Source organism: Xenopus tropicalis, chromosome 8 (assembly GCF_000004195.4).
Source record: "Xenopus tropicalis strain Nigerian chromosome 8, UCB_Xtro_10.0, whole genome shotgun sequence".
Lineage (NCBI taxonomy): Eukaryota > Metazoa > Chordata > Amphibia > Anura > Pipidae > Xenopus > Xenopus tropicalis.
In genome coordinates, this window is record NC_030684.2 from 82,593,418 (window position 1) to 82,657,390 (window position 63,973).

The window sequence follows — 63,973 nt, forward strand, 5'->3', positions numbered from 1 at the left end:
CAAAAGGTGCTTCAACAAAGTATTAGTTTGTGTGTGCACACTTATGCAACCACATTATTTTATTTGTTTTGGTTTTTTTCCCTCCACCATTTTTGTACAGCACAGGAACCTGGCATTTTACCAGGGGGGTGTGTAGACTTTTTATATCCACTGTATGTGTGTGTGTATATATATAGGAAAGGTAAAAACTAAGTAAGCTTTATCAGAAATCTATATGTAAATACAGCCATAAACACAGAACTGCTGCTCAGTGTCTTCAGTGAAATGAAACACCACATTCCTTTACTTTTATTCTGTTTATGATCTTCTGTATCAGACCACCTGCCCTCAGAAAAATCCTTCAGGGCACAGCACAAGTTCACTCCTCACTCCCTCTCCCTTCTGCTCCCTCCTCCCATGCCTGCTATCTCTCCCTTCCCTTTCTGCTGTAATCTGAGCTACCAGCAGCCAGAGCTGCAGCAAGAAAGTTACTAAGACCAAGCTGAAATGACAGCTGCTATATTAAACAAACAAAGGGAGCTTCAACGGGTCATTATGGTAAAGCATTTTGCAGAATAAATATAGTGTTCTAGTTGGCATTATTGTGACTAATCTGTTGGCAATAAAATGCCAAAATGTCTATCATTCTCCTTTAAATATAAATTTGTATTTTAAAAAAAAATTGTCATATCTTTTTATTTTCTATATCTACTTATTTGTGCAGCTCTGTACTGCAGAATAATAAATGACTACTAAATATTTTCTTATACCAATGTTATTTTCATGTTAGGACACTGGCACATGCCTGTGCACCAGCGACTGCAAATGGCATTTAAATTAGGGATGCATCAAATCCAGGATTCAACCAAGATTCGTCTTTTTTCAGCAGGATTTGGATTAGGACAAATCCATGCCTCTGTCTGGACTGAATCCGAATCCATAAACTCACGTGACTTTTTGTCACATAAATACTGCTCAAAATTACATGGTTGTCTTTACCCCTTTCTTATCCTAATTTGCATATGCAAATTAATATTTGGTTCAGTATTCACCCGTATCTTTTACAAAGGATTCAGGGTTTGGCCAGATCGTAAAATAGTGGATTCGGTTAATCCCTAATTTTAAATAAATGGGGGGGCAAATTTGAGCATTTTGTCACCCACATACAGAGCTATTAAACACTGGGCTGACAAAACGCCCAGAAACAATACATGTTCCAGTGCCCCTAGGCTGAGACAGAAACACTACTACAGAAACTACTTGTACACTAACTAAAGGCTGCTAGCTCATAAAAACATGGTTATGACACACCTATGCTGGAACAAAGGAGGTGTGAAATGAAGATTTGTGAGACACTGTCTGGAAACAATAACTAACAAGAAACCAAATATTTACATTAATATCACAGTTTAACTAGAATATGCAATGTTAACACTTCCCTGCCAATGATGTAGCTGCTACATTGTTGGCAAAGAAAGTGACAGCTTGCCAACAATGTAGCACCTATGTTACTAAGTGCAAGGTTACGGGAAATCACCTTGCCTAGCAACACATTTTTTTCCTGCAAAACTGGCAAGAAAAGGCTTAATCAATCACAGTTTATCATTGTTATTTGAGAGGCAAAAAAGATTAATGAATTAAGCGATACCTAAGAAAAATAATGAAAGCACATTCTTTTATTTATCTCAAACTTTACACATAATTGTTAAAACATATTCAGGTGTTATAAGTGTTAGCTGTGGCCTAGAGACTGACCAGCCTTTGCATCCAATCAATAAAAGCATTGCGATTATTTTTCAGATTTTACATTGCCTGATAAAGGAGTCTAGCATTATGCAGCAGCCTTAAAAGGAAGTTGTATTTTACAAGGCAGCATGACTGTTCTCTGATCTCATACCATATTTCAATAACCACAAGTATCTATACTGTGAGACGAGTTCCCTAAAGGTGGCCATACACAGGCCGATTCTAGCTGCCGATATTGGTCCCTTAGACTGATTTGGCAGCAGGTGACCCATGTATGGGCACTTACAAAGGGCCTGCCCAAAACAAGTTGTTGATCAGACAGGTTTGATTTTTCATCGAATCTGTGCTGAATGTTCCTTAAATTACCGTATTGTGACTATCACAATAAAATTGCACCTTGGTTGTTGCCATAACTACAACAATATAGCATTTCATTATTATTTATCCATATATTTATATGGAGCTCACATGTTAAGCAAATAGAATAATCAGTGTATGCTTTAGGAATACATTGACCACACTTGTCTGATAATGTGGCACAAAATTGTATGAATTGCTCAAATACTGGGCAGGAAGGGGCTTAAACCCAAAATATATTAAACAACCTCTACCCTAACTTAATAGTGATATAAGCAACTTTGATGGCCGTTTTGAGCACCAATCAATTTGCACAAGGGTTGGGACTGTGGGTTTATATGTTCACTCTGTTGATTATTCACACTTGAGAAAGGGCACTAAGCAGCCCAAAACGTGTGCAGTGGTCTGAAATAAAAGTATTTTTTAAAGCAGTGAATCTGCATTAAGATGCTCTCCTAATGCCTCATTTGCCCCCACAGATGCACGCTCACTGGGCAGATGGAGACTGCTTGCATTACCATACTGCAGAATCCCCAGAATATGAAAATGCTGAATTCTTTGTGTCTGTGTCTGTACACCACAGTGTTTGCCGAAGGTAGGTAATTTTAACCATGAAATAACTGGAAATTCACAAAACTTGTGTTTACAGTGGAACAGTAACTTACATAGTTACGTAGTTACATAAGTAAGTTGGGTTGAAAAAAGACCAAAGTCCATCACGTTCAACCCTTTTAAGTGATCCCCAGCGCACACACAGACCCATACCGACATATCTATACACTCGCATACATAAATTATAGATACCAACGTCAATACTAGTATTTTCGTATCACAACAGCCTTGGATATTATGCTTGTTCATGATAATCAATCAGTTAACTCTAATAAAGCAATGGTCTGACTGCTATTGTTTACCACACTGGGATAAAATTTACAGCTCTTTTGCCTGTTCTACTAAAGCTGGCTATACACACACTGATAAAATAGTTTTGTCCGATTTTGGGACCGTGTGTGGAATTATCATCCCTATCATTTTCGTACCATGGCGATCGGACAGGTTCAAAAATTTTGGTCAGATAATGATAAAATCTGCACATGTATTGTTTAACTGAAAATTTCCTTGGGGGACCTAGAATGGAAGTCACTTTTGTACGATTTTTGACTTCATGTTCAGAATATCCTCCGATTTATCCTACAATTTCATTATGAATGTTAGTTTTAGATCATTGCATTTAAATGTATGATCGATTTTCGAACATTCATCAGAAGGCTAAAATCTGAACGTGTATGGCCAGCTTTAGGATTGGAACATTGGTACAGCAGGTTTCTAGATTGATACTGTGTTTTTATACTGTTGCTAATTCCCTTATTTCTTGTCCAACAAAATGTTTACTACCAATATTTAGTCTCTCTGCACCACAGCTTTCTAACAGGATGCAGTGTTATAGACTGCTCTCAAGATTTAGTGTGTTGCACAGTTTTTGATTTTGCTCAAAGTCACTGAGAGCAGAGTAGTGTTTTCCGAATGGTAGAGAGCTGCTGGCTGCACAGAGCTGGGGGTGTAGCTTGGGCTCTCCTGATTCATGCCAGTGACATAAATAAACATTTCCTTTCTGAGACTGTGCGAGATAAACAGAGGGAATGGGGGAGGGGGGTGGAATGTTATGTGTTTAAGGAGGGAAGGTGGCGTTAAATATTTCCTAGCAGTTAACTCTTAAAGCAAAAATGTACCCTGTAACATAAACCCTATACTATACTAGGACAAGCTTCGACAGAGCTGAGTCTTGTTGATTATTGGGGGATAATAATATGGTATCTCCTGATACTATATTAACAAGCTCAGGCAGTTCTGTCTTTTGTGTATGTAAATCCTTATATATATATATCAGTGTACATTTTTGTAATACAGAGAAAAACTTAAATAGTAAAACATGTTAAGAGACACAAGTAAGGAGGTTCCTGCCCCTTAGGTCTTACAATAAACATTAGTATGAATATTGTTATTTATTTTGTGCTACTTACATATAGCAGTACTGTATACTTTTACTATAGTTCAGACAGGAAACTGACAGTGCCATAAATATTTATACAGTTACTAAGATTAATTGAGATATGTTTATAGAGATTGGATGAAGGACCTTCTGCCCTGTACAGTTTACAGCCTAAGTGGGTGGGTAACTTACAGGCACAAATAGGAGGGTAATAAGCGATGCCATCCAAAATGGTTGGGGCATTGGCCTTTAAAGGAGAAGGATAGGCTAAGTCACTTGGGGGTGCCAAAATTTTAGGCACCCCCAAGTGTCTTGAATCGTTTACCTTCTACCCCGGGCTGGTGCCCCTGTATGGAGAGAACAGCACCAGCCTGGGGTAGCAGCGATCGCTTCCTCCTTCCTCTCTCGCTGCGCGCGCATGCGCAGTAGAGTGAAAAGACGAACTTTAACAGAGAAGTCTGCTTTTTCACTCTACTGCACATGCGCCGGACTCGGAGTAGCAGCGAAACGAAGGAGGAAGCGCATCGCCCCAGGTGCCCCTGGCTGGTGCGGTTTTCTCCTAATAGGGGCACCAGCCCGGGGTACAAGGTAAGTGATTCAAGTCATTTGGGGGTGCTTAACATTTTAGCACCCCCAAGTGACTTAGCCTCTCCTTCCCCTTTAAGTAGCAAGCATATACTTTACTAGCACTCCAAAAGTCTTTAACTTTGTTCAAGAGAGACTGAGGGGCGGTTCCTTAAGAAGGAAATAAGGGATGGAATTCCAGTTAGGAACAGCAAGAGAGAAAGCTTTAAGGTGTATTAGGGTGCAGACAGATGAAGGACTTTAGTAAGGCTCCTGCTTAAGCAAAGGATAACTCACAAAATCCTTCTTGTATGCTAATGTTACACCTGGTGATTCCTCTAACAGACTGTGCTACATTCAGAGGGGGCATTAGATGCCCTGTATGAACTACATTTCTAAGTACAGAACTCCCATGTGGCTGGCAGTACTGCATATTGAAGTTTATAATTTTAAAGGAACAGTAACACCAAAAAATGAAGGAGCTTTAAAGTAATAAAAATATAATGCACTGTTGCCCTGCACTGGTAAAACTGGTGTGTTTGCTACAGTAACACTACTATAATTTATATAATAAGCTGCTGTGTAGCCACGGGGGCAGCCATTCAAGCTGGAAAAAAGGAGAAAAGGCACAGGTTACATAGCAGATAACAGATAAGTTCTGTAGAATACAATAGTGTTTTATCTGTTATCTGCTATGTGTCTGTGCCTTTTCTCCTTTGAATGGCTGCATCCATGGCTACATAGCAGCTTATTTATATAAATTATAGTAGACTTTCTGAAGTAAACACACAACTTTTACCAGTGCAGGGCAGCAGCACATTATATTTTAGTTACTTTTATACACTTTCATTTTTTGGTGTTACTGTTCCTTTAAGGTGCAAATTCCCAGCAATAAAATGTCTCTGCAAATTATTTTCAGACATTGTCAGCTACACCAAATCTGGTTCAAAGTGGTCTTTTGGATGACATTAAAAGAAAACCATTCCCTCAGAATGAATACTTACGCAACACATAGTTTATAACAAGCTCAGTGACCTATTAAAGAATTTCACCAGACCAAATATATACCAGTAAACATTGTCCTTTTACATCTTTTACCTTGAGCCACCATTTAGTGATGGTCTGTGTGCTTCATCAAAGATCACATGACCAAAAATAATGCAGCTCTAACTGTAACAGGAAGGATTGTAAGAGTAAAAGACAGAACAGCCATTAATCGATCATATGATCCCAGGGGGCGGCCCTTAATTCTTAAAATGGCAATTTAGGATTACCCAATGGCACATACTACTGTTTTTTTTTTATCAAAATAGTTTATTAAGATGAAGCACAGTTTTACATATAAGCTGTTTTATGCCATATATTTTTATAGAGACCTACATTGTTCGGGGGTATAGTTTTTCTTTAAGGCAAGCCTACTCCACATCTTGAGACCTATGGAATGGGATTTTAAGTGTGCAGCAAGAGCTCTTCTCAGTACAGGATTGTGTGTGTGCAGAAAGAAAACTAAAGCTGGCCATACACGCACTGATAATATCGTACGAAACCTCATTTTGTACAATATTCGGTGCGTGTATGGCGAGGCGACCGATATAGCAAGAGGCTGCTGATATCGGTCGATCGGGCGGGTTAAAAGATTTTGATGGGGCGCCATAGAAGGCACCTGAGCAAAATCTGCCTTCAGGGCTGAATCGCCAGAAGGAGGTTGAAATCCTATTGTTTCTACCTTTAGGGGTATATTCATCATGCTGTGTAAAAAGTGGAGTAAAGCATTACTGGTGATGTTGCCCAGGGCAACCAATCAGCAATTAAATTTCAACAGTTAGAAAACCAAATCAAAGCATCTGACAGTAATGCTTCACTCCACTTTTTACACAGCATGATAAATATACCCCTTAATGTGGCCATACACATTAAGATCCGCTTGTTTGGCGAGGTTGCCAAAGAAGCGGAGCTTCTCCCTGCATGCCCACCTAAGGTGGGTTAATTTGATAGTTTGATAGCCAGCACAAAACAGCATGCACTCGTCGGACTCCAGGACAGCAGATAAAAATTCAAAAAAAGCTTTATTAAGGATAAAAACCTAACATCTTTTGTGTGACTGCACACGTATTCATAGGTACATCATTACATCATTCATAGGTACATAATTTGATAGTTTGGTCATAGGGCCAAATGATCGAATTACAATGACGTGCATAGGAGCCATTGGACCAAGGACTGTATCAATGAGCCGTTGCAGTCCCTGATCCAACGGGAAAGTCAAACCTGCCCAGTTGACACCTGGGTGAATTTCGGCCAGATATCGATCAGGGAGGCCCATTGGGGGTCCCCTTACACTGACAGATAAGCTGCCAAATCGGTCTAAAGGACTTGAATGAGCAGCTTAAATCTCCCCTTATGTGGCCGCCTTAAGATGGGTGCAGGAGGACATATTTCTTGTAGATTGTAAGCTCTTTTGGGCAGGGCCCTCTTCACCTCTTGTATCGGTTATTGATTGCTTTATATGTTACTCTGTATGTCCAATGTATGTAACCCACTTATTGTACAGCGCTGCGGAATATGTTGGCGCTTTATAAATAAATGTTAATGTAATGTAATATGACCTGGGAATTATGTGTCAACAGACAAAGCTTGAATATTCAGAAATGTGTACAGAATGGAGTGCTTGGATATTGTGGGATACAGTGTACAAAAAGACAAAAAGAGTGGTGTAAATATAGATTGCTTTTTTTTTTTTTTTTTTACAAATTAAAATAGGGCGTTGAATGTGCAGAGAAAACATATTTACCATGTGCAATGAGAAAGCTGGGATTAGGACACAGTCCTGTGTGTGTTCCAAGAGGATTGCTACAGATTTGTATGCATTCAGTGACAGAGCTGGGATGTAGTCTATGTAAAGCATGCTTGTTGAATGTAATGGAAATATATGAAGTAGTGCTGTTGATATAAGGGATTTTCTTTCATTTTTGTCATTATTCAGCAAACGTCTCACCTTAAGATAAAGCAGTCCTACCCCCCTTCACTTTTCATGCAGCATCGAGTGATGGAAACTGGCCTGGCTCTGTTACCAAGGAAACCGCACAGGAGACTGGCTGTTGCCGTGGAAACCAGGAAAGAGCTGATATCCATGACCCAAAATAAGACAAGAGAAAAACTGCAGAAAATGAAGGGACTTGAGTACTGATTCTACTTCTAGGTCAGGGCTATCCAACTGGAGGCCTGTGGCTGGATGCGGCCCTCCAAAGATATTTATGGCCCCCAAGTCTGCTTTAAGGCTCCATAGACTTCACTGTATGACATTGTCATTTTAATGTAATCCAGCCCTCTAACATGTTCTATGAAAATTATCGGCCCACTACTTGTGATAAATTATTGTTAGTATAGCACTGGTCACCAATGATATAACATCTAAAAGTAACTTGGGTAGCACACTGTCTTCTTTAGCTTAGTCACCAACTATAGGTCTTGCTAGTTTTATCTTGCAAAATAACATCATTATTGGGTACTGGGCACCATCAAATACATGAAGGTTTTAACATGATATTGTAACCATATACCCTTTGTTACAATCCTGTAATGGCCCTGAATACTGCAATTATTATGTATTAGCAATAGCTCTATACCACTGCAATCAGTGTTTGTTTTTTTCATCATCAAAAGATCCCAGCAGACTGCTAATTTTACTCTCTTACCTCCTACCATGAATATGACAGACCTTATAGCCTTACCCAGAATGCATCTATCTTACAGAATGTTATAGTAGAGCCATGGTGTTTTTACTATGGGTACTAATATCCTTATTTACTTTACTTACTCTCCCTCCCTCTCTGTGCCTTTCACACTCACCTTATTCACCCTCCCTCCCTTGGCGAGGGAAAGGATTTTCTCTCTCCTTCCTGTCTAGTCGCTTACTGCTGGCTGAATTCCTGAAGGAGAGGTGGAGCAGATAAACAAGGCAAAAGCAGAGAGAAGCAAAGAAGGCAGACTAAGTAAATGACTTTCAGTTTTCATAGAGAGTTATAGAGGCAATGATGCTAATTTCACCTTGCTCAAGGCTTGCACACTATCCCTTTAAAGCCAAACACATCCATAAACTATGCTTGAGGGTTGCAGAGTGAAGTTGTGTTTATGCAGCATGAATCTGAACTGATTACTAATCAGCTGTATGGCATGTCAAATGATTTCTAATCAGCCTTGCAGCATGGTGTTTGAGAGAACCAAAAGTGCTTGCTTGCCTGGCTCAGATCTCTTGTGTATACACTATAGCATAACTAAACCCTTTTCTAGGTTACTGTGTATTAGCTAACTTTAGACTGTCGCCCAAAGTACATTGCCCAAGTAAGGTTTTATCTGCCAAATGTAAAATGACTGCGGGATCATCCCCTTTCTGCAGCACATCAATTTAAAAGCAAACTCCATGCTGTGGGCTAAAGGTTCCGCAACTTATCTGCCTGTGTATATGTACCTCCCACAGGCCTACCCAACAGATATCTGGCTCGAAATTGTCCAGATCTCAGTTGGGCAGGTTTGATTTTCCTGCCGGATCAGGGGCCGCATCAGCTCATTGATGTGGTCCTTGGTCCGATAGACCATATACTCACCATTTTAATTGTACCATTTGGCCCAACTTAGTCTCTGAGTCTTTTTCAGCGATTTTGGGAAATCCCGCCGCCGCGTGTGCCATCCCGCCGGCGACTTACATGTTCGCCGGTGGGATGGCGGGTCATGGCAACTCGGGGAGATTAGTCGCCCGTGACAAGGGAGATTTGTCACGGGCGACTAATCTCCCCGTGTGCCAGAGCCCTTAGGGTGCACTTAATGTGTTCTGCACACACTACACACGCTTTCACCTTTTTCTAGAGATTTGTTCCTTTGCTAAGAAGTAAAGAGGAGCTTCTGTCATTTGGGATACCTGTATGGACCATTTACAACTACCTTGGTTTAGAACTGTGGTACTTACACAACTTGTTGATTTGTCTTCCTTATGTTTACGTATGTGTGTTTGTGTTTAGGGATATGAATGCTTTGCCTTGTATCAAGGTATTTTATATTATTGTGCTGTGTGAGTGAGTATATGTGTATAATATATATTTATAATAGGTATGCGTGGGGTAGGTTATGTTATGTATGTATATGTAATATATAATTTTCCAACACACCAAATATTGCCTTCTGCAAAGATAGTATATCCTGTCTTATACAATTCAGTATGCTGGGAAAAAAAAAGTTCTGGGAAAACACACATGCAGCTACCATTAAGCAAGTGCCATATTGCTTCCATTCCTACCCACATATGTACTTTGTGCACTGCTTTTACAAGCACACTGCATTTCTCCACAGGGGCCTTTGCAGGGGAATATATGTTGGCTTTTGAGGAGGCCCTTCTCGGCAAAAGATTGAATATTTTTGGGCAATGTTTTGCTTGTGTGCCCCCTCTCTCATGTTTTCCAGACTTTGGCCTGGCACGGTGCCTAGTGTTCCTGGCCCGTGGTTGGCGTAGGCATGCCAGGAATACAAGGGAGGATTATCTGGGGACAGAACAGATCTCCGGCTGCAGAAGCCAACATTTAACTTTTTAGTTGCCAGGACAGAGATATAACAGTGTTTGTCTTTGACATCTTATAACTAGGAAAATCCCTCACTGTATTTATCTTTTTCTCTTCTCTGCTAGCAGGGTTTTTTTCTCAGTCTCTCTTTTTTCATTGCCACCTTACACTGTCTCCACTTTTTTCTTTTTTTTTTTATTTGCTTCCTCACTTTGCTTTTAAATCACTCACAAAGCTCTATATTTGTCTCTACCTTTCACTTTCCTAATCTTTGTCTTCATTTGTGTCCTTATTTGTGTCCTCTTCTCCCGTATCTTTACCTGCACCTTTGTTGATCCCTTTTTTCCTGTCACTTTCCTTATCTCAGTTTCTAATCTTCTTTTTTTTCATTTCTTTTTTGCTACTTGTCTAAATGTCACTCTCCCCTTCTCCCTCACTTGATCACTTCTGGTTCTTGCTCCTATTCTCTGTTGCTTACTTCATCTCTGTAATTGCTTTAGTCCACTTTCCATTAATTATCACTCTTTCAACACCTTTACCTCTACCTGTCTGCCACACATATATAGGTTTGTTAACTATAAAATCATAGAAACAACACAGTATAAACACCATTTGTATATAGTTCTTGTGGTGCAAGTGGGGGCACCCCAAAAAAATACTCTGAAAGTACTGCCTACTCAAGGTAGTGACCATGGTTGCAACCTTCAATGATAGTCGAAGAAAAGGGGGTATAAACAGGAGTAGGAGGGGATAGTAGGGAGATTTGTATTAATCCAAATATAGTAATGTGTGAGTGTGTGTATTTTAGCAGACAACATACCACAGGTTAGTATTTATAAGGATATTAAAAGTCACTTAAATGTTTGTGCTCTGTATAAAAGCCTCACCTTGCTGCCTCATGCTCTTTGGCAGCATCAGACGGGGGTGTCCGAGGCCCACCAGAGCTGCTACCATGGTGCCCCCACATAGGGGTCCTGCTGGCCGCTCACCCACCACCAGCCCCTTCCCCCCATATGTGCACCTTATGCTTATTTTGGGTCTGAGTTAGTGGGGCCCACTGGGTGTTTTCCCTGTGTGCCCCAACTCCTGCTCTTTGAAGAACTCCTTGGTCACCTTTAATGTTGTTATCCTTTATTTTGCAGAGATTATACACCATTCTCATCTGTCAATGTCTCACTGCAGCTTAAAATCTTAGATCTCTTTCAAATTCACACATACTATGGTCTGTTTTATCACCCTGCCTGTATGTTTGTAGATTATGTTGGTGGCCATACTGGGGCAGATTTTAGCTGCCCTTTCGGCTCCTTTAGTCTGAGTTGGCAGCTTATCTGCTTGTGTATGGGGCACTTTGACGGGCCTACCCAACTTATATCTGGCAAAAAACAGGGCATATATCAATCAGACAAGTTTAAATTTTGTCAGAGCAATAACCGCATTGGGTAGTTGATGCAGTCCTTGCTTCAACATCTCGTATCTCCATTATGATCCAATACTGCCCATTTTGACAAATGAGTGGATCTTTTACTATTATTGGCACAATTTGTGACAGGAGCTGGTTCCTTTCTGGCTTACAAAGGTGGCTAACAAGAATTCCAATTTGTTAGTCTTTTTATACACATGGAAGAGGCACAGAGATTGCCCAGCTGTAAGCCATCACAGCTGTACCCACATGTTCCAGCGACCAGCAGCACCAGTGCCCAACCCTGGCACCCTCTGCAGGCAGAACCAATAGCTGCAGGCTGGCTACCATTGGAACTCTGAGAAAAATGGTAGAGTTGAAGCTAGAATAAAGAGCCTTATTACCTAAAGAGTTATATGTGTGAGTCCTTCCCTATGTCCATGTCCTCGGATGTTGTCGCTGTGACACATATAATTCTGCGTTGTCCAATTTTATGCTTATTGAAAACAAATTAGTCTTTGTTTTTATATTATATTTGAATTATTGGGCATCTTCTACATTTAACCTCAAACTTAGGCTTCAGTTTAATTGTTCTTATTATTTACTGCTTGTATTTCAACTAGGGTCATGTACTAGTCATTTTCAATTCAGACTTCCAAACTGCTGCTTTGTTGCTATGTGTAATTAAGCCCTAGTACCTAGATAGAAGTTAACATTTTAAGCTAGAAAGCTGCACCTTGGCATTTAAAATAATAATTTGAAATTAATAATAATTTATATTAAATAGTTTTAAGAAACACAACAAATAAAACATGTAGACTTAGTGCAGAATGTCTTACCACTGCCTACATAATTTTAAGGTAAACTTACCTATTTTTTACATTTTGCAATATTCTGTAAGGACAGGGCACATGGGGCATTTTGACCTCGTGTTTTAAAAATGCAGCCAGTGGTATAAATACCACATAGAACCTCGGTGCTGTTCATGTCAGATTTCAGCCAGGTGTATTCTTGATAGAATTCTTACGAGAGTTTTGCCACCATCTTGTAAATTTGCAGGCTTGTGTATCCTCCTACCTTGTAGGTTCTATATTATTCTAGGGCTGAAATTTTTCATAGCGCATTCACTCTTTAGCTAAACAGGATAGGGGAAGAGAGAGGTTCATGTTAAAGTTATGTTAAAACAATTTCAATTTCTTTGTAAATAAAAAACACCAGTGGGGTTATTGTTGACACACAATCCTCTAGAGCTAGAAATCTCCCAGTAATAATTTTTAAAATAAGGATTGTAAATTGTTTTGTTTATAGTGGGCAATATGCTAATATCTATGTTGGCAGAGAGGTAGCATAACATAGCTCTAGGTCCGTCAAGCAGGACTGCAAAAGGAGGCACAAAACAACATATAATCAACATCTTAAAATAAAATGCTTCTTCTTTAAAAAATACCTCAGTATTACTAAAAAAGCAATTGGTAAAAACAAAATGTTATTTAAACTTGAACCAAACTCTTCTAAGATAATGATTTCTAAACTTTTACAATTAATGACAATGTCATTAGCATTCAAATGTGCCACTAATTTTTGACTGAAGACTGTATTATATATTGCATATAAAGATATGGTATCTGTCATCTGGAAATTTTTTTACCATAATAATAAGAGTACCTTGTGGCTGACTGTAACTAAGTTGCAGGAATTCATTTTTTAGTAGCCTTACTAAAGCCTTAGTACCAAACCCCTAATTTGAAAACCCAATAGATAGATGTGTTAAAGAAAGCCATACTTTCATACATATAAATAATAAGAGACTATAGAATTTATTCTAAATGAATGCTAAATAATTGGGTGCCAAAGCTCCTTTATCTAGTTTCAGGTGTTTTAGCTCTGCTGCCATCTCTGGGTTAGACTTTGTTATATTTACCCCATGCCAGTGTAGCTTTTGGAAATATGTTGCTAAATTCAGATATAGAAGTTGGGGTTCAAGGAATACTTAGCAAGGGGAGAGAGCATATTAATACATTTTGTTGTGTTTTAAAAAAAAAAAAAAAAAAAAAGCCTATGGGTAGGGATCCTTCCTCTAACTTGATAAAAAACACTAGATAACTGAGGGAGAACCTGAACCGTGAACAATGAACATCTCACATTAACATTGAAACCTAGAGCGCAAAAAGTTATACTGGTTCCTTTTTTCTTACCCCCTTACCGCCCCCTCCCCTTCCCCTTTTCTTTTTACTTTTTCCCCCTCTCCCTTTTCCCCTTCCTTTTTCACTTTGCATGTAATATGTAACAGACTGAATGTAAATGATTATCCAAGCTCGATAACGTGTCTAATAAATAATATGCTATGTTTATAAAATATGTCAAAAATCAATAAAAATAAAAGTATATAAAAAAAAAAAGCCCTAATGTTTTCAGCAGTGAATTTTGTGCACCCCAACTCTTTCTGTGCAGCTGCTGAGCTTTTAATATTTGCCTGTTAAAACTAACAGAGCTGTGCTGGGAGGAGGTTAGGTGAAGTGTGATAAGGGAGATAAGAAGGAACATTGTGCAAGGAGACTGGGTAGGAAGGGCTGCAAAGAGAGTAAAGGAAAAGTTGAAGCATAGTCTTGGCAAGCAGAGATGAAGGTAAAATATACAGGTTTGGGGTGGTAGCTTGAATGGTGAGAAGAGAGAGGGGAAAATGGGGCCCGATTAGAGAAACTAGCTACAGAAGAAAGGAGAGGGAAGGGGTCACTACATTCATGGAAGTTGTCAGGAAATAAACAGAATATTAAGCCTTCTCCAGGAATAGATCTGCTGACGTCAATAGATTCCACAGTTGTGGCCTCAGTTCGAGGGGAAGGAAGTGAGGGGGGGGGGGAGAAGAGAGAGACAGGGGGTGGAGGCACAGGGGGGAGAAAAGAGCAGCAAGACAGGAGAAGTAACTGGGGGAAAGGAATCGAATCCTGGACTATAGAGAGTGAGGAGAGGCATTTATGACTGGAGGAAAGGAAATATAGTGAGGGAGGAAAGGATTGATTCAACTCATGCTAAATCTGATATGGTTTTTAAAGTACTGGTCAAGTCCTGGAAAAGAAATGTGGAAAGGGTTAAATGTCTGACTGGTGGTGAGGGAATGGCATGCAAATCTAAAGGAGCTAATGAAGCAGTAAGCTAAAGCAGCAATGTTTTCTAAGATAGGTTTTATATATATATATATATATATATATATATATATATATATATATATATAAACCTATGTTAAAGCTGTTTATGAAAGAAAAGATTTATGAGTGCACAGATGAGCCATAAGGCAAAAGCCATTTTTATCCTGCCTTCAGAGACAGTAGCAGTGTGTGACCACATGCTCTTTAAAATAAATATATGTTGTATTTTTGTAACAAGCAGAAACAAAGAGACAGATGCTAAGTTCAAAGGGCTTCTTGTAATATTACTACATTGCAACATTCAGTTCTGCCATTGAAGAAATTGTTCTCTCTGCTTTCTGAAAACAGCTGTTAGGGTGGGTGTGTGGAATGAAGAAAGATTACTGTAAGGCAGGAATGTGACACCATTAGCTTTCTAGCTATTGGAAACTACTGCTCCCAGCAACCCCCAACAGACAAATGTTAAGGATTGGAGACAGTTTCCTGGCAGAGCATAAGGCCTGTGCCACACAGACACACACAGTGGAATTCAGAGCTAAACTGTTTGTGTGTGCAGTTTTGTGCAAATTTCGTTCAGTGTGGCTGCACCCGGGCCGACATAATGGCTCTGGGTGCAGGCACAACAATAAGCTTTTTTGAGTGTAGGGGGGAATTCTCAGCCTGTGTTTATCCACAGGCCAAGAATCTACCCCATGTAGTGCTAAAGTTCTTCTGTCAGCCTCCAATCACACTGTATTTTTGTCAGGACAATTGTGTGCATGTCCCCTTAACCAACTATTTGGCCAAGCAAAAAATGGACCCAAAACTACATATTAATATGCTATTTGGCCATCTACATGTGTAAAGTCTGATTCAGCAGTCGTAGCCAAAGTTGCAGCATGTGTGTGACTGGATAAATTGGTGTGCATAAGAAGAACTTAAAGTTAATAGAGTGCCACTGGGCTGATCTGAGTGCTGTTTATCAATGATTTTGCTGTGTGTGCCAAAATGTATTAGTTATGCCACCATGGACACTACAGACAGTCAGATCAACTTTTAGTCTAAAGGAACCATCCTTTTATTCTGTGTAACAGCAATCCTGTTTCAGTTCTTTCTCAGTTTGCTTATCATGGAAGGCATTATATTGCCACATAGACACTTAAAATAACTGTGCTTCTCTACATCCATGCCAACATTCCCCTTGGGGCCTATGGCACACACAGTAGTCGCTTCAGGGAAGCACTGTAAGTTGTCCAAGATGAACACCTGTGTATTCTCTGGCAAGTCATATGTCATATGGCTTTTGAAAATTGCTTGTAAATTTCTACAGAATGCTTTAATAAGGCAAATTAAGGCATTGTGTATAAATCTATGCAGATATGCAGAAGTTATTAAACTTCTCTGCTTTAGGAGATAAATAGGTAACCATTTATGCAACCTGAAATGTTAATATATAGGAGATCGGCATTAGCCACAAAAAAGCCCAACAAAATGTATTATTTGCCATTAATAATTCCTACTGCTAACGGGCAGCCATTTCTACTTCCCAGAAAGGGCAAAGACTTTAAAGGTCACGATGTTACAGCCAACTCCTCACACCCATCATTAGGAGTGTACCCATCCCCCTCCCAGTCTGCTGGTAACTAAGTCCATGTGTAAGCAGGGCAAAACCTCAGACTGTCACACTCTCAGGCTTCCTCTTCAGCCCCCCCCCCTGCATGATATCACTTACACTCACATCCGCCCCACCCAAAATACCTTTCTGTCCTTCAACCCCCCCCCCCCCCCCCCAAAGGAATGCTGTGCCTGACTTAACCCTTACTCTTCTGGAATTCAGTATTTATGCAGTTTCTGTATTTTAAGTGCATCTTTCTATCTTGGTCTAAAAAAAATAATTGTAATAAATTCTGGCATCCTTTCAAGAAGTGGAATAAAGTATAATGATCTGTGTCAAACAACAATAATGCCAAATTCCCCCTGCCAGAGTAGGGTTACTAAACTGTGATTACTTCTTATTTAATATTATATATGGAATAATGTGTTTGCACCTATAATTTTCATATACTCAACATAAGCTGTTACACAAAGTTTAATAAAGGTTAGAACCAAATGATTACCTAACAATACCAATATTGACCAAATATCGCATTTTGTGAAATTGTACCACATAACTGAATAGTGGGTGAGAAGTGATGTCAGTTTTTAACATGACCAGTGTCCATTAGTGAGTCTAATTTGTGTTATAAGGCTACTGATTTTATGTGTATTGCGCAGAGACTTTTTCCTCTCACATAATCACATAGGTTATCTGAAAACTCTGGCAATTGCCAGAGAGGCCACTGTAGGCTGCCATAGTCAGATAGTTCATTTTAATGGGCCAGTAGAAGGCTATTGGCACCTTTTGTACTTTACATACCTAAGCATGTTTTGCATCTCAGTCCAGACATGCTTGTACTCTTTATTAGAATTTAGATAATATATTTATATTTGTGTATGCCCTCTTTATTGTATGTATGTATAACTTTATTTATAACGTGCTACAAGGGTACACAACGCTGTACAATCTTACAATAAACATAAGTACACACAGGTAGGACAAGTGTTATAATAAATTCAATAAATAAGTACAGGAATGGATCCCTTATCCGGAAACCCGGTATCCAAAAAAGCTGAGTTACGGAAAGCCCGTCTCCCATAGACTTCATTTTAATCAAATAATTCCGAATTTTTTTCTCTGTAGTATTAAAACAGTACCTTGTACTTGATCCCAACTAAGATATGAATAATCCTTATTGGATGCAAAAAAACAGCTTTTTTTTTATTCCTCAGTGATTTTATAAACATTGCAATGTCCACTGAAAATACTACCCAAGATGAATGACATTTCAAATAAAAAAAAAAAAATTCTCATGAAGCCCTTTAGGCCAATGTAAAATATATTCTCCACAGGGATTTTTGTACTAATTTTTAAACAGACAGATTCTTCTCAAATACTGACCATGCCTCATTACACTCTATTTGATGAGCAAATTTTTCACCAGGCATGGATTTGCAGCAAAATTCGGCATTTCATCATTGGCAAATGTTTTTGGCAAAATTTGGTGCGACAAAAAATCGCCAAGTGAGGAAGTTAGTCACAAGATGCCATTCAAATCAATTGCTGGAGGCACATGACGATGGGTGGTATCAGGTGTTTTCTGTGCCAGCCAAGAAAGCTACCTGGACCCTGAGTTGCCTGCCCTGTCTCCAGTGGGCCATTTTCAGAGCTATTTGCAGCTGTTCACGGCAACCCTTAGCTGAAATTCAGCAATGAATGGCTGCTGGCTCCTTTTCATATTGTCAAATATCCATTTGTAGTCTAGTCATCCTAAAAATGACCAGGGCAGTTATTAAGCACTTGGAGCAAATTTTCACTTTTTTTCCTCCTAACACAACTGTGTCCAGTTTAACAAAATTAACACAACTGCGTGTGCATTTTGTCACACATTGCTAGCAATTGCATGAAAGTCCATCTGACATCACTGCGGCGCAAGTGTGCTGCATCTATTGATGCTGGGCACAAATGAACCCGGTAGCTAATGCCTGGTCAGGAGGAGGTGGTAGCTCCAGGGTTTCCCTTTGTCAATAGGCACAGCAGGGCCCAGTTTGGAACAAAATGGGGAAAGAACTGAGTGGCATCAACCATTCTGACAGGGGTCCCCAAACTTTCTTACTCATGGGCCACAGTCAAATGTAAAAAGACTTGGAGAGCAACAGTAGCAGGAAAGCTTTAGGAAGGGGTAATAAGGGATAGAGTACTTGAATACATTGCAGTTCACAATACTATAAGTTTGTGCCAGCATGGTTTTATGCATAACAGATCTTGCCAGACTAATTTAGTTGCCTTTTATGAGGAGGTGAGCAGGAACCTCAATGCTGGAATGGCAGTGGATGTCATCTACTTGGACTTTGCAAAAGCGTTTGATACAGTACCCCACAGAAGGTTAATGATCAAATTAAGAAATATTGACCTAGAACATAATATTTGTAATTAGATAGAGAACTGGCTGAAGGATAGATTACAGAGAGTGGTGGTAAATGGAACATTTTCTAATTGGGCCAGTGTTGTTAGTGGAGTACCGCAGGGGTCAGTCCTTGGTCCTTTGCTTTTTAACTTGTTTATTAATGACCTGGAGGTGGGCATATAAAGTACTGTTTCTATTTTTGCTGACGACACTAAATTGTGTAAGACTATAAGTTCCATGCAGGATGCTGCCGCTTTACAGAGCGATTTGACAAAATTGGAAAACTGGGCAGCAAACTGGAAAATGAGGTTCAATGTGGAAAAGTGCAAATATATGCACTTTGGTAGAAATAATATAAATGCATCTACTAAATGGTAGTTTGTTAGGGGTATCCTTGATGGAGAAGGATCTGGTTTTTTTTGTATATAATAAGTTGTCTAATTCCTAGCAATGTCATTTGGTGGCTACTAAACAAATAAAGTGCTGTCTTATAATGTAATAAAAAGGGCATTGACTCAAGGGATGAAAACATAATTTTACCTCTTTATAGGTCCCTGGTAAGGCCTCACCTTGAGTATGCAGTGCAGTTTTGGGCTCCAGTCCTTAAGAAGGATATTAATGAGCTGGAGAGAGTGCAGAGATGTGCAACTAAACTGGTAAAGGGGATGGGAGATTTAAGCTATGAGGTTAGACTGTCGAGGTTGGGGTTGTTTTCTCTGGAAAAGAGGCGCTTGCGATGGGACATGATTACTCTGTACAAGTACATTAGAGGGGATTATAGGCAGATGGGGGATGTTCTTTTTAAAGCAGCGTAGGTGCTTTTTCACAGTGAGGGCAGTGAGGTTGTGGAATGCTCTTCCTAGTGATGTAATGGCAGATTCTGTTAATGCATTTAAGAGGGGCCTGGATGAGTTCTTGAACAAGCAGAATATCCAAGGCTATTGTGATACTAATATCTACAGTTAGTATTAATGTTTGTATATATAGTTATGTATGTGTTGGTATAGATTGGTAAGTATAGGCTGTGTGTGCTGGGCTTACTTGGAAGGGTTGAACTTGATGGACTCTGGTCTTTCTGTGTAACTATGTAACACAAGCATCATAAAAGTTTATGGGGGTGCTAAATAAGGTTTGTGATTGGCTATTAGGCAGCCTCTATGCACACTATCAGTGTACAGGAGGATTTATTTGGTAGTAAAACTTGCCACCAAGCGAGGAATTCAAAAATAACTGCCTGGTTTATGGGCACTGAGAGCAACATCCAAGGGGTTTCCACTGAGCCACTGGTTGGGGATTACAGCATTATAATATAGAAGTGCAAAAAGTGCATTTTGACACAAGTACATTTAATGAAAGGGGTTTAATGTGCAAGTCACTGTGTGGAAAGGAACCTGTGTTCCCTGTTTAGCTCAAGAAACAACACAAACCACAGATTTTTATAATTAAAACAATAAGCAACAAGTATGTTCAACATAGGCCCTATTTATTAAATTCATGTCTTCTTTCTTTTTTTTTAAAAAAAAGTAAACTATGAGGTGATCACATACTAGGCATCTCCTAGTTCTTTTAATATGAACTGCTTGTGTCACAGACTGCTCACCAACAGAGACATTTAGTGCCTAAAGACATAAGGATCAGAAGATAAGGAGTTAAAATGAGAGATATTTCTAGGCGCAAGTAACCTAGCAACCAAGAGACCCAGAGACATTGGGGACTTGGCCTAATTAATCTTAACGGTGCTATTTCCATGGCAACGGCAACGTGATTCCAAAATCCTTACCTCACACAGTGTGACAGTCAGTCACATGGACACACCTGACGTGCTGCTCAACACAAAAATGACAGCAGCACAGATTACTTAGAACCAGCAGAGCAGATTTATACGAAATACTTTAGATGATGCTGGGATTAGTAATTCAGCATCAGGTGAGCTATCTCTGGGTGAGCACTATAATTTGCATTTGTGAGACTCTGATATTAATGGTAAACAATGATATATCACAAGACTTATTAGTAGTTTATACTGTAATACTGTGATAGTATTAAAGGGAAAAAACACCACTTTTTTGAGCTCATTCAGTTGGGTTTAAGTAGAAATGGTGCATAAACACTATCCGAACTTCCAAATATACATGTATTTTTCTTACACAGCAATTACTCATTCCACTTACAGGCCTGCCCAACTGATATCTGGACAAAAATCAGCTAGATCTAATCGGGCAGATTTTAAAAAAAATAAAACACTCCATTCAGGGCTGAATCGGCAGGTAAGGAGGTAGAAACAATAGGATTTCTACCTCCTTCTGCCGATTCAGATCTGAAGGGAGAATTTTGGTCAGGCGCCTTCTATGGCGCCCGATCAAAATTTTCAAACTGGTCCGATCGGCGAGTCAGACGATATCAGCAGCTTCCTGCGATATCGGTCGACTCGCCGATATACCATACACGCACCGATTATCGTACGAAACGAGGTTTCGTACGATAATATCGGTGCGTGTATGGCCACCTTAAGGGCTGTGACACACGGGGAGATTAGTCGCCGCGCAACTAATCTCCCCGAAATGCCATCCCACCGGCTAGAATGTAAATCGCCGGTGGTATGGCATACGCGGGGCCAAGATTTGCCGAAGTTGCGGAAGTTTCCTCTCAAGGCAACTTCCACAACTTCGGCAAATCGCGGCGCTGAGTATGCCATACCACCGGCGATTTACATTCTAGCCGGTGGGATGGCATTTTGGGTAGATTAGTTGCCCGCGACAAGGGATAATTGTCGTGCAGCGACTAATCTCCCCGTGTGTCACAGCCCTAAGTAGTGGCTTGAATCACAGACTGGAAGGAGAATATCTAAGCTTGAGCAATAGTTTCTGATCTGCTGTCATTGTTAAGGTAACTTAACCTCTGTCTTTTAAAGGGGTGGTTCACCTTTAAGTTAACTTTTAGTATGTTATAGAATGGCTAATTCTGAGCAATTTTTCAATTGGTCTTCATTGTTTATTTTTTCTCGTTTTAGAATTATTTGCCTTCTTCTTCTTGACTCTTTCCAGCTTTCAAGTGGACAAAAAGAGACAAAAGAGAGACAAAAATTATTGCTCTGTGAGGCTACAATTTTATTGTTACTTTTTATTACTTATTTTTCTCTTCGTGTCCTCTCCTATCTATATATCAGTCTCTCATTCAAATTACTCCCTGGTTGCTAAGATAATTGGGACCCTAGCAATCAAATAGCTGCTGAAACTCCAATCTGGAGAGCTGCACAAAAAGTGAAATAATTAAAAAACTATAAAGAATAAAAAATGAAGACCAATTCCAAATTGTCCTAGAATATTATTCCCTTCATCATACTTAAATTTAATCAAAGGTGAACAACCCCTTTACATCAGTATACTGCAGTCTGTGTAATTGCCAGTAGTGATGAGCAAAATCTTTAGCCAGGTTTTGCTGCAAAAAAAAAATTGCCAAAAAACCACAAATTTTCACCATTTTGCTAATTTTTCGGCAAAGGAAAATGGGACAGATTTGCCCATCTTTAATTGCCAGTTTCAACAGGGCAAGTAGGATGAACCTATTTAACTAATGAAAATATATGTTATTCTTCATTTCCTAAGCTAAACATGGCAAACAGGGAAACTAAAGCTATTTGGTCCTTGCAAGGAAGATACTTACATTAACAGTACACAGATAATCCCCCTGCATAATGGACTCAGTCAACAGTCACAACAAAGGGGTGATGGGAGGCAGTTGTTTACTGGTGATCAGTAAATAATAATTTATTTTAATAATAGTAATAATTTAAAGTGCAGGCTTTACTTAATACTGTGCAGCCACAGTGCAAAGTTTTAAAGAAATAAGGCGTCAACCCCTACTCATTGTGCATATCTGTCCAATACCCAGAACAGCCTAATTAAAGCAACAAGGCAACCTAGTAATAGAGTCAAGTGCAAAAATAATGTAAAATATTTAATATATGGCTGTTTTTTAATATGTAAGGGATTGGATTAACTATAAATTTAAAGTGATTCATATTTGAAGCTAAATTCTGTAATTAATTGTATTTCTCTACTAGGGACCAATGAAATGCCCCTCTGCTTTTGTTGTAATATAAATGGACAATGTTCAGATACCATATTAAGTTAATATTTGTATGGTTAACATTTGTTATGCGATCATATGCATATTACTTTTGTGGCAGCTGATTTATTGCTTAATCAGGTTATTAATAAAGGAAAATACAGTTATCAACTGACCCCTTGTGGCAAAATACAGGAATTACACAACAATATTTGTGCCATAATTCTGGGGAATAAACTGCTGCAAGAGCCAGACTGAAGGAAATAGTAATCCATACACAGAGGAGATCAATAGCAGTTGCTACAGAAATATAAGAGAAGGAATGGAGGGAGAAGAAAGAATAATAATGTAGTGTTATATACACTTCAAAAATCACACCCATGTTTAAAAGGGGAAATGCATCCAAACGGTTGAGAGACAGTTACTTAACATTCTGTAAGCTCTTTTGGGCAGGGCTCTTGTATCGGTTATTGCTTGCTCTATATGCTACTCTGTATGTCCAATGTATGAAACCCAATTATTGTACAGCGCTGCGGAATATGTTGGCGCTTTATAAATATAAATGTTAATAATTCAACTGTTGCCAGAATATAAACTGCCTTTCATTTGTTTAAAAAATGTGTAATATAGTGAATAGTAATTGGGTGACTCCACCCATTCATATTAACAACAATTAGAGCAAACGGGTGCCAAGTAACCTCAACTGGCATAGAAACACCTTGTCACTCTGCATGCTGGGTAGACTTTGACCTGGGAATGGTCCTGTGTTAATTTTTAATATCATGTGGGCAGTGACAGGCAGATGGTATCACTGTCTGCAGACAAGGAGCAGATTAGCCCTGCATGTTCCATGCCAGCATTAATTCCCTAGCAACCACGTAAAGCCTGAGAGCTACAGAAAAAAAGAGGTAAATAATTCAGAAATCACAAAAAAAGAAGGCCAATTGCAAATTGTCTACATATAAAGCTCCAGGTGCTCATTTGCAGTAGAGTAAAAAGCCAAACCTGGAGGCAAATAGACTGGCATGTGCATTTGGCCTGGGCAGAAGACAAGAATGAAAAAGCAGAAGATGATCTTAATGTGATGCTCTTACAGTAGTACCCTGGGTCAGTGCAGTTGTCAGCAAACATGAGCACTAGCCTGGGGTATTAGGTAATAGGTTATTATCATAGGGTGGTGCCTAACATTTGGCATCCCCCAGTGATTATAACTTTCCTTCTTCTTTAATCTGACAAGGATTTTTATTATACAATTTGTTATGCCTGGTCACATTTAAGTCCCAGTAACACCACAACTCAAAGTACCCTAAACTATTTACAAAAAATGTTTACTTTTGGCCAATGGGGGGTGGGGATATACGTGACTGGCAGAGATGTACCCGATCCTGGTCAAAAAGCTTGTCACTAGCTTTAACTGAATATCACTGAACATCAGACTATAGGCCAGCAATCTTGCATTTTTGTTGGGCCCAAATCTACCACATACAGTATATGGTTACCACCCAGATGGTATTTTAACAGCCTAGCCAGTACATCACCTGCCAAGGCTGGGGCTAGTATTACAAATCTACTAGCAATATCAGTGCCAGTATATTTGTAATACCATTAATTTGAGCCCCCGTCCATCGCAACCTTACCCCTTCTCTTGCTTGATGTCTTCTTAATTTGCCCTCCACCCATTTGTCATAGCTCTGTCTTTTTCATGGCTTTCCCTCCTTATTTTTATATCACATACTGTCCTTATTTGTCACTGCACCCTGCCAGCCAGTAAAAAACAATTTTGGCACAGAAGGTTTCCATTAAAACTACACAGGTCCCCACTTGTGGTGTGTGGGTCAGCCCGACACACGTGGGAACCGTGGGTTTACCCAGGGGTCAGGAGGGTGCAGGCCAACCTGCACATCACTAGCCCCCACCAGGATTCTGGAATGGCATGAGCCTTAGTCTGCAGCATTAGCAACAGAATTAGCAGCATTTCCACTAAATATATAATATATATATGTGATATGTGTAGTTTTATTCAGGTTTATTCTGTGACTGAACTCCACTCACTGTCAGTGCACATCAGAGCTGCTGGGGCCAGCTGACAACTGCTATTCCCACTATTCCCACTCTCAGCTTATGTCCAGCAAAATGTGTTCCACCCATACTGGCAGTCCCATAAGTTCCCACTAACCTACACCTAGGTGCTATTATCCCTAACTTATGCACAATTACAATCTACCCCCCTAATAGATACACTATTAGAAGGACTATGGACATGTCCATAGTTAGCTTTAACCAAGAACAATGTTTTGGCCTGAGAAAGCACTTGCTACAAAAAATCTGTACTACCAGATCTTACCTGGGCCAAAAGGGTGAAGACACACAGAGCATCTAGTAGCAGCTACTTTTTCATGGCTACTAAATGCCAGAAAATACCCTGCCATAGACAATGCTTAGAAGTGCCACATGTAAAGACAGTTATTAGTAAACGATCAGCATTGTCTGTTTTAGTAGCCACGACAAGTAGCTGCTACTAGTAGCTCTGTGTGTCTTCACCCCTAACCTGACTCCTTTGTATGGGTGTTTAGGCCTGGAGGCTCCTGAAAACTTCCTAAGCTTTGGGGAATCCCACACATAGCAAACCTTAGGGTTTTCTGCCACCTGCTGGCAAAATGGGGCAAGGTATATTACTTTGCTTTCTTTACAGACTTATTTGGACGGGATATGAACAAATAGTATGTATGGTAATTTTCTGTATTTATCCACAGGCCAAGAATTCACCCTGTGTTGTATTGGCCTTAGCCTAGCTAACATGTTCACATGAAACTGCATTGGTTGGTTGTGCCAGCCTGCCTGGTGCACTTGGACCCCACATTAAACTTGATAAGTCTACCACAAAAACACTGGTGTTATCAGCTTGTTAGACTCTATTTCTATACTTCAGCTAATATTCTGCTATAAAAAATATTGATTTAAATGCTGGATATAGTTTCTTTTAATCCTGCTTTGCCTATGTTATTTGTATGTAGGCAATCACAGCCCTGCAGTCACACAAGCAATTCCCTATCAGGTCAGCCTAGGTGCTGATTTATTTCTATCCTACAGTGCAGTGTGTTGCATGCCACCAGCCCTCCTGTACAGCCTGGGAAAGGAGGCAGCAGGAAGTGGCACAAAGTAGTAGGGTTTTGGGGGAATTTCTCAACAGATCAGCCTGAAATGCTACTTTTTAAAGCACATTCCTTCTACATTTAGAGGAGTATAATGCACTGGTATACTCTTGTTTTTATTTTTTGCCTAAACACAGTGTGTATTTTCAAGGACATTGGCAGGTAGCTTTTACCAGTCTATTACATTAATGAAAGTAAATCTTATTGCTTGTTATAGACGAAAGGTGGGAAAGAAAATGTACTGTATATGTATGTATAATGTATAAAGCAACTTTCCAATATACATTAATTAAAACATTTCAATGTATTTTAAGTTATTTGTAAATGTAACGATACAGTAGCTGAAAGCAGCATTTGTATCTCCCTTTCTATTCCCTGCAAACAATGTAGCAGTCTGTTTCTTCTCTGGTCTTGTTACTCTGTTGCTTCTATTACATTGTTTCACAAGTCTGAGCTAGGACTTAATAGAATATAAAAAAGCTAGGCTAGTATTACTTTCAGTAGCAATTACAAATACAAATAACTTTAAAACCTATTTTACAGTATAACTTCCAATTTTTCCCAGTGCTTTTTCTGTTTGTATGGCCAGTAATGTCATTGAATCAGAAGTACCATATGAAAGATGGACCACTGCTCAAGAGAGAGTTTATATATATGTTTAGTTTGCCATATACCCCCAATTACTAGCATAACCAGCAGAGGGGTTATGATTATTGACTATATATCAATATGGTTAATTAGAAATAGATTTATTTTGCTTGTTTTATGATTAAGTCCGCTCTAGGGCACAAAACAAAGGCTTCTTACACTTTCTTCCTCATGTACATATCCAAAACTGTATATTTCAATTACAAGCCTATATTTATCATATTTATAACTCTATCCCTCACCTCCTTGTTCTGGCTGTACTTGAGAGAACTGACCTTCTGCTGTCACTTCTCACTAAATACTGCTTTGCTTAATTTCTCAGGGTCATTCGGCCACTTGTCTCCGCCCCATCTCTCTGTGGGATTTGCCAACAGAGGATCAAAGGAATAAATAGTAGAAGCCAGTAACAATTTCAGCTTTAGTTCAGCTGTATGGAGCAGTCAATCAATTGTAGTATTATCCAGGTTTACCTGATCTTTGTTTGAATAGTGACATTATCACGTAGTCTGGGCACAATGCTGGACAATACCAAGGGATGGATGAGACTTAGAAGCTAAACCTATATATATGACTGGACATTCATCATGACATATAGATCATATCGACCCCCCTGTATGGCATATTTTATCAGTATCCTTAAGATGGCCATACATTTAATCGTACAAAACAACGTTTTTTGATTTTCAAACTGTGTGTGGGCTCCAAATTATCGTTCCGACAGTTATCGTACCATGGTGATCAGTTGTTAAGTAAATCAGACAGGTCAGAAAATTTTGGTTGGATTTTTATATCTGTGCATTTTTGCGATATTCATGGGAGACCTACAGTGTATTTCTGGAACATGACTTCTGTATGATTGTTGTCTGGTAATTATTAACGGCCAAAGCATAATCAGATTTGTTATTCTTAGGATTTTAATCCTAAAATATTGATCAAAATGTTAGTTTTAAATGGTTGCATTAAAATGTACAATCGATACCTGAACATTCTTCATAAGACAACTAAAATGTGAACATGTATGGGGTTATTTATAAAGCATAGAAAATTGTAAAAAAGTGTTTAAAATACACCACAATGCAAAATCACATATATTTATAAACATAGGCAGATTTTCAATAAGGCTAAGGGAGGCTAAGCCTCCCCAAACCTATTTGGCACAAAAAAAACCCACCTCACTCCGTTTCTGCACTGTCCTGGAAATCTTCTGTTCCTGCAAGCCCGTTCTGCTGTGCTCTGATTGGATCTTTCTTTGTGTGGATTCTCCAATCAGAGCACAGCTTTCTTGACAGGCAGTAAAATTGACCAATCAAAGCACAGATGCAGACAGGGCTCGGGAGATATTACAAACTGAAGGCAGTGCAGAAATGAAGACTGAAAAGAAGAATCTGCAGACTGTAACTTTACCTAAAAACCAACTCTCAACTTTTGCTGCAGATTTCATCCCACTCCCACAGGTACTATACACAGGTACTATACACAGGTACTATACACATGTACTATACCCAGGCACTATACCCAGGCACTATACACAGGTACTATACACAGGTACTATACACATGTACTATACAGTTCTAAAGGCTGAATCACTAGCTGACATTAAATTGTTTTTTGCTTGACCTGACATCTATAATAATATATAATCTATCACCTACCCTAACAGATGGATGGTAAGTTAACTCTTTCCCCCTGAAAAAGCTCATTGTGCTTTTATATATCTGTTGTTGTTGTTTTTTGCACTTACTATTTTTTTTTTGTCATCATGTTTTGTTCATTTCTAGTAAGTTACAGTGGTGCCAATGTTGTGTATCAGTGCCAGTGTTATAGTGCCAGGGCCTGAATGTCTGCCATCAGTACCCACTGCTCCTCATGGCATATAATGTGCTGGATTTGTAAATACAGACTGCATCTCACTGTATATAATGTGCCTGGGGTGTCAGTCCTTTCTTGCTATAAAACTAACGTAAACACATCTAAAGGGGTGGTTCACTTTTAAGTTAACTTTTAGTATGTTAGAAAGTGGCCTATTCCTAGCAACTTTGCAATTGGTCTTCCTAATTAAATTTTTTTATAGTTCTTGAATAATTTGCCTTTCTCTTCTGCCTCTTTCCAATTTCAAATGAGGCCAAAAATTATTGCTCTGCGAGGCTACAATTTTATTATTATTATTATTATTATTATTATCATTTTTTATTACTTATTTTTCCATGCAGGCCCCTTAACTATTCATATTTTAACATTAACATTTATTTATAAAGCGCCAACATATTCCGCAGCGCTGTACAATAAGTGGGTTTCATACATTGGACATACAGAGTAACATATAAAGCAATCAATAACCGATACAAGAGGTGAAGAGGGCCCTGCCCAAAAGAGCTTACAATATTCCCATCTCTTGTTTAAACCTCTACCTGGTTGCTAGGGTAAATAAGACCCTAGCAACCAAATAGCTGCTAAATTACCAAATGGAGAGCGTCTGAACAAAAAGCTAAATAACTGAAAAACCATTAAAAATAAAAGAGGACCAATTGTAAATTGTCTCAGAATATCAGTCTACATTATATTAAAAGTGAATTTAAAGGTGAACTACCCCTTTAAGCTAACTGATCTCAAACACAAATGTTTGCAGATTCCCTCACAGAAGTGCACGTATGAATACTTTACATCCTAAGCATTTTAGGGTAAAACAAAGCACCCCCACCCGCACTTTTGTACAGAATCCTTGGAAGTCAGTGGGAACGGCAAAAGGTAATTGGGAGGTTAATTTTTTACACTAGCAGCGAATCCACTAAGTCTCACTTTAGCTTTAGGTCAGTCTATGTATGGCCCATCTTTAGCCTCCCCAAACAATAAAGTCACCCTCTGCCTATGTTTATAAAGCTGTTTAATTAATTTTCTTGTATGTGTAATTTGATGTGATATTCTGATGGTACAGCCAAGATTTCCTATTGACTTCAATGACTTGTATCAAATTAGAGGGACCAGAATTCATACAGGGCCACTCCCTCCCGTTCCTGACAATATTAAGTCAAGTGTGGGTTAAAACAATGAAGTAGGAGAGCAGACCGTTCGGACGCTGGTTTGGAAGGATCAAATTTAGACCATTTGTGAGTAGGAACATTTATTCTCAAACATCACTAACACACAAGGGAACTTTATAAATACCATATTTATTCTAAACCTCTTTTGGTTTATCTTATTATCTTAATAACCCCGTTTGTATTAATGTATTCTACTGTACAGCGCTGCGTACATAAGTAGCGCTTTATAAATAAAGACATACATACATACATTTTAAATAAGCCTGTTTTGTCCCTAAATTGTTAAAGACCTGGCCCTTGTTTACAGAAAATAACAAACTGGCACCCTCCTGTCATGTTAAAAAAAAAGACCAAGAGAGCCTTGTGATTCGTTTTGGTCACTCTTACTCATCATCTTCGCTAAATTAGCCAGTTTTGTCAATAAATTGCATTAATTACATAAAGAGTAGGTGGCACACACCACCACCACCACCACAAGGCACAGGTACACCAGAGGCAACCCATTACATGGCACCACAAATGCAAACACTAATTCCCCACACACTCAGATAATTGAAAAAAAGCTGTTTCTTAAATCAAGAAATCTAAATACCTAATAAAAGTAAGACTTATGCATTTCAACCCATCAAAGCGTTTTCATCAGGGAAAAAATACACAAAAAATAAATTTAAAAAGGCCATTTTATGTATTTTTCTCCCCTGATGAAGGCCTTTTGATAGGTCGAAACACACAGGACTTTCTTTCATTACATATTTTGATATAATAAACATGTTTTTTTTAAAGTATCGGATTGTGCGGTCCCTACTGAATTAGTGTTCTCCATAAATTTTGACAGTGTATTGATGACAAACAAGGAAAAATAATATCTTTTCTATTGTTGATACTAGCCTCGAACAAAGAAAAAATTGAACTATTCCTTTGGAATAGGAGGCTCTGGCGGCAACACGTATTACTCGAAAATACTATTGTCCACCGGCATAAGTAATAGTTCTGGCAAACAGAGAAAATAACTAATCATTTAATTTTGGTCTGGAGGCCTGTGAAATACTGGAAACCACCACTCAAAAACATCCCTTTCCCAGACAAAAGTAGGAGCTGTGAGTAGCGCTAAGTCCCCATCACTCAACTCTAGCCCCATTCTAACAGGCAGTGACTGGCAGTGTCACCGCGCTTATATACTCTGTAGTCATGACGTCACAGTCTCACCTCGCGAGAATGTGACTAAGCCCTGGGCTATCCGGGACTAGGCTTGCGTTATGAAAACCGGGACTGTCTCATGAAAATCGGCCCTGTCCCGCAAGGAGCGGGACTGCTGGGCGGTAGGATCATCTGGCTGTTTGACCTAGGCAAAGAGTGAAGTTAACCTGAATGGGGGAGGGGGTGACAAGATTCGGGACGAATGGCATGAATGAAGGGGTTTCTAGGTGTGAATTCGCTAGCAAACTTGATATGGGGTCATCATTTATTATAACTATTCACACTGAGGTCTGTTTTGTTAAGCAGTTTCCTGTTGGTTGTATGTATTCTGTTACCCATTATAACATCATTTGCTGTCATCAGCCTGGTGGCTGCCACTGTTTGGGTGCCACTGTTTGGGTGCATAGTGGCTACAGGTGGGCAGATCATTTATGCTAACCAAATTGGACAACAACTGCCCAAGTGTTTGGGGTGGATGACAGATTTCCTTGTCTGTCTAGTTGCATTTAAAGTCATAAGTAAAACTGATTTAGTCCCTTGGACAGTAATCAGGAGAGCAGATCTGGGTCTGTTTATTCCTACCATGTTAGTTATTCAATAATGTAATGATCTGTCTTTTTCTTATGCTGAACAGGCAGTTCTGGTCCTGTGTATGGGGCTTTATAGTCCTAACACTGATCAGATATCTGTGGGTACTTGAACTTGAAGGTTTGACGTTAAGGCCTTAGGGTAGTGACACACGGGGAGATTAGTCGCCCCGCAACAAATATGCGTTACCGCAGGCGACTAGTCCCGCAATGCCGTCCCACTGACAAGATTGTAAATCGCCGGTGGGATGGCATAAGTGTCGCTACGATTTCCCGAAGTTGCCCGAAGTTTCCTTGAGAGGCACCATCAGGAAATCGTAATCTCCCCGTGTGCCACTGCCCTTAAGGGCGAAGACACACTGAGCTACTAGTAGCAGCTACTTGTCATGGCTACTAAAATAGACAATGCTGATCATTTACTGATAACTGTCTCTACATGTATTTTAGCAAAGGCAATTCTCAGTATTGTCAATGGCAAGGTATTTTCTGGAGTTTAGTAGCCGCCAAAAAGTAGCTGCTACTAGTAGCTCAGTGTGTCTTCTGCACAAAAGTACATATATAATGAAATATGAAAGTATTAGATTTAGAGACCTATGTCATAATTTGTTGGGGGTTTTAAGTTTGTAATTGCATCCAATCTAGGTAAAGGATACTGCAGTTTGAAAACCCCAGAGTTGATCAGAATTAGTGGGTGGCTACTGTACTTAAAAGGATAAATAGTTTCAGTTATGCACTGGGCCAGACTACACCAATTGGTCAGTATTGGGTGGGGAGGTATACATGTTCTACATATCTCAGTACACTCCCTGTTGACAGTGTAAGCATATAATGGAATGTATCTGACTTTAGTTCTTTACTTTCCTAGCTTTAAGGAGCTCTCATGTAACCCAAATCTTAAATTTTGTTGTTTTTTTTTCCGATCATCATCTGTAAGGCTTTTCTAAAAGGCTCTGAGAAGATATGGAGAAGAATCAGAAATATGCAGCTGGACAAGAAAGATTTCAGATTAGGTCAGGTCATGGGGATGGTCAGAGATCAGAGCCCAGGAAGACACAAACTATTATAGAATCTGACAAGGACTCTGGCTACTCAGGTATGGAGTTTTGACTTTATCCAAAACATTCCTCAGTGTATATATTGGGTGTGTTTGTATTAAATACATTGGTTGTTCAAGTCTTTGTCCTGCTAAAGATTACATTGTCAAATGTGAAGTTGGCCATACACACAAGATCCTCTCGTTTGGCGAGGTCACCAAGCGATCGGATCTTCTCCCAATATGCCCACCTACAGATGGTCGATATCGGGCTAATTTGAATTTAAACAGCTGGAATAGGCACAGTCGGATCAGGGACTGCACCAACGAGTCGATGTAGTCTGTAAAAATTGCATGTCTTCAGTTGGAAGGCTCAGTTCAGTGTTCCATAATGTCTCTTTAAGCAATGGCAGCACAACTGCTTTTGTTTGCTTAACAGCATGGACTTTTGAGTGTCAAGAGTGGTGACATAGCAGAACAAAACCTGCAGTGGGTCATAGCACTAATGGAAATTAGTAACAGTTGTCATTACCTTGCAAAAAGTATTGGAAGCAAGGGCCTACGACTTCTTCCATGTGAAAATATCGCAGTCCAGGAGGATCTATTCTTTGTTGTCAATGCACTGACGGGCACTGCATCTGTCTGTGTGCACACAGACAAGATTTTAGCACAAAACCAAACAGTATTCAATTTGCACCAAAATCTGCTCTATGCCTGTCAACTTACAGTAAAAAGAGGATGGGAGCAGATTGACTTTTTCTCCTCCTATGAAACAGTCTGGTGTTCCATTAGCTTAAAGGAAAGTTATACCCCTGGAATAAATATTTAATCAACAGATTTATTAAGTGGCCTATTCCTTTAATCCTGTAAAAGTGGAATATGTTTCGGTAAATATTTCCCTTTTCTCTTGAGCCACCGTTTTGTGATGGTCTGTGTGCACCCTTAGAGATCACATGGCCAGAAATAATGCAGCTGTAACAGGAAGAAGTGTGAGAGCAAAAAGACAGAACTTTGTCCATTAATTGGCTGAAATGACCTAACATGTATGTGTGCCATTGGTTTGCTTGTGTGCACCGTGAATGATATGATCCCAGGGACGGCCCCTAGTACTTAAAAACTAAGTACTAGTAAGTACTAATAAAAAGTTTGTTTTTATAAAAACAGTTTATTCAGCTAAAGCCAGGATTTACGTATGAGCTGAGACCTGCATTGTTCAGGGTGTAGTTTTCCCTTAAAGGAGAAGGAAAGGTAAAATCATCTGGGGTTGCCAAAATGTTAGGCACTCCCCAGTGATTGTAATCACTTACCTTATACCCCAGGTTGGTGCTCCTGTTTGGAGAAAACTGCACCACCCGGGGTAGCTGCAACGAGTGATCCTCTTCCTCCTGTCTTTCTCTGTGATCCCGGGACCAACGCATGCGCAGTACAGCGACAAAGCCAGTTTTTTTTGTTAAAGTTCAGCTTTTCACTCTACTGCACATGCACAAGCAGCTCAAACACCGGAGAAGGAAGAGGATTGCTCTCTTGCAACTATAAGGTAAGTGATTACAATCACTGGGGTTTTGGCACCCTTCAGTGACTGTACCTTTCCTTCTTCTTAAGGCTGATGTCCCACAGATCATGTTAGTCGCTCGCAATAGAACTCTGCTATTGTGGGTGACTAATTGCTCCAAAATGCCTTTACACCTGCAACAATAGAAATCGCCAATGGAATGGCCTTCGAATCGCTACGGTTTTTCAAAGTCACACAAAGCTGCCTACAGGAGGAAATTCACACAACTTTGAATAACCGAAGCAATAAAGGCCTTTCCACCAGCAATTTCTATAAGCGCCAGTGGAAATACATTTTAGAGTGGTTAGTTGCCATTGATAGCAGAGAATTATTGCGGGCGACATCATCCTAAACTTAAATCATTGTATTACTACAGAGCTTAACTGTTATCTGCTATGTTAACATGTGCCCTATTGCTCTGTTCAAATTGAATGGCTGTGCCCATGGTTACACAGCTGCTTATCTATATAAAAGTACAGTAAATAGCAGTTTTTTCTAAATGTAGAGTAACTGCATTATATTTAAATCTGTATAAAACACTTTCTTTTTTGATGTAACTGGTCCTTTAAATTTCAAAAGTCAGACTCTCTACTGCTCATGCACAAAATCTATGGGACCTGTGGAGATAACAGGGAAACAGTATAAAGCAGTGCTCACTAGAATAGGTCCCTGGACTGGTGCATTTTTCAAAGAAGAGCACTGGCCTGGGTATGAGGTAACTGATTATATTGAATTGGGGGGAGAAGTAACCAGTTGCCACCCTTCTATTTAAAATGCTCTAATACAGGTTATTGTGGTGAGAACTGTCTTAAATTATGTTCAGAGGAAGTGACATGTACATGTTTCAGACATTTTTCTGCCAGCTAAAATATGCTGTAGAACCATCCTATATACTATTAGCTTCAGAATCCTTGAGTCAGCTTGTACAGTAAAGGCCATACATATACAGGTATGGGACCTGTTATCCAGAATGCTCTGGACCTGGGGTTTTCCGGATAAGGGGTCTTTCCGTAATTTGGATCTCCATAACTTAAATCCACCAAAAAATTATTAAAACATTAATAAATCCCAATAGGATTGTTGTGCCTTCAATAAGGATTAATTATATCTTAGTTGGGATCAAGTACAAGCTACTGTTTTATTATTATTATTATTATTATTATTATTATAGAAAAAAAGGAAATCATTTTTAAAAATTAGAATTATTTGCTTATAATGGAGTCTATGGGAGATGGCCTTTCCGTAATTCAGAACTTTCTGGATAATGGGTTTCCGGATAAGGGATCCTATACCTGTACTTGTAATTATTAGTAGAGAAACTTGTAAAAGCTATATCCCCACATCCAAAATACATCATACAGTGAGATGCAAATGTTGCTCACACCCAAAAACATTAAATAATAGTAACTTTATTCCCAAATACATTATATGCAGTAAAAGGCAATGGGTAGCTCTAAGGGGAGCAGTCGAGTGCCTATATGAAAAAAAATCCTTACCCTGCCCAACACTAGATACTTGCCTCTAAATACTGCAAATGCCCTTATTGCGAAGGAAAGGGGGAAGCTAGCCTAAGGTTCCTAGTACAGAGTGGGCTTCTTATGCAACCTTGCCCCTTTCCCTTAAAAAAAGAAAGTTACTTGAAGGCTGGAGTTGGTTTCAGCAACCTACAGGTCAGAATTATCTTATAAATTAGCTCATAAATTACCTGCATTGCTAAAAAGGCATCAATGTGGGAATAGCGTGATAGCATGTGAGAATAAGGGCTCTGGCACACATAAGGGCTCTGGCACACGGGAAGACTAATCTCCCCCAAATTGCCATCCCGCCGGTGAGAATGGAAATCACCAGTGGGATGGCATACACGGCACTGCGATTTCCCTGAAATCGCGGAAGATGCCTAGAGAGGACTCTTCTACGATTTCTGGGAAATCGCGGCGCCGCGTATGCCATCCCACTGGCAATTTACATTCTCGCCAGTGGGATGGCATTTCGGGGTGATTATTCGCCCGCAACAAGGGAGATTCGTCGCGGGCGACTAGTCTCCCCGTGTGCCAGAGCCCTAAAAGGAGGAAATAGGAGGAAATGCTTTGTGCTTAAACAGGGTGATAAGAATTGATCAGCTTAGGCAGTAGCTGTTTGAAAGGACTTGCATGAGGCTGTTCTGGCTGTTTCTACAAGGACATGATCATGCATAATAAAATAAAATGTCTGCCCACACATCATTATTAAAACACATAACAAAAACGTTAATTTGTTTAAAAAAATTGTAATTGTATGTAAGCTTGAAACAGGTTTTATAATAAAAGGAAGTTTCTGATTGGTTGCTATGGGATACTTCATAAGTGTAAATATGCCTAGTTTTAATTCATTTACCTCAAAAATTAAAAAGTCATTTTGAATGATTTAATAAAGCACTGCCAAGTAGAACTTCATAAAAAAAAAAGGCTTTGCAGCTTTTCTTGCCATGGTGTTTGTAAGCAGCTTAGTCAAAAAATAATTACATAGTAAATCCAAACAATATTATGTTTTTTTCTTTTTTTAAATCTATCCTTTGATGTTATAAAGCCAACATATCATCAGTGCATTACAGCACTTTATATTGCCATGGCTGTTGCATAATACAAACATGATTTTTTTACTGCATTCGGAAGAGATTATTATGCCTTTACTTTGCCCTCCTATAACCATGAAGATTAAAGGGATTCTGTAATGATTTTTATTGAGCAGTTTTTATTACTAAATTACACTGTGTACATTGCAAAATAATACATTCTACCTTTTAAAATTGTATTCTTGAACCAATAAATGCATTTTTTAAGTTGTATTATTGGTGTATAGGCAGCCAGACTATTACTATTTAGTGCTATTCTCATATCTGCCACTATGTGGGGCATGGGAGCATTTTTAGTAATACTGGTGTCAGGGAGCTGTTATCTGGCTACCTTTTGATTGTTCTTCTGATAGGCTCCTGGGGGGGGGGGGGGGGGGGGGGGTAGGGGAACTTGCAGCTCAGCAGTAAAGTGAACTAAAGTTTATTAGAGCACACAGCTGAAGGCACCTGGGAAACTAAAAATTCTAGCCCCACGATAAATTTTAAAATTAAATGTAAAAAAAATCTGTTTGCAGGATTCTGTTGGTGGAGTATATGTAGAACAAGAAAATACAGGATTCCTTTTTCTGTTCAAAATTACTTTCATTACATGTAGTGCTTCAAGTATGTACTGGATTTGGATGAAAGAAAACCCTAAAAATGCAGGCATTTTGCTTCTCTGCAGACCCCAGCACCTGTTCAGCCGCTTAAAATGCCTGTCATTCATAATTATCCCTAACCTCTTGTTTTTTCTTAGCTGTTTGCCATGGGGTGAATTTGTGAATTTATGTCAGTAAAGTAATAATCTATTTCTGAATGCTTATATATATATATATATTTATATATATATATATATATAATATATATAAATAAAGACCATTTTTTCCCTCCTGTTGTCATGCATGCTCCCATTGGTACAGGCCCACAGGGCAGACTTAAATCTACACTTGCATTACTGTGCACTTATAAATAAAAATATAATATAAAAATGCACTTCACATCAAAGGCTGTTGGTACTTATTTTTTTTTATATAAGTTTTTATTTAGAGTTTTAACATTTTAACAACAACAATAACAGTTTAAAGGAAAGAGAGAAAGGAAGAAAGTATACAGAGCTTTAGCGAGCCTGGTGAGTTTATCCAGATTGTGCATTTAACCAGGTGTCCCACACCGTGTACTTTAAAATGCATTGTTTACTTGTTTCTGTTATATTGAAAAGCTTGCAATTTAAGAATATACATTCTTGCATATGTGTGTGGTGTGCATTTTTTTTTACAGAATAGAATCAGGTAAGTGAAGAAATTATGCTAGCACTGTGGCTTCCTTAGAGCTGGCCTATAGCAAGATTCATAGCTGCTGTTGTGAGGTAATTTATTCTGTGTCATCTTTATTTGTTTTAAAGTGTGTTTTCTTTATTCTCCAGATGTTGCATCAGAGTGCCTAAGCTCTGTTGAGCAGACTGATTCAGAAGAGGGTCCAACTACATCACGCTGCAATTTAGCATGGAGCCCCTCAGGCAAAACTCCATCGCAACCACATTCATTGGTCGTCTTGAAAAACCTGCTTGTTGATCAGGTAGAGCATGTTAGAGACTGTTTGCTTTGTGCTAGGCAGTGTAATCCAGTTCTTTTTTGATGACGTGGAAGCAGAAAAGCTTGGTCTTGATTCTGGAAAAATAGCACCTAAAAGTTACCTGGACCGTCGTACTAAAATCAATAGGTTATCTGAAAGCAGTTCTAATGTGTAGCGCTGGCGCCTTCTGAAAGCTCAGACTCAGGCACATTGCACTGAGATGGCTGCCTACACACCAATATTACAGCTAAAAAAAATACAGTTGTTGGTTTAAGAATAAAATTTGAAATGGTAGAGTGAATTATTTGCTATGTAAACAGTGTAATTTAGAAATAAAAGTACACCACAAAAATGACAGAATCCCTTTAATGTGCGTGCTAAAATCCACACCACTTGGTTTCAGAAAAGCCTGTATTTCAGTAGAAGTTGCTTATGGGTTTTTCTTTGCATCCCAACAAATATTCCTGGCAGTTGTGTCTAAAATCTTTCTTGCTCTGCCTCCCTGATTTCCTCTTACTGATCAGAGTTTGAACAGCACTTATTGGCATATTCTTTAAGTATCTTTATATTCTTCTAACTATTTATAAAGTTAAACTACTTTTGCTTGCAGATACAGTGACTGTTCTTCTTTTATGCACGTAGCGTTTCTTTATATTGTGTTCATGTTAGTCACTATAACCTTTTATTTTTCAAAGTAGAAGTATTGTTTGGGGGTCTCCTACTTGATCTACCACCCCATTATCTCCAAATAAGGGCCTTCCTCTCAGTATGATGCCCAATGGTGGCAATATTGGTTGATGTTTATTTGGCAGAATGTTATTAGTGTGGTCCTGGAGCATTACTATGCAAGATCCAAGTGCCAAACAGAGCAATGACAAGGAGACTGACCAGTGACAGAAGCCTAGGTTTATGTTCTGCTCCCTTATTTTTATTAGTAATACAGATTGCAAGTTATGTTTCTCTTTTTGCAGCTTGCGGTCTGTATTTTTCTTCAGGGCAGTGTGTGTGGCATGGTTTAAGATGGTGTTATTTTACCTTTCATGGACATTTGGAAAACCGGAGAGAGTTTTATTGTTTTAACTTTGTTTTTATGTTATACATGGAGACTGGTAGCTGCTGCTGTCATTTATATGTTGTTACCACAGCTGGAATGTTAGAGAGCATTCTGACTCTAACTGCTTTTGTTTTTTTTCCTAACCAATTATACTGCAGCATATTATAAAAGAAAAATACAAACTAAATTTCTCCAATTATTTATATCTACATCAAAGTGAATGCTATTATGAACTTTATCTTTGTCTACAGATCAGATCTGACCCTTTTAAACTGGTAGTTCACCATTAAAGTGACACTGTTATGAAAATGTAATTTCTAAACTTCATCATGCTGAAATAAGAAACTTTCTAAATATAATTAAAAATTTTGACCTGAAATAATCAAGTTACTCTTCACTATCTCCTCCCGTGATCATCAGTCTCTCTTCATTATCTGGTTATGCAGGAGTTGGAGTCAGAGTTTGATTGGCAGTTAGGTCTTTGGGGGGCTCCTTTTGCCTGGAAGATGTTTTAAAATTCACTCTTTTGAAATCACCAGAAATCATTTCTCTTTAAATGCAGGATATGTGCCCAAGTCGGTTATTTTGTTAGATTGTGTTTATGCTGAAATCATTTGTGTTAGCTTTATTTAATCTACAATGATAGGGAACCCCCACAAAAAATAAATTGTCAAAATCAACATCCAACTCCTGCATAAAGAGAGACAGATGCTGACAGGTTGATGGCGAAGAGTAACTTGTTTCAGAAATAGGTCTGTATTTTTAATTTATTATCTTTAGAAAGTCTCTTATTTCATTATGATGAAGCTTATACAAGTACAGGACTTGTTTCCAGAATGCTTGGGACCTGGGTTTTTATGGAAAAGGGGTCTTTCTGTAATTTGGATATTCATGCCTTAAGTTTGCTAAGAAATAATTTAAATATCAAATAAACCCAACAGAATTGTTTTGCATTCAATAAGGATTAATTATATCTTAGTTGAGTTCAAATACAAGGTACTGATTTATAATTACAGAGAAACGGTAATCTGTTTAAAAATTTAAATTATTTTATTATGGAGTCTTCCTGTTATTCAGAGCTTTATTCGTTAAGGACATCCGTTATTTACATTACATTACTTACAAATATATTGTGAGATTTGATTGCTTTTAATGGGAATTGTGGATACTTTTTTTATTTATTTTTCTAATTTTTGAGTTATTATTGTATTAGCAATGAAAAAAAACTATGTTGAAGAACTCACAAACCATTTAATATAAATAAGTGTAAGAAACAATGTAGAAAACCTGATTGTGAGACAGGTTTATTAAGCACCCACTGAAGTTTATTGAATTGCAGTAGCAACAGTTCTTCATTAAGCCACTGGAAGTCTCTTCACCCACAAGGATATGTGCATGTTGAAGTGATTTATTTGGCAGTAGTTTATTATAATCCCTGCTCAGCTCATTTTCAGCATCACCCAGTGCTCTGTCATTTGCTGAGCACAATTCCATTTCTTGCCAAGTATCAAGCTGCTTGTATTTTGCCAATCACATTACATCCCTGTGAGGCTTTTCTTTGCATACCATATTGGGCCAGGATTGTGCCAGCTGTCGAATATAGAGAGGAAAACAAATCACATCAAATGAACACAAAGATATAGAGCCACTTAGACCATTCACATACTATTATAGATGAACCCACAGTCACTTGCATTTTTTAAAAAGCCAAGAGTAAATGATGTGCATAGGTCTACAAAGACCAAACCGGTGAATGGAATATCAGTTTCCACAAAGGAAATGTCCATGTAGTCCTATTTCTTTTATGAATATGATAAGCCATGCTGACCTTTACTGCAGTTGACTTAGTCTAATAATTTAGTCTTGCAAATAAAGGGCAGAAATAGTAGGTTATATATGGCTGTTTGTTCAGCATGCACATTTGACTTCCTTGTACTCTCAATAGCAAACATAATTAGTATCTCTGAAAAGAGCTAAAAAAATAGGTACATGATACAGCATGCTCTTGTGTGTTCAACATGTTTGTGCTGTGTTAGTTCAGTCAAGGGATAGTGGTGATTAATTGTGTTACAGTGCTAATTTTCATTATGTACCATCTTGTTTGCTTGGTCTTTTAAAATTACTGTGTGGTTTTGTGTTTCTGCCTTATGAATCAATAAAGTATAAAATATTGATGTATAGAACAGCCCTATATATGCTTATATATGTCCTATTCTGCTTAAAATATAATAGCATGTAGAATAAACTCACTGAAAAGGCCAGGACATCTGTAGTCACTGTTGGGTGGCAGTGTGGCTTTCCTTAATAAAATGTGCCCCAGCCCGGGGTCATTTTCTGCAGAGAGAATCAACTCTTTAAAACCATCACTGGGGCTTTCCTTGTCCTTTTTAATGGAGATTATTCTAACTATTACATTACATTTGGAATTGCAGAGAATCGAAACTCTTTAATTCTACTCATTGTTAGAGTATTTTGGAGATTTGGAAGTTAGGAACACTAGGATGTTTTGTATGCCAACCATTGTATGTACATCTAAATCAGTAGTTCTGTAGCCATTGCGCGGATTAATTCTCCTGTCAGTGAGAGTTAGTGCAGCATCCTGAGTATTTGACCATTTGCTTATGGTGCAATAAACAATTTGAATCCAGCTGTTTCCGCACAGTTGATGGAGAGGGCACATGTAAATGGTCACAATTGTTTCCCAGGTGACCGTACACGGTCATTTAGAGACTGACAAAAAAAAACTACAGAAAAACAAAGTAATCACAAGGCCTTGTTTTAAGCTGATCATTTTTCTTATTTTTCTCAGGGGTCCGGCCCTGAGCCTAATGCCAGCTCCTGGGCTGTCCACCCTTCCTTTCAACTGCTTCAGACTTCTCCACAGATCCTCTTTTTTCCCCAGACTGTGTCTTCTGCCAAGCCATCTACCTGTACAAAGGATGCCAAGTACCTGCCCATCTTAAAATCCTACACAAAGATTGCACCACATCCATCACACCATCCCTCCAATATATCCCTTCCCTGTTCCAGAAAGAGGGGACCAGATGAGAGGCCTCATAACCAGGCAAAGAGGCAGTGTTCTAAGGGCCACAGTGGGAGTCGCAAAGGGATGGATGCCACTGCCTTGTTAGATACAGGAATACAAGAAGGCCTCCTTGACCAAAATGTGAAAGAAAGTGCTCTCTCTACCAAGAACAAAGAGCTGGACATGCTAATGACAACTCCGAACATTAATTCATATGAGAAGGGTTCCAAAGTTGCTTCTTTGGATACAACGCAGAACCTTCTCAGTGCAGATCAACAGAACAAATCACGGCGCTTTCAGAATACCCTGGATGTTTTGCACCGCTCTGGCTTGCTGAACATTGCCATGAAGACAAAGGAACTGGCACGGCACAACCAGGCTACTCAAATCCAGTTGGAGAAGCTGCACAAACAGGTGCAGCTTTATGCCACAGCAATAAGTAGTAACCACCCTCAAGACTGGCAGAGACTTCAGGATTCTTTGACAGAGGTTGGAAAAGGAGATAAAATGGACCTGTCAGTCAAAGAAATTAATTTGTAACATTTCATTTTTTAGCTTATTTTAAGGTATAGTATTGGCAGTGGTATTCCTTTTGTCTGCCCAACACCACTCTCTACCAAAAAAAGTAGACCAACAAAAGATGCAGTGGTTCCAAGTGTTAGAAAAAGCATCTTTATCCCATATGCATCTTTATCAGCATATGTTCACCCATTATCTTAAATAAGAGTGAGAGTCACATTTAAGACAGTTGGTTTAGAAAAAGGAGACTTCGGTGGCATCTCTAGAAAAGAGAATGTTAGTAGCACTGTAAAGAAGGCACAGTACCAGAATGGCAGTCAGAGAGAGAAAGCGAGAGAGAGAGGGCATGAAATGTTAGCAAGTTTTGTGCATTGAGCAGAGCTTGGTGGCATCATTACGTGATCACGGCAGAGATATTTGTATAAGCTCAGCTAACATCCTGAGATTGGCAAGTAGTGCAAAGCTGCCCATTTTATCTAAATATGAGCGTCCATTTTATTTCATTTTTGTATTTTCGTATTGAACAACATGTAGAAAATATGTGAATGACTCTAACCAACTCAAGAATCAGTCCATGTATGCTAGGTATGGCTGCTTGTACAATTTCATTTGATACAGAATAAACAAATACTTTGACGTTTTCTTCAAGCTTTGACAACCTACAGCTTCTATGATATTTTTGGTGTACAACTATTGCTTAAATTTAGCAGCAGGCGTGGTGCAAGAGTCCATGATTTATAGGGCATGTTTCTTTAATTTAGCTGGAGTGTTTTGCCTGCCAGTCAGATCTGAACAAAAGTCAAAGTTGAGGATGTAGTAAAACTTAAAATTTTTTAAAAAATACTAATGTTAAGGGGATCCAAAATCTTGCCTTTTAAAAAGTTTTTTTTTTTTTTTTTTTTTTAAACCATACATTATGTTCCCCTACTTATACTAAAAAAAAATGTTTCCTGCTTTCTTAGATTACCAGCAGGACACATTAATTCTCAAGCCTCTGTTTTTAATAGAGAATAAAGTGGTGGTGTTTAGGTCTGCTATCAAGTCCATCTGTTCACTCCTCCCCTGGTTTAACCTGTTTTGTATGACCCTGAAAAGAGGACTGTGTCTTTCCTTTCTTGCTTATCATTAATTTTAATGTTTACAAGAGCAGAATTTTTCCTTTACTTTGCCATCTTGATATTGGCAAGATATACAAATACTGGTAGTTTTGCACTAATGTAACATATCAAGGTGCATTGTAAATGTCTTGGTGCTGGATTTTTCCCCATAAAAATATAGTTTAGCATCAGTGGTCCTTGTTGGCATGGCTGCCATGTCAGTAGAGTATTGAGCAGCACCAGGAGCTGAATTAGTGTAATAACAATTGAATTTTTGCCTCAAAGAGCAGTAGTTTATTTTTGGTTGCTGGGGTCAGTAACCCCATATCAGCCAGACAGCATGTTAGGGCACTGCCACATGGGGCAGATACTCTGTCCATGGATAAATGCAGCCATTTGCATCGGCCCAAGTGCAGGCACCCAGATCGAATTTCAGAGAAAAGCTGCTCATGTATGCAGTTCTATAACAAAATCTAGTCTGTGTGTCTGCACTGTGTGCATGCACATCAATAAACTTTTTAAGCCTAGAGGCTGGAAAAGCAGGCTGAGAATCCACCCCATTTGGCTGTGCTGCAGGAAAGGCAGAAGGGAAGTAACTAAAACACTTTAAGACCCATTGAAAAGTTGCTAAGAGTAAAGCAAGGGGTAGTTCAAAAAGTTGAACTAGCCCTTTAAAGGTGGCCATTCACGGGGAGATTTAAGCAGTTTCCCGTTGGATTGGGGACTACATCAGCTCATTGATGTGGTCCTCTGTCCGATGGCTACTATACCTGTCATTGTAATTTGATCATTTGGCCCTAGGGGCCAAAAAATATGGTGATCTCTTCCTGCTAATAAAATGGAGGTGTTTGACACAGCTTCTTTAGTTCAAAGTTACAGTATTTATGTGAACAAAAACATCACCTCTTTTGGCTAAGGGGGAACCAGTACAACCAATGATTTGAATCCGACAACAAAAACTTCACTACCAAATACTGCTTATTTTAAAGAGACCAAAAGATGAGCAAACACACACAAGGTCATAAAAAAAGGTTTATTTGATGTTTGTCATTCACAAGCTCTTTATATAAAAGCAACTTGGCGTTCAGTTTAATGGTCCCTATACTGCAGTTTTGTTTGTGTAAAAGGTTACAGTATATGACTGTGTAAAATGTCCCTAATTAAATACAGCAACAAAATGACTTGCATACAAAGGATCACTAGCAGCTTCATAATCTACCAAAAGAGGCAGGTGTTAATGTTAAAAACGAAGTATCCAAGGATTGTGGCTATATTCACATTTCTGTTAGTAGAACATAGAAGCACAGAACATAAATGCATGATGCCTTTATCCCTATTCAGGTAATCAGCACTCGCCTATGTGCATATGATAAAAAGCGCATATGTGACCTTGCCACTTGCTATTGGCACATTATTCCCCAGCAAATATAGACAGAACCATACAATTAAACCTCCTTGAAATGAATTTATTTCCATTAAATGGTCTGTGACAGCATTGTAACTGTTTTAATGAGAATTTTATAAAAAGTTTTTTTTTTTATTATCTTAATTTTATGTATTATTTATTCTAGTACACAGCACTTTGTATTTCTGCTCAACAGTCTTTTAAACATGCATTTTCTGCACATAGAGAAATATGTGTGATAAGGGATGAAATGAGTGGATGCTAGAAAGACTCGGGTTTACAGGGGTTTGGGTTAATTCTTCTCCCTGTCCTTATTTTGAAGCTCTTATGATTATAGGATGTTCTTCTAATAGCAAAACTAAAAAAAAGTGCAAGCATTACAGAAACAAACTGCTCTCGTTTACAAGGACAATTTTTACAGAAGTCTATGCCCTTCATCCCACACAAAAGGTGTGCTCACACTTTAATGTTCAGGGGAGGTGCTTTTTGACAAATGGTATCAGAGATCATATGAACTGATCCCTTTCACATCTGTAGCATTTTGTAATTTAGTGCAAAAAGACCACTCTAACATATGAGCATCTGCAAAAGTCCCAGCAAGCACTTCAGATGTACATTATAAGGTATGTAAAGTTCTTCTGACCTGTACTATTACAGACTTAATGCTTCGTAGTCAGTGTCGGACTGAGATGCCAGGGCCCACCAGAAAACCATGGACCCACTCACAAAACTTTAATTCCTCCTCCCCTCCCTCAAACTTTTTATTCTCCTAGTCTCTTTTCTCTACATACTATACTCTGTTCTTCCATCTATCAAGCTTCCTTGTTCCCATACAGAAATAGGGAATGACCCTGAAATAGGCTAAATAGATAGAAGCAAGAGGGCCTACAACCCCTGAGCCCACTGGGAGTTTTCCTGGTATCCTGGTAGGCCAGTCCGAAACTGTTCACAATTGTTAAGTATTACTGTATAAAACCTGGGGCTTATTTATCAACAGGTGAAAATACCACAGTGATTTAAGTGAAGAAGAGTTCTGTCCTGAGTGGATACTGCTTTTGCTTCAGGGCCATGTCAGTGGACACTAGCATCAGATGAGTACTGGTAACATGGCTTTGCCCTCTAATATCCTGGCAGAGGAAGGAAGAAAGCACTGAAATGAATCGGATTCTAATGGAGAGCTGAGTCATGCGTCGCATAAGCTGACATCTGACTGTGGGAAAGAATCTACAAGATAATATTATGTGGCATAAGTGCACAAATCGTATGTGACAGCTTACAGGGCAGTTGAATCATGCCTTGAAAGTCTGTCAGTTATTCACATGCTAGAATTACTTCCCAAGATGTGGCAGGAGTCCCCTGAGTCTGAAGCTGCTCTTTGTTCTAAACAATGGAACAGTAGGAAATGACTGCTGCCTAGCAGACTTCCTTAGTGTTTTATTGCAGTAAAGTTATCTTTGTGAAATGATTGCATACTGCATTGTGATAACGGGGTGAAGTACTTGCAGAGTAGCAACCCTCAGGTCCAAATGAAGAAAACTGGATCTGTGTTTTAAGTGCCACTATAATGTATATTTTTAAGCTGCACAATAACAGTTCACTACAAGGCTTAAGTGTGTAAAGGGTAAAAAGGACTGCTCTTTCAGGCCTGTGAGAGAACCACATTATAGGCGTAGACCATACAGAGTTTCAAAAACAACACATTAAAATATATCTTCAAACAGCAATAGGTTTAGCTTGATATGAAGAAAAAAATAAGCTTTTGGTACACGAACCTTGCTGTCTATTCAGAGAAGTGAGTGAATCAATATTGTATGATTAAAAGATTTTGCTAACAGTATAGAGAGGAGAGAGCATTTCAGTATTAACAAAGGAAGTAAAGAGACCTCACTGAATTTACAGAGCATTTTCACAACTGCAAATAGTCACAGTCAGAAGAGTACTGTGTATGAATGTAGAACAAAGAGAGGGCCTTGCTGTGGGGACAGAACAGTGATTCTTTTCTTTTTCTAACAGATTATTATTATTATATATAGCTAAAAGAGAAAGTTGTGCTGACCACTAAACCATTAGGTGGGGGTGCAATGAGGATGTAACCAAAAAATTCATACAGGTACAGGACCTGTTATCCAGAATGCTCAGGACCTGGGGTTTTCTGGATAAGGGATCTTTCCATAATTTGGACCTGCATACCTTAAGCCTGCTAAAAATAATAATTAAATTTTGAATAAACCCCAAAAGATTGTTTTGCTTCCAATAAGGATTAATTATATCTTAGTTGGGATCAAGCACAAGGTACTGTTTTATTATTACAGAGAAAAAGGAAATCTTCTTTTTAAAAATTAGAATTATTTACTCCTAATCGGAGTCTATCGGAGATGACCTTTCAGTAATTCGGAACTTTCTGGATAACGGATTTCCGGATAAGGGATCCCATACCTGTACTACAAAATAAAAAAAAGCAATCCTATCCACTCTCAAGGACATTAAGAATCTTTGTGCATTAAGTTTCATGTTGTAGCTCCCATCATTCCCCAACTATAGTCAGGTGATCCCAGTGGTGGCCAGTAAAGGGGCAACCATTTGGGGGTTTTAAACTTGGAAAACAATGCTGCAGGTAAAATGCAGTCCCTGTGAAAGATTGGTGATCAGGTGATGGCAGCTGGCCAACTTAAATATACTGTAAATCAATATATGGACAAACAGTCCTTGTTTTAGGGGAGGGCATTTTGTAGTATTCTAATGCACAAAATATCTTTATGTCCTTGATAATGGGTAGGTGCAGACCATTTTTTCTTTGCATTACTATATATAAATATACATATTAGGCCACAAGTCAGTAGGATACAAAGTGATACATTGATGTCAGTAAATATAAATGTCAAAAACTTTGTATCTATTTGATAAGGGCTTGCTGTGTGTATGTATATATATATATATATATATATATATACATACAAACACACAAACACACACACATATACATGTATATATAGGTTTGAAGATCATTCCTTTTTTTACAAACCTAAAAAAACCTTCCATTTGTCATAGTGGTAACAGTCCCTCCCTCAGTAGAGTGAACAAGAGAGTGAGTAACAAGTATGCTATTTAAGTCTAGTACCGCAATCTTGCTATCAGTATTGGTCGGTAAAGATAGCCTAAATATCAGCAAAATTAGTATCTTATTATATATTAGTAATGGGTTTTCATTAACTATTCAGAGCTGCAAGGGGATTTTGATTGCTATTACTGGTAGACTAGCACTATGGCTGATCTATAGGCATTACAACAGCCAATGGATTTAAGCACAAACTAGCTCATTTGTTCTTTGGCTGTGGGACAAAAATTGCAAAGAGCCACTTCTTTCCAAATACTCTCTGCAGGTTTTCTTTGCCATTGGTTATGCGGATCTCTGCTGTATGAAATTGTTGACCATTAGATCCTCTGCAGATTAAAATTAGATGGTGACAGCAAAAGGCAGCACATGCTACTCCCACTCCAAACCAGAGGTAGATCATGAGGACCACTAACATCTCTGAGCTGAGGAGGGTTCCTGTTAAGAGAAAGGTAGTGAGAATGAGGTCGTAAGCAGAGATTGCCAGTCAATTAGGAGAAGTGTGGAACAGATAACACAAGTAAATAAGCAGGAGAATAATAATAATTCACTCATGTGAAATTAAAACAATTATACAAAAGGAGTTTATAAAAAAAAGGTGTATGAGGAAGGGTGAAAAATTCTAAACTAAAGTTTTTTTGCTTTGTCGGACATAGAAAAAGTATACAAAAAGTAAAGTGAGCAAATGAAGAAAAACATGAACTGTGGGGAAAGTGGGGCATGCATGAAAATGAGAAAAGGCGGGGGAATAATATGGGACAGTTATTTATTAGTGATTTTGACTCCACCTCCTACCCCTATAAATAGCTGCGAGTCTGGCTTGGTCTCCATGTGTCATTGTCACCGGGAGATAAAATTTGGGGCAGCGTTTATCAATGTCACTGCGGCAGAAGATGGTTTAACTATTTCTAGCCTTTACTGCATTAAGCAGGAGCTATTTCTAGAATATAATTTAGTGGTGAAAAGAAGTATGCTGTGGCGTTACTTCGAAATGATTTAATCTCCCTTATTATTAATGCCCTTTACACATTTCAAATTCCCTGGAAACTGCAGCATAAGTAAGTGAGAACCAGATTATACAATTATAATTTGATGTAACTGCATGCCATCATCATCATCATTTATCAACCCAAGAGCTTTAACATTAATGTACAGACCAACTGACTCCATTATATTTATTGCTATATATCCCAACAAACTGTTCATGTAGTAAAATTCTGTTCTTTATGTGAACTTTTAAATATGTAAGCATTAGAAATGTAATATGTGAGGGGAAATATCTGGGGGGAAAATTGTCTATATTGCATTAATGCCAGGTAAATCTGTATGACGGAGCATGTCTGGATTAATATGAATTTTGGGTACAGGTATTGAAGTGGTAGTTTGTTTATCCTTGTGCTTTTGTGATAACCAGTACAAAAGAATATAGTATTCTATTAATTACATAGTTATCACTTGATAATCATGACCATTGCAATTAATGGCTACTTGTTTAAACCCCAAATATGTTTTGTTCACTGGCTAAATATGTATAAAAAACTAACCTGAGAAAAATCGAGTAATAGAGAGAGGCAGCAGCCTTAGGAAGGTCATAGGATCGTATAAGGAGAGAGAGATGCTTTCTGAAATATATCCCACTCCAACCACCATAGCATGAAAACAACTGCAGGAAGCATGCAGGCAAAACAGAACAAAGCTACGAAGATTGCTGCGTCCTATACATGTTCCTGTGAAAAAGCAGTGATGTTCCTGTTCGCCCATCACCCGGGCACAAAGATGGCAAAATGGTTTTCCTGATAGCTCAGTTTCTGCATACATTGCATTGCCATGAGGACTCTTCCAGATTGTCAGTATATAATTTCCCAACACATTGACAAGTAAAACAACAAAGAGGGAATTGTGAATAAAACCAGAGAAAGACAAGGTAGATGAAGTTTCCCCACTTATGCCAGGAAGTAGTAAGAAGAACTGAATGGATAAAGTAACTGATAGCAGGCAGAGGAAATAGAGTGGAGCCAGAAGATTCAGCAGTTTAAGAAGAACCATCCTGATGAAATTTTGTATCTAAGCATTGTTGGTATTCTGCATATTTAAAAACTGAAACTAAGTCTGTTGCACGGTAGCATAATTCATCGCTGTTCCTGAAAGAAGAGAAGGTACAGGTACTGATTTCGTTCTGTGTTTGCTGCACCACAATACTATAATGAAACTAGTCAGGAAAGGCACTCATAGGTACTAACAGTGAGACACTTGACACCAAAAAAAGTATATGCAAACTGAACATCTCGGTTTCCATGCCTGGTTCAAAAGAAAGGAATTAGTTATAATGTGATAATTCACAATATAATTACATTATACCCTATATAAAGTATGGCTTAATGGTTTCTTTTAATCTATATATTTTAATTACTTGCTATAGAAGGTATTATATATTCTCATTCTTACTAGTATGTACTTCATCGGTTTCACACATACAGAAGGGTGTAATAAGTATTACAGTGCAAATTTACCTATTATGCCTGATTTCAATTTTCTTATGACTTTATGGTGCAGTTGTGTAAGATTACTGCTTGCGTTTGCATATTACCAGAAATACACAAAGTTTTCTACAACTCCCTTTTTCAGCTTTTGCTCTTTCCAACAACTGTACCCTCGTAATGTTATATATAATTCCTTGTGCACTTGTTGATCTTTTATGCTGAACCTTATACTCACATCTCTGACCCTCATTGTTTCTACACCAGCTTATCTTCCCCAGTAAAGAAATGATCATCTGGTTTAGAAGTAATGAGGTATATATATATATCTCAATGTGCAAAGAGATTAGCTGGTAATGAGGGATGATGTTTTGTGGCAGATGATATGATCTAGAGTACAGGTGGTACCAATGTGCAAAGAGATTAGCTGGTAATGAAGGATGATGTTTTGTGGCAGATGATATGATCTAGAGTACAGGTGGATCCACCTGTACTCTAGATCATATCATCTGCCACGAAACATCATCCTTCATTACCAGCTAATCTCTTTGCACATTACTCATCTTTCCCTATACACCAGCTATTCTCTCCTTCTCACCTTATACTCTGCACACCAGCTGATCTTGCCTTACCTCATTACTTCTAAACCAGATGATCTTTTCTTCATTCCCAGCTAAACAACTGGCCCCTTTCTACTGCCACACCTCACTCAGTCTGTTCCAGTTGACCCTTTCCCTGCATATTTCTTTATATGGATTTCGACTAATACCTTACTGCATCTTTTCTGTTTTTTTAAGATTCTAATTTCCTCTTTCCTGCTACTCATCCTTTCAAAATAAGTTATTTTCCTGCAGTACTTTCTATACCATCTTTGTAGTGGCCATCTGTCACTTTGCCTCATCTCTGTCCACAATACATAACTTCTTGTATACTGCCTGTACTGTCCCTCATTTTTTTTTTACTTTAAAAGCCCCATCCACTATTATAACAGCTTCCTAATTCACTTTATGTGCAGCCTTTTCTTCTCCATTGTACATAGTTTTTTTGCCCAGTGCCTATTAACTGTATTTTTAACCCTCTTTGTTGATTTAAATATGAGCGATCCAAAGACATTGTAGCACATTGCCTTTCCTTAGCTTACCACCTAATACATATACTCACCCTTGTTAGTGACGAATCCAAGGATACAGAGCTCAGATCAACAGCCAGTGGCTGTGATGGGTTCAGTGTGTGCACTTCTCTCTCTCTCTCCCTCTCTCTGTGCTTCTGTCTTTCTAGAGATGCTGCGGATTAACCTTCACATCCCCTTCATGCCTCTGTCATAGCCACACAGCTCTGATACTTCTCTTGGTACTTGCTTGTGCTTTGCTGGATATCTTTATGAATGACTTTTCTCACTGGGTGATGATGATATGTTTGATGCAGTGGTTGCTTCCTGTGGTTGTTAAATGTTAGCTAAGGTATTTCCCTACCCCCTCCCTCCTCTTTTCTCTCTCTCTCTCTCTTTCTCTTTCTCTTTCTCTCTCTCTCTCTCTCTCTCTCTCTCTTTCTCTCTCTCTGTATCTATCTATCTATATATCTATCTGATCTATATTTTCTGAATGTAATGTTGAAGATTTTAGGGGGTGGATGCGTATGAGTTATATCTTAAAAATCTCTAGTATAACATGTTTCTGTTTAATGTTTGCTGTGTATATTGTTAAAGGGTTTTTTAATACTTTATGTGTTTGCAGTGAGTTATTTATTTGCCTTGAAACTCAGGTTTATTCAGGTTTTACATGCTTTTTAATCCTAAACCTATATAAACAAACATGAATACAGAACAAATGTATGCAATCAATGTCTTGAGAAAGAAATTAATGCAGTGAATATGAGATGAACTACTCAAGAGACTTATCAGATAGACATATCTGTCCCATAAAATATTGCCATGCAATTAAATACTACAGGGATGCTATGACATCTGATATTCCATGCTGTTATCAGATCAGATAAGATCAGATGCAGCTAATAATATTTTATTTTTATGCATTTACATCCAACAGTAAGTGAATTTCAGTTAGAAACAAAAGTGTATCCATCTATATCTTATTTCTAAATATGTACACTACACCCGTCCCATGACTTGTGGGGCGTGATCTATTAAAACAGGGACATACAGTGCAACAAAAGCTTCTGTGTAATTCAGCCTTTAGGGTAATGACAAATGTGGATATTTGTTGTCTGTGGTAAATCTAGGCTACCACTGGCGACAAATCTGAAAATAATAAAAAGAATACCTAATTTCTTTGTGATTTGAAAGCAGAGTTAAAAAGCAGTAATTCAATCGATAAAGGGATTTGGGTCCTAAAACATGTTGTGCATAAAGGGCCAGATTCAATTTGATAAGAAAAACCTATCTCCTAATTCAATTCCAGATTTCCATGATCTGGTGACTATTTATCAGATCAGTAAAATCTGATATTCAGCTGTGTTTAAGAGAATCATTTGCATGCAGTAAGTGAAAGCATTTTAAGAATTCATAACCAGGCCCGGATTTGTGGCGAGGTCACAAAGGCCTGGGCCTAGGGCGGCAACAATTTAGGGGCGGTATGCCGCCCCGCCGCACCAAAATTCTGAAATTTGCTGGCATACGGAGCAATGGGGACCTCTCCCCACTTCTCCGTATGTGAGTATAAATAGACGCGGATGCACCCTGCCAGCGGCGGGGAGGGGGGTGGGTCGCGAATGTGCATAACTTTTAGTATGATGTTGACAAGTAAATTCTCAGGCAGTTTGCTGGTGGTTATTTTGTCTTCATTTATGTTGGTTATATTTGCCTCTCTCCAGACAGGAGCATGTGCAATTGAAACTGACCCAGACCTGGCTTCAGCTACACATTTAGGGCTGGTGATCACAGAGAAGAGATCCTGAAGCAGTGCAAGATAATGTCTGCCAACCCTGCTGTGCTACTTTGTTTTTCAAAACAAGGTATACGTTTAGGGGGTCTCCTGTGGTGTGGTTCGGAAGGGGAGAGGAAGGGTGCGTGTGTTTAAATCTATAGATGAATAATGCCAACAGACAACCTGCAGGCCACATGCATTCTCTCAGTGCTTACCTGCTACCCTGCCCTTTGTTTTCCCTACTGGTTACCTTGCATCACTTAGGGCAGTGACACACGGGGAGATTAGTCGCGCCACAACAAATCTCCGTTGTTGCAGGCGCAATGCCATCCCACCGGCTAGAATGTAAATGGCCAGTGGGATGGCATACATGGTGCTGCGATTTGCCGAAGTCACCAAAGTTTCCTCTCAAGGCAACTTGGCAAATCGCGGCCCCGCATATGCCATCCCACCAGCGATTTACATTGTACCCAGTGGGATGGCATTGCGGGGAGATTAGTCGCCCGCGACAACAGAGATTTGTTGTGGCACGACTAATCTCCCTGTGTGTCGCGGCCCTTAAGACACTCCCACTCCACTCCTGTCCTGTGTTACAGGTGAAGTGAGAGTCAGCACATACAATTCTTTGATTTTTTGGTTATGTGTTGGTGATGGAAAAAAAATTACCAGCCCAACATGAGCAGATGCAAGCAAATTTGTCAAGTATACAATGGGGTGTGTGCCCCTGAAATGTTGCATTTCACATAAAATAAATATATTGCACACTCCAATTCAGGGCCGCCGCTCCCTATAAGCAGATTACTCAGTCTGCATAGGGCACCAACTCCCATGGGGCACCATCCCAGCTGCTCCAAAAAAAAAACATTTTTATATATTATAACATACCCCCCCAACACTGTCCCGCTGGTTTTTATAGCGCATCCCGCTGTCCCGGATAGTTCAATCAATCTATGGGGGCTATTGGGGGCATTGTCTATGGGGGCACTGTGTGTGGGGCCCCTATAGTAGGTGTTTTTTTTTTATTATTTTATTTTTACTTCCGTAATATTTGGGGGAGGGGGCACAAAAGTACATTTCTGCTTAGGGCACCCATTTGGCCAGCAGCGGCCCTGCTCCAATTAGTTATTTGCCCTCTGATTATTTACCCGCTGATAATTAAAAGTAAACCCCCCCCCCTTGTGTTGTGTTCAAAGGTAATATTTATACATTTATACATAATTCCTCTGCATGTGACTTCACAATTAGTAAAGCAGCAACCAGAAAAAATACAACATGCACAAGAAACAGTAGCTGTGTGGTACATATCAATTACAAGGAGATCAGAGCAGAAGTATATATACACTGGTACAGACAAACAGTACCTACAAATATGCATTAATACATTTTATTTCTTACCACTTCCAGTTCTGTGAAGTCAGGCAATGGGTCCCAGCACCCACTTCCAGGTGAAAGCATAAAGGGATATGCTTTTCCTTTGTGAAAGATTCAGTCAAATACAAAACCGAATCCTAATTTGCATATGGAAATTTGGCTGTGAAAGGGTTAAATAGAAGCACTTGATTAAATTTTTTTTTACTTCTGTGTTAATGTAACCAAAAATCACATATTTTTAAGGATTCCGATTTGGTTTGGCCAGATGCTTGGATTCAGCCAAATCCTGCTAAAAAAGGCCAAATTCTGAATCCCAAACCGAATACTGGATTTGGTGCATCCCTAGCTGACACAACCACACTGGTAAGAATACAGAGACATCAGATTTAGTACTAAAACAAAACAGGGAGCTGGTACATGAATGTGCAGCTGGCTAAGGAACAGACAGACGGTGAGCCAGCACAGGAACAGGCTGGAACCCTACAGGGGTTATTTACTACCTCCTGGGGAGTGTGCAATGTAACCGTCTTTTACATTTTGTACACTGTGTTCTGCTATTGTAGAATTGCTGCAGGTCTCTGTTTTCAAATTGGAATCAAGAGCAATGATAGGTCAAAATAGATCTTATATCAATGCAAAATTTGTAAGTTAAACGCTAATTAATAATATTAGATTTTACTGATGTCAAAACACAAAACATGTCATACCAAATATGAAAAAGAGACCCGGGTGGTTAAAAACCTCGGGTCTATCACCCAGGTGGGAGGCAATCAGGGAAGTCACAAAACTATCGATTATAAGTTGAAAGCAGCTCACCGTAGTCCAAGGATGGTCCGCAGTGCTAGTGTAGAGACCGCAATTACGCTCTCTGCACTGGCCGAAGTTACCAGGAGCGGCTTTTTCCCTCCCCTGGTAACTTTGGGGGTGCTGCCAGCTCAGGAGAGAGCAGCTCCCCTGCCTGGGCCAGATGACTGTGCACTCCATGCTGGATGTTTTTTTTATCTGGCACAAAGTTCAAAGCTCAGCCGTTACCCTGGGCAGAAGCACTGCCTAAATGATCACTAAGGGGCACGCTCTTGCAGGTTACTGTTCTCTTCCAGTAACTCACGGTGTCTGTAGTACATTTAAAATCATTAGTCCCCCAGCCTCAGAGTCTTGGCTGACTATTTCACATTGGCATCCAGAATTTGCTGATATTTAATGGAATCCATTCTTTCCTCTACATGTACACATTGTTGGACTGGGGTTCCAACCAACCATACACATAAATGCACCCACTAGCTGCCGCCATGCACCACCCATTATGTACATGATAAGCAGGGTGCCTTCTCAGGGGCCCAAAGAAAATGTGTAAGGTAAGGCTTCTTCCTGATGACTTATTCATGCAGATAATGTTTGTGCAAGAAGTGCTATACTGTGGAAGTGTGCAGCATAATTCTGTGTCAGCCAACTCTTCCTGCAGTTCTTTTGCAGCTATTTGATCATTTGCCTTTCTGCCCAGCATATGAGCAGTTCTCTCTGAAAATTTCCTTGGTTTTTCAGATCTTGCCTTGATTTCCACAAGTCCCCTTTAAGGGGATGGTTCACCTTCATAATTAAATTCTTATATGGCTTTCATGTTTTAAAAGATTCATTTTTGCAATATATATGCATTACCTAGAATAAAGGGTTTAGGAGATATTCACCTTGCTAATTCTCAGTGAACTACAATAAGCTCATCAGAAGATTGCTGCCACGGTTTCTCATTCCTCCTCAGTACAGCCAACGTCATCCACAGATTGGGCATAGCCTGCTTTAAAAGGAGAAGGAATGAGAAACTGTCTGCTATTCCCTGCATCACAACAGGCTTCAGAAATGCCTCTCAAGACAACTTCGGGCCACTGCGGGACATCGCATCGACGCTTATGCCATCCCACCGGCGATTTACATTCTAGCCAGTGGGATGGCATTAAGGGGAGATTAGTCGCCCGCGACAACGATTTGTCACGGGGCGACTAATTTCCCCATGTACCACTGCCCTTAACGTTCATAAAAAATGTAACTAAGTATTACATTTGCAAATATGCTTTTTTTAACAAACTGATTCCTGCAGTAGGTGTTTCCTACTTTCCACTGGCAAAGATATCTAAATATTAATTTTGGCAAGGGGTGCCCAAAGATTACTTTCAGATTATCATTTGGAGTCAACATAGAATATATTTTCTCATGTGAGGCTGGAATGGCAGCTGGCCAGATAAGTGGTGTTTGCCTTCCTCAATATGTAACAACGTGTATGCTTTTCCACTGGCAATTCACTTTGCTGCTGGCGGAAAGGCATTTTGGGGAAATTAGTCACTTGCAGTAGCTGATATTAACTGTGGGCGAATAATTTCCCTGTGGGCCATCAGCCTAAAGGGTTCGAAATTGCCTTAACTTAATGGTGCTATGTCTCTTTTTGTCCGCAAAAAACACATTAGCTTACTTGTTATCAGTCTGTGTTGTGCCTGGGTTTCCTTCAGGTACTCTGTATTTTCTCCAAGAAAAGCATACCGTAGGTTGGTTGGCTCCATATTTTCCTGGGTCTCCTTTGGATACTCTGATTTCCTTACAAAAAAAGTTTGACCAGGTATGCTCCATGTTAGGAAATCCACAATTTCCGTAACATAACAGGATGGTTATAAATGTATCAAGCATCAGTACATGTTACTTCATCTAATCAGTGCAGCCTATTAAAAAAATTGTTCTACAACTGTAGGTTGTTTTAGAAAGCATTTTGTACTAAATTTCTCCAAACGATTTGAAGTTCATGCACTCAGCAACATTTGTGGGTTCTTAACTCTCTTCTCATTTCACCAAACTGTGTTTCAGTGATCCAAAAATATGAAAAACCATATCAGCACAATAGCTGTTTTTGCCTGTTATAACTGATGTTAAGAGACCCTCTAACAAAAACCTTTACATATTGTACTCCAGTTATTATTTCTTCATTAAATTCAAAATTGGTCTGGTGCTTTTTTCTTTCAAAATCTCTCCAGCTTTTCTTCACACCTTGTTATGTCACTTCCACACGTTTTAATTACCCTTTTAGAGCACTGGAGCACAGAGTGATTTCTGAGCATTTTCCCTAAATCACATAAAAAGCATCAGCGGTAAAACTCGAGAGAATCGGGCCTTGGACATAGGCTTAAGGTGCATGACACACATGGCATTTGTAGATGACTTCTTGTTGCAGGCTAAAAGCAGACGTTTTTTTGCAGTAGCAAAGTTTGTATGCATGTACTGTATAGTGACAGTGTGGTTAGGAAACACAGCAGTCTTTTCTAAAAGACATTTGAATGTAAAAAAATCACATTTGAGATGTGTGATGTGCCCCCTGCATTCCTTGTGCGGACAGGGTTAATAATCCCTCTCAGTCGGCTAATTAAGAGGCAGCTGAGGTAAAAAGGTGTGTGCTCCCACACCTGGGGGGCGCTCAGTGTGAAGGAGTCACTGCGAGTGAGGGGTCACTCAGAAAGGTGTCCATTCTCAGAGCAGGGCACAGGGCAGGAAGGTTGCCTGCCTGTGTATGGAACTCCCAGAGGGGCTGGGGGTGCAGCCTGCCACTGCACAAAGCAGAGGGGAGTTGTGGCCAGGTGTAAGAGAGCTGAGAAAAGTCAGCAAGGCTTAAAGGAACAGTTCAGTGTAAAAATGAAACTGGGCAAAATGGATAGACTGCACAATATAAAAATATTTGTAATATAGTTACTAACCTCCTAGTTAGTCAGTGAATTTAGGGGGCACCACATGGGACTTAACTGTTCAGTTAGTTTGTGAGCTCGCGGGTCATACTCAAATTAACTGAAAAGTTATGTCCCATATGACCTCCCCCCCCAGTCACTGATTGGTTACTGACTCCTAACAGTTGTAAGAGTTGTAAAGTAGGAAGTAGTGTTTTGGCCATTATATTAGACATCTGCTCACTCCAGCCTTTATAGATTACATTTTGCCTATATATATATATATATATATATATATATATATATAAGGAATCCAGAAGCTGCACTCACAGGTCTTATGTGGAAAAACGAAAACTTTATTGCCAGGAGAGTGAACTAACGTTTCGGCTGTTACACCAGCCTTTGTCAAAGTTGAAACTACCAGTACAAAGCAGCCATAAATACCGTGAGTGGCGGCAAATTGAACAAGAAGTGAAAAAAACACAGTGTGTGACGTATGCATTACTCGTAACCCATGACCATGGGTTCCACTGACGAAGTTCACTCCCTGACGAAGGTTCCAGTGGGGAACCGAAACATAGGATCAATAAACCTCACTATTTGAACATTATTAGCTTGTTACTTTGATTTTTGATGCATAAAAATCCTGTGAGTGCCGTCACTCTGCTATCTATATATATACAGTCCTGATGGTGTCTGCACTCCAAGGCTTTTAGTATTCTGTGGGGTACACAGCCAAAATCTGAGTATTTAGCATGAAATAATCCATGGCCGGCACACCCTTAAAATTCAAAAAATTTTTATTGAAAACTCATTGTTTAAAAACCAACGTTTCGGTCCTCATTAGGACCTTTATCCTAATGAGGACCGAAACGTTGGTTTTTAAACAATGAGTTTTCAATAAAAATTTTTTGAATTTTAAGGGTGTGCCGGCCATGGATTATTTCATGCTATATATATATATATAACTATATTGAAATTTTTTAATTTTGTGGAGTCTATCTATTTTGTGCATTTTCATTTTTACACTGAACTGTTCCCTTAAGGTGAAGCCTGAGTGTTCATGAGTGTGACAGTCACCGTGGATATGTGTCACTGGGGATGGTGAGAAAAGGTAAAGGTAAAGGTTCCAGAGTGTGAAGGTTGTTGGGAAGAATTAAATAAACCTGTGTTTTGCCTGAAGAAGTGGTGTCCCTGTCTCTATGCTCCTGATCCTCTGCTTACCTGCCGACCATAGCTAATTTCCACCAAAAATTAAGTGTAAAGGCAGCCAGCATGTCACAATATGTATGTATGTGCTAAATGACCACTACTATCTTAACCTCTTCCTGTCCCTTTATAGTTGTGTGTGGACCACTCCAAAATACACTGTGGTTAGTGCACTTAGGCAAATCTGATACTAAATGCCCAACGTTCCAAAAGAAAGTTGTCTCTTTATAGGTTACTATATGTTTCATCATCAAGAAAGGCTGGTCAGTCTGTATGTCCATTTGATGCCACATAGGCTAGTGTTAGTGTGGTTCGAACTGGTTGCAATTATCTTGAGCAGAATAACAAACAGCAGACTACATACTGTTATTCTTGGGATGGATGATGTCCATCCCTATCCAAGCAGCTAGAAGTACAAAAATGATACAGTAGCACTCCACTGAGTTAACCCACAGGTGGGTGGACATTGAAAATAGCCTTATGACATTCATCACAGTAAGAAAGGCAAAAAAACAAAAAACCAAAACACATCGCTCACTGGATTGTTTCCCACCCTTTACATTAACCACATGCTACAAATATGGGATTCCATGTATAATTTTAAGTATAAATTAAAGGGGTTGTTCACTGTTAAATTAACTTTTAGTATGATGTAGAGAAGGCTATTCTGAGACAATTTGCATTTGGTCTTTGGTTTTTATTATTTGCAGTTTTTGAATAATTCAGCTTTCTTTTCAGCAGCTCTCCATGTTGAAATTTAGCCTAGGAAACAGGCAGTGGCTTGTAAAAGAACCAGGAATATGAATAGGGAAGGGAATATGTAGAAAGATAAGTAATATAAAATGACAATAAAATTGTAGCCGCACAGCAATCATTTTTGGCAGCTGGGGTCAGTGACCCATTTAAAAGCTGGAAAGATCTGAAGATGAAGGCAAATATTTAAAAAACTATGAAAAAAACAAATGAAGACCAAATGAAAAGCAACTAAGAACAGACCATTCTATAATATACTAATTGTTAACCTGAAGGCGAACCACCCATAGGCCGATTTTCAATAAGGCTAGGGGAGGCTAAGCCTCCCCAAACCTGTTTGGCACCTTAAAAGAAACAAACAAACAAAAAATGCAGGTACTATACGCAGGTGCTATACCCAGGTGCTATACGCAGGTACTATACGCAGGTGCTATACCCAGGTGCTATATGCAGGTACTATACGCAGGTGCTATACCCAGGTGCTATACCCAGGTGCTATATGCAGGTGCTATACGCAGGTACTATACGCAGGTGCTATACCCAGGTGCTATACCCAGGTGCTATACCCAGGTGCTATATGCAGGTGCAATACGCAGGTACTATATGCAGGTGCAATACGCAGGTACTATGCAGGTGCTATACGCAGGTACTATACGCAGGTGCTATACACAGGTGCTATACGCAGGTGCTATACGCAGGTGCTATATGCAGGTGCAATACGCAGGTACTATGCAGGTGCAATACGCAGGTACTATATGCAGGTTCTATACGCAGGTGCTATACCCAGGTGCTATGCGAAGGTGCTATGCGAAGGTGCAATACGCAGGTACTATGCAGGTGCTATACGCAGGTACTATGCAGGTACTATACCCAGGTACTATACGCAGGTGCAATACGCAGGTACTATGCAGGTGCTATACGCAGGTACTATACGTAGGTGCTATACGCAGGTGCAATACGCAGGTACTATGCAGGTACTATATGCAGGTGCTATACCCAGGTGCTATACACAGGTGCAATACAGTTCTAAAGGCTGACCCACTAGGTGAAATTAAATTAATTTTTGCCTGACCTGACATCTATAATATTCCTATCCCCTACCCTAACAGATGAATGGTAAGTTAACTCTTTCCCCCTGAAAAAGCTCATTGTGCTTTTATACATTTGTTGTTGTTTTTTGCACTTACTATTTTTTTTTTCTACTTTTGTCATTGTTTTGTTCATTTCTATTTACAGTGGAGCCAATGTATCAGTGCCAGTGTTATAGTGCCAGGGCCTGAATATCTGCGATCCGTACCCACTGCTTCTCACTGCATATAATTTGCTGGTTTTGTAAATACAGACTGCGTCTCACTGTATATAATGTGCCTGGGATGTCAGTACCCACTGCCTCTCTCTCTATAAAACTAACGTAAACACATCTAAAGGGGTGGTTCACTTTTAAGTTAACTTTTAGTATGTTATAGAATGGCCTATTCCTAGCAACTTTGCAATTGGTCTTCCTAATTAATTTTTTTTATAGTTCTTGAATAATTTGCCTCTCTCTTCTGCCTCTTTCCGGCTTTCAAATTGAGGTCACTGACCACGGCAGCCAAAAAGTATTGTTCTGCAAGGCTACAATTTTATAATTATTCTAATTTTTATTACTTATTTTTCCATGGAGGGCCCCTTAACTATTTATATTCCCATCTCTTGTTTAAACCACTACCTGGTTGCTAGGGTATATAAGACCCTAGCAACCAGGTAGCTGGTAAACTACCAAACGGAGAGCTGCTGAACAAAAAGCTAAATAACTGAAAAACAATTAAAAATAAGAGGACCAATTGCAAATTGTCTCCGAATATTAAAGTCTACATCATATTAAAAGTTAATTTAAAGGTGAACTACCAAACACAAATGTATGGAGAACCCCTCACAGAAGTAAATACATTTATATCCTAAGCATTTTAGGGTAAAAAAAAAAGCACTCCCATCTGCACTATCGCAAAGTATGCCTAGAATTCATTGGGAACAGAAAGAGGTAATTGGGAGGTTCATTTTTTACACCAGCAGTGAATCCATTTAGTCTCACATTAGCTGTAGGTCAGTCTATGTATGGCCCATCTTTAGCCTCCCCAAACAAAAAAAGTCACCCTCCGCCTATGGAACCACCCCTTTAAGAGGTAAACCTGGCATTAGAATCCCTACATATAACAACCCATATTTTCTCCTAGGTTAAGTTATCCTAAGATAAAACATACAGAATATTGTATAATTTTTATATCACCAACTCAATTCCACATGTGGCATTATAATACAGGTACCTGCTCTCCTGGCTGTGAGGCAATAGTAGGCAAGTGGCATAAGGTGTCTACTGTATGGTAAGCCAAGCATGGGACCAAACTTTTCAGTTTCTCCCAACTATTTCACCAACAAATTGGAAAACATCTTTGAACTGCATTGCTGGGTAAGTGTTCCTAATGAAACATCAAAACATAATAGGAAGGGACCTAGCCCAGACCTAAACACAGTGAAAAAAAAGATTATATATTATATACTTACATATATAAATATATATGTGGATACCTATTCTCACTAACTGTATAGCCTTGGATATTATGCTTGCTAAAAAAATAATTTAAGCCACTCTTAAAGGTATTAATAGAATCTGCCATTACCACATCACCTGGCAGGGCATTCCACAACCTTATTGCCTTGCAGAACCACCTCTGCTGCTTTACTTTGAATTTCAGTAATTTAAAGGAGACATATTTGATAAATGGGAAAACCCCTAACCCTGTAGGCAATTATGAATAATAAACGGTGCTGGTTTCCCTTTGGGCTAAACATTAATCCTATCTGTAACAATGGCCCCTTTATTGGAGCTCCCTTCTCTGTCAGAGTTTTAAATGAGGGGTAGGCGTGTCCTAACGGCCCCTGCCAGAAGCACAGTAGGAGGGGGAGAGCCAATCACAACCCTGCAGTCACACAAGCACAGACAGGCTTCAGTTCCCTATCGGGTCAGCCTAGCTGCTGATTGGTTCCTATCCTACAGTGCCGCCGGCCCCCCTGCACATCCAGAGAATGCAGCCAGCAGGAAGTGGAACAGATGGGCGGGGCTAGTGGGGTTTGGGGGAATTTCTCAATAAATCAGCCTGAAACACAACTTTTTTAGCACAATCCTTCTATATCTAGAGGAGTACACTTTCCTTGTACATTGTTAATTTTTATAGGATATGTCTCCT

General features: G+C 39.1%; 2 protein-coding genes and 1 long non-coding RNA gene across 6 annotated transcripts in view; 2 read left to right on the top strand and 1 right to left on the bottom strand.

Annotated features, from left to right (window-relative positions):
- LOC101730460 overlaps positions 1 to 8,489 on the top strand; it is an 11,220-nt gene extending 2,731 nt beyond the window's left edge. The window contains exons 2-3 of the long non-coding RNA XR_001925217.2: positions 2,562 to 2,677; positions 7,620 to 8,489. This is a non-coding gene — a long non-coding RNA (uncharacterized LOC101730460). The remainder of the gene's footprint in view (positions 1 to 2,561; positions 2,678 to 7,619) is intronic.
- A 22,365-nt stretch (positions 8,490 to 30,854) lies between these two features.
- Positions 30,855 to 43,401, top strand: cipc (CLOCK-interacting pacemaker). 3 transcript variants are annotated; one of them, NM_001127149.1, is given in 4 exon segments: positions 30,855 to 30,938; positions 32,338 to 32,496; positions 38,002 to 38,153; positions 42,014 to 43,396. In NM_001127149.1, coding segments are annotated over 3 exon segments (1,041 nt in total). In that variant the 5' UTR covers positions 30,855 to 30,938; positions 32,338 to 32,363; the 3' UTR covers positions 42,770 to 43,396.
- A 2,714-nt stretch (positions 43,402 to 46,115) lies between these two features.
- Positions 46,116 to 52,299, bottom strand: zdhhc22 (zinc finger DHHC-type containing 22). 2 transcript variants are annotated; one of them, XM_031892094.1, is made up of 3 exons: positions 52,001 to 52,299; positions 49,907 to 50,503; positions 46,116 to 48,800 (listed from the first exon to the last, which is right to left on the bottom strand). In XM_031892094.1, exons 2-3 carry the CDS (start codon positions 50,406 to 50,408, stop codon positions 48,565 to 48,567), a joined length of 738 nt encoding a protein of 245 aa, XP_031747954.1. In that variant the 5' UTR covers positions 50,409 to 50,503; positions 52,001 to 52,299; the 3' UTR covers positions 46,116 to 48,564. The 2 variants fall into 2 exon arrangements, 1 of the variants encoding a protein (XP_031747954.1); XR_001171710.3 differs by lacking the exon at positions 49,907 to 50,503.
- Positions 52,300 to 63,973: the final 11,674 nt, after the last annotated feature.

What these genes read in the sequence shown, in the direction of transcription:
- cipc (XM_012968047.3), top strand. Translation starts at nt 32,364, where the DNA reads ATGGAGAAGAATCAGAAATATGCAGCTGGACAAGAAAGATTTCAGATT. An exon ending in CAAGGACTCTGGCTACTCAG is followed by an intron (nt 32,497 to 38,001) that starts GTATGGAGTTTT and finishes TTTATTCTCCAG; the next exon opens with ATGTTGCATCAGAGTGCCTA. An exon ending in AAAACCTGCTTGTTGATCAG is followed by an intron (nt 38,154 to 42,013) that starts GTAGAGCATGTT and finishes TATTTTTCTCAG; the next exon opens with GGGTCCGGCCCTGAGCCTAA.
- zdhhc22 (XM_031892094.1), bottom strand. Translation starts at nt 50,408, where the DNA reads ATGGTTCTTCTTAAACTGCTGAATCTTCTGGCTCCACTCTATTTCCTC. An exon ending in TATTACTCGATTTTTCTCAG is followed by an intron (nt 48,801 to 49,906) that starts GTTAGTTTTTTA and finishes TTCTCTTAACAG; the next exon opens with GAACCCTCCTCAGCTCAGAG.